Source organism: Mirounga leonina, unplaced genomic scaffold (genome assembly GCF_011800145.1).
Source record: "Mirounga leonina isolate KUSES-001 unplaced genomic scaffold, KU_Mleo_1.0 Mir_126, whole genome shotgun sequence".
Classification (NCBI taxonomy): Eukaryota; Metazoa; Chordata; class Mammalia; order Carnivora; family Phocidae; genus Mirounga; species Mirounga leonina.
Genome location: NW_023270314.1, coordinates 31,714,217 through 31,786,305, shown reverse-complemented (window position 1 = coordinate 31,786,305; position 72,089 = coordinate 31,714,217). Strand labels below are relative to the sequence as shown.

Genomic DNA, 72,089 nt, shown 5'->3' with positions numbered 1-72,089 from the left:
TATATTATCTCTAGCCCAGGCTTCTGTCCTGAAATCTAAGTTTGTATATCTAATTACATACTGAACATCTCCACCTAAAGAGCTCATTGACATCACAAACTTAACATGTTTAAAACCTAACTTATAATCCACCCCCCAAAGAAAACGCTAGCTCACCCAGAGACTTCCCTATCTCAATGAATGATGATTCCATCCCTCCATAAGCCCAGGCAAACCATGGAGTCATCCTTATCCCCTCTGTCTCATACCACCTTTATTCTGTCTGGAAATCCACTGGCTCTATCTTTAAAATAAATCCAGAATTCAACCACTTCTCTCTACTACCATGTTACTACCTTTGGTCCAAGCCACCATTATCTCCTCCAACTGTTACACTAACCTCCTGAATTTCCTGCTTCCATCCTTCTCCTTGTAGTCTCTTCTCAACCCAGTAGCCACAGTGACCCCTAAAAATATAAATCATATCATGCCACTTCCCCGATCTCCCTCACTCAGAGTAACAGCCAAAGACCTTATAAGGAAGGTCTTATTATCTGACCTCATCTTTCACTATCCTCTGTTGCTTGTTCCCCTCCAGTCACACTAACTCCTTGCTGTCCTTTGAACATACCATACAGGCTCCTACTGACCAACATCTCTATCCATGTAATCTGTCTTCCCACTTAGATCCTTTGCACTCTCATTCCTGCTGCCTAAAAATGCTCTTCCCTAGATACCCACATGACTAATGTCCTCACCTTCTTCAGGTCTTTGCTCAAATATCATCTTTGGCGAAGCCTTCCCTGATGCCTTTATTTACAACTGCAAAACACACCCCTGGCCCTCCTGTATTACTTTTCCCCCCTTTATCAGATTTTTACATACTTCTAATTTACTTATACACATTCATTATTTATTATCTGTCTTCCTCTACTAGAATATAAGCTCTTAAATGCGAAGATTTCTGTCTATTTCATTCACTGATGTATCCCAGGCACCTCCTGGCACATTGTACATGCTTAGGAAGTATTTGTTAAATGAAAGAATGAATAACTGAACAAATGAACAAATGAATAAATGCATAGAACTTTGCATCCAATATTCTTGTCAAAACAAGTGGAATAATTACAAAATTTGAGCAAGTACTATTCTATAAATGAATCTAAACATTTATTAAAAATCACTACCATACATAGACTAGCGTGGAAACACACTTGCAACTATAAAAGAGGAAGTATAGAGTCTCTCTGAAAGCAAAAAGAGGAATGCCTCACTCAGAATTCTATGCTCAGGTACATATTAATGGAAGAAATAATACCTATGAAATTTTAAATATATGTATAGCAGTGAAGATATGTATAGCTTGGAAACTGGAGTGCAATGAGGATAGAGTGTTCTAGGCAGAATGAAAGAACATGAGCAAAGATCCCAAGGCAGTAATGAGAGTATAAAGAGCAAGATGCACTGAAAAAAGCCTGGAGTGAGGAGATGGTGATGAATGATGAGGTCAGATTGAAAATTAAGTAGAGACCACTTCACAAAGATCCATGTGGCCTATTAAAAAATGTAAACTTTACCCTAAAAGCAAGGGGACTTCCAGTTCCTTCATCTCTTCACCAATGACCTTTCTTTCCATCCTATCAGCCACCCATCCTCATGGTTCCATCCTAGACCTCATCAACACTAGAAACTGTTATCACTTCTAAAATCTTAATTTCAAATATTACACTTTCCAACCACCAGATCACTTGTTTACATGATCTAAAAACCTTCACTTTCACCAAGACCCCCAATACATTGATCCCATGACTTTCTCCCTGATAATCAGCCCTGCTGCTTCTTTTCTTCCCTCATCTAGCCTAGCTTCTATGGTCCACCATCATAATCATGCTCTTTCCAAAGACTGTGCTCTCTCCAGGGTCTTTATCCTTTCATACTACTCTCCCGGCAAAACTCTGACTCTTAATCTGCTTTCCTCATATACGCACTGGCATTTGAAAATTGGTAGAGAAAAACCACACATGTAAACTTACTTGTTTCACTTGAAATTCATATTATAGACCGCAAATAGGTACTCAAAAAGACCCAGAAATCCTTCTCTGTTTCTCTGATAGATTTTCTTCCTTAACTCCTCTTTCATTTAATTTCCTTTTTCCTCTAACCTCCCATCACCCTTCCTCAGCCTTCACCTTCATTCTCAGCAGATGACTGCCTCATGCTTCAGTAAGAAGTCATAAATGAGAAGACTCTTCTCTCCCTCCACCTACAAGCAGACCTGCCTCTGCACTGCTCTTCCCTAGGAGTCCAGTGGAGAAAGTGCTCTCTCCTCCTAAAGGAAGGCACCTCTTAAGCCCAGCCCTTCATCCAATACCTTTTGCTGTCATCAAAATTGGCTCCTCTCTCCCTTTCCTACATTGTCATCATCCCCTTTCAATTCAGTCATTCGATTGTTATCTTAATATTCCCTAGTAACTCCAACTTAAATGAAAAAAGACCTCACTTCATTGCATAAACCCCTCCAGCTTCCATGTACTCTCTCCACTCCCCTACACAGCAAAACTGCTTCAAACTGTTGTATACTCAACCCTGTCTGCTGTCTTTTCATTCTCTCTTCAACCCCCTCCAGCCTGGCTTTCACTTCCTACCACTTCCTAACCATTCCAGTTATGGCTATTTTTGTCAACATCACTATCATCCTCTCTATTGTCAAATTCAAAGAACTTATCTCTCCTTATCTTACCTCTCAGCAGCATTCCAGGGTCCTCTTCTGCTCTTTTCTCTCCACATTTTTTGTATGGTCCCATACAATAGTTTTAAGTACCACCTAGATTTTGATGACTCCCAAATTGATATCTCTGGGAATGGTATCTCCTCTCAACCCTAAATGACCATAACCAGCTTAAACCAATGCCCAGTTTTCTGACTCACTAGCTTAATGAGTCCAAAATTGAATTTCCAATCCAAACCTATTCCCCATACCTTCACCATCTTAGAAATGCCTTCATCGCTCATTTCCTTGCTCAACCCACAAGCCTCAGAATCTTTGCAATCCCTTCATTTTCCTCATCTATCACATTTAATCCATCAGAAAGCCTCACTGATTCTAGCTTCAAAACTTGTCTCAAATATGTCCATTTCTTTCTGTTCAAAAAAACCATCAGCTTTGTCCACTGTCATTGCCCTATTTCTCATCTAGTCTACAGAGTAGCCTTTTTCTTCCCTTCTTTCTTTCTTTATAATTTATACTTTTTTATTGACTTAGACTGTTTACTGAATTTGAATATAAGCTGTGTGGGCAATGGCTACATCTAACTTGCTCACCATCATATTCCTATACTCTAGCACAGAGCCTCACACCAACACATAATTGTTGAATGAATTAAATAAGGAATCAATAAAATAGTAAGAGGAGAGTGACATGATCAAATCCATGTTTTAGGGCTGTGGTTCTTACCTGGGGGCAATCCCCTTCCTCCCACCCCGGGATATTTGGCAGGTCTTGAGATGTTCTTTATTGCCATGACAGAGGTGAAGGAGGATTTGCTAATGGGTAGAGGCTAGGTTACTGATAAGCATTCCACAAGGCACAAGCACAGAAGAAAGGCCATGTGAACACATAGTGGGAAGGTCATCTGCAGGCCAGGAAGTGAGGTCTCATCAAAACCAACCCTGCTGGTCCCTTGATCTTGGACTTCCGGCCTCCAGAACTTTGAGATTTTAGGCACAAGGCACAAGACAGCCCTGCATGACAAAGAACTATTTTACCCCAAATCCCCATAGCGCGAAGGTTAAGAAATCCTGTTTTAGAGAGCTCAAGACAAAGTTTAAAGAATAGACTACTGCTAATTAATCTCTTCCTCCATTGGCAATAGGAAGAACACTTAAGAGGTCATTCCAAGAAAGGGAGGATATCCTGGAATGGAATAAAGCATGCGCTATAAAGAGAAGTAAACACATGCTTAAGATGTATGGATATAAGAGAAATGTTTAGAGCTGACTGTATTTTGTGATTAACTATACGGGGGGACAAGAGAGTCAGATAAACAGACAAAGATATCCAGGATTACCTGCAGTCTTCTGGTTTAGATATCTAGATACAAGTAGTGTTTTCACAGAGTCTGAAAATATAGGAAGTTTAGCTCACTTGCAGAGGAAGATGCAATCAGTCCTGAATAAAACATGAAGTTAAAAAATGGTTGTGGAACTCACAAGATGAGCCTAACAAATTCCATTGCTAAAGTAAACCCAAGATATAAATTCTCAGAGATAAATCAAGACAAATCTTATAAAGGTGAAAACAATATGGCATGAATAAATAGCATGCAGTTATAGTTACAGTAGATATTTCACAAAAGTGAAGGAATAACATGATATAAGGTAAAAAGGAATAAAACTTCAAAAATTCAGTGATTAAAAACACCCAGGGAAAATAATAGATCACACAATAAAATGTGAACTGAACTTAAAATAGGTAAAGACAATAAAAAGAATAGAAAATCTTTAAACTGAATGTGTAATTTCTTTTTTTAAAAAAAGATTTTATTTATTTATTAGAGAGGGAGTAAGAGCAGGGCAGGGAGGAACAGAGGGAGAGAGAGAAGCAGACTCCCCACTGAGCAGGGAGCCTGACACAGGACTTGATCCCAGGACCCTGAGATCATGACCTGAGTGGAAGGCAGTTGTTTAACTGACTGAGCCACCCAGGCACCCCAAACATGCAATCTCTTTTAGCACAGGTGATCAGTGAAAGGACTAATTTGTATAGTTTGCATAAAAGTAGTTTAGAAGTTTTATGATACATGGAGAAAAGATAATAGTATCCCACTTAAAACAGTGGCATTAGGGCTTCTGATTTTATTTCTGACCTTAATGACTTGAAGGTCTTCATCATAAAGAAGATTACTATATGTTTACAGGACCACGATATAAAAACATACTTCTGACCAAGAAAAATTGTACTTTAAGATCAAGGCTTAATTGTAAAAGACTAGGACATCTTAAATTAAGGGTTGTGGTAGGCTGAAAAACACCACACCTCATACTCCCACCCCAAGATAGCAGGTCCTAATCCCTGGCATCTGTAAATTTTACCTTATCTGGAAAAAGCGTTTTTGCAGATGTGATTAAGAGTCTTGAGATAGAGAGACTACCCTAAATTGTCTGAGTGAGCCCTACATGTAATCACATGTAATCTTACAAAAGGGAGACAGAGGGAGGTGTGATACAGACAGGAATAGAGTAGACACACGGAAGAGGAGGCCATGTGACTATGGAGAGAGACTGAAGCAATAGGGCCACAAGCCAAGGAATGCCAGGAGCCAGCAAAAGCTGGAAGAGGCAAGGAACAGAGTCTCCCCTAGAACCTCCAGAAGATGCCAGTCTTGCCAACACCGGGATTTCAGCCTTGTAATGTTGATCTTGGACTTCCTGCTCCTGGAAATGTGAGAGAACACATTTCTGTTATTTTAAAGCCACCACGTTTTCAGTAATCTGTTATTATAGCAGCCACAGGAAATTAATACAAAAGTATCTCTTAAATGTTTATAATGTTAAAATACAGTTTCAATTGTACCAATATAGAATAGAATGAAATACAGATAATACTGTTATAAACTGGATTGTATCGTTCCAGAATTCCTATGTTGAAGGCCTAACCCCCCTGTGTGCTATATTTGGACATAGAGCCTTTAAGGAGGTCATTAAGGTTAAATGAAGTCATCAAGGTGGGGCACTAATCTGATAGAATGATGACCTTACAAGAAGAGACACCAGAGGCTTCTCTCTCTCCACACAAGCACAGAAGAAAGGCCATGTGAACACATAGTGGGAAGGTCATCTGCAGGCCAGGAAGTGAGGTCTCATCAAAACCAACCCTGCTGGTCCCTTGATCTTGGACTTCCGGCCTCCAGAACTTTGAGAAAATAAATTTCTGCTGTTTAAGCCACCGAATCTATGGTATTCTGTTATGACAGCATAACTTAAGTAATACAAATATGCTTTCTACCTTGCCCTTATCAAAACGCCATCTTGCATCATCATGTCACCAATTGTTTACATTTTCCTCCACAACTGAAGTTTGTGCTCAATGTTATACCACATAAGAAGAAAAAGACTGGATTGTAGAGAACTATCGCATTTCACACTGCACCTGCCAAACTTTGGAAATGGCCATGCCAAGCCTAGGCTGACTGAGGCCAGCTCTGCATGCCACAACCACACTTCCCTGGCTTCCCTCACTCACCCATTACTTCATTTAACAAGAGAGCTCTCAAAAAGACAAATATGTGGGAAAACTGGAAGGAAACTCACATATCATTTAATTTCAAATCAAACAAATATATTTATTGTGGAATTATTGAATTCCAGGCTCCCTGCTAGCTATTGATGGAGAGGGGAAAATACAGACAGATTTTCTAAACTTACAGAGCTTAAAGTCTATCTAGATTCATGAGATCGGGAAAACAAAAGATGAATAGGTAATTACAACGGTGGTGAAGGTGTTGGGAAGAGGGTGCACCCAGTAGAAATTTCACCTGGGAGTCCAGGGGAGACCTGAAGGCTGGGTAAGAGTAGGCGAGGAGAAACGTTTGTCGGTGGGGAGCAGAGAAGGACAACAGTCTGGGATTAGCTTGTGCAAATGCTTGTGAGAGTTACAAGAGTGTACAAAATTTAAGGAAATGGAGAAAATCCAACACGTCTAGAATGTAGAGAACAAGAATGGAAGTGAAGAGAGATGAGACCAAAGAGAGGAGCAGGAAACAGATCTCAGAGGACACCGTAAACTAGGTGAGGGAGGTTGGTCTTGGTCTTAGCTTGGGGAAGAACCACAGAAAGATTTTAATGGGAAGGATGGCATGATTAGATTTAAATGTTAAGTTTGATAAGTTCTTTACAGATTTTGGATACTAGCCCTTTATCTGATATGTCATTTGCAAATATCTTCTCCCATTCTGTCGACTGTCTTTTGGTTTTGTTGACTGTTTCCTTTGCTGTGCACAAGTTTTTATCTTGATGAAGTCCCAATAGTTGATTTTTGCCCTTGCTTCCCTTGCCTTTGGCGATGTTTCTAGGAAGAAGTTGCTGTGGCTGAGGTCAAAGAGGTTGCTGCCTGTGTTCTCCTCTAGGATTTTGATGGAATCCTGTCTCACATTTAGGTCTTTCAACCATTTTGAGTCTATTTTTGTGTGTGGTGTAAGGAAGTGGTCCAGTTTTATTCTTCTGCATGTGGCTGTCCAATTTTCCCAACAGCATTTGTTGAAGAGACTGTCTTTTTTCCATTGGACATTCCCTCCTGCTTCATCGAAGATTAGTTGACCATAGAGTTGAGGGTCCATTTCTGGGCTCTCTATTCTGTTCCATTGATCTGTGTGTCTGTTTCTGTGCCAGTAGGAAGGGAAAAATGAAGGGGGGGAAATCGGAGGGGGAGACGAACCATGAGAGACTATGGACTCTGAGAAACAAACTGAGGGTTCTAGAGGGAGGGGGCGGGGGGATGGGTTAGCCTGGTGATGGGTATTAAAGAGGGCACGTTCTGCATGGAGCACTGGGTGTTATACGCAAAGAATGAATCATGGAATTCTACATCAAAAACTAATGATGTAATGTATGGTGATTAACATAATAAAAAAAATTAACTTTAAAAAAAAAGATTCAAATGTTAAAAGAATCAGTCACCTATAGCCTGGAGTAAGAGTTGGAAGGAAGCTAGAAGGAATGCAAAGAGATCTGGGATGTGCATGGCTGTGGGGCTGGACAGAAGGGCCAGATTAAAGACATGTTAGGGGAATGCATAGACCAGCCTTGGCGATTGGTTCTGTATGATGGGAGTGGGGAGAAAAGAGGAAAGCTGACTCCCACATTGCTGAATTCACTGTCCTACTTTGCCGTTTTTTGAAAGAAGGAAATGCTGGTAGAGACTAGGGGTGAAAGAAGAGCTCATTTGAATTTGAGATATCTGTGAGACAGCCATATCAAGATATGCATTTTCTGATTTTAAAAGTGATATGATTTAGAGTCAATTATTTGGAAAAAGAAGAACAAGGGAAAAAAAATCAACATCATCTTTAACCCCACTACCCAGAGACAGCTACAGTTCATATGTTTGTATAGCCTTGTCTCTAAACCTGTATGTGCACACACATACACAGAGACACACACACATACACACACACAATTAGGCTATTAACATACTGTTTGGTAGTCTGCTTTTCCCTTAACAATGAATCCTGGCCATTTTTATAAATCATCTTTTTTTTCTATAATATCAATTTCAATGGCTGCATAGGATTTCATTATATAAATTTGCTAAAATTGATTTAACCAATTCCCTATTAAAATATAAAAATATATTATGACGGGGCTTTTCGGACAGTAAAACTACTTTATGTGATACTATAATGGTAGATACATGTCATTATATATTTGTCAAAACCCCTAGAATGTGTAATACCAAGAGTGAATTCTAATGTAAGCTATGGACGTCAGGCGATAATGATGTGTCAATGTAAGTCCTTCAGTTGTACAAATGTACCACTCTGGTGTGAAATGTTGATAGTGGGGAGGCTGTGAAGAGGGGGGACATATGGGAAATCTCTGTACCTTCGGCTCAATTTTTCTGTGAACCTGAAACTGCTTTAAAAAAAAAAGTCAAATATATTTTGATGAGTACCTTTCTATATAAAATTGTTTGCACATTTCTATTTCCGTAAGATAAATTCTAGTAAGTGGCATTGTCTAGTCAAAGGGTATGCTCATTTAACAACTTGTTTGTGTTACCAAATTGCCCTCCAGAAAGTTTTTAATAACTTACACTCCTACTAAGAGAGTACACGTGAGTTAATTTTTGATCCCTGACTCAACACTGCCCATATTGTGTTTCACTCCACAACTCCATTTACCCCATCATCAAAATAGTGCTGTAAAAACATTATTGGATGTTTCTGTCAACAACATTCCTGTTTTCTTAACCACAATATAGTACCAAGTCATTCTGTCTTTTGATTACAGCTAGCTGCATCTCTGAGAAAATGTATGCCATGCTAATTTGTCTTTATTTAAAATTTCAAAGAAATTCCCACATGGATCCCAGATGTTGACCATTTAATACAAGAAGGTGTTTCCTCATTATACAAATATGGTATGTGTCCAAAATATTGGCATTGTTTAGTTTATGAATCACTTAAAATAACGACATCACAAAAAACAATGGTTCACGTGTGAGTCATAAATTAAACAATGCCAATTTTTTGATGTGCACCACATTTGTATAATAAGGAAGGAAACACCTCGGTTTAAATGGTCAACATATGTAATCCATGCAAGGGCTTTAAAAAATTAGGGCTGCATTTTCTTAAATTGTAGTGTAGAAAGAAATCCAAAATGGAGGCAACTTTCGCAAAAATATTCCTGCCCCAAATACTCTTGTAAGTAGTGTATCGCTTAATTGGTACAAAACCTTAAGTCAAAGCAATATAAGACAAATTCCATTACAGGGAATGCCAAGGGAGTATAAGTCTTTTTGTTTTTCTAGATCTTTTTCTGTAATATTGTAGAATACAGTCGTGGTGGGTTGAATAGTGGTTCGCAAAAAGGTATGTCTATGTCCTAACTCCTGGAACCTGTGAATGTGACCTTATTTGAAAAGGGGTCTTTACAGATGCAATGAAGTTAAGGATCTTAAGATATGATTATCCTGGACTTGGAGTCAGCTCTAAAACCAATTAGAGGGGTCATTATAAGAGAAAGGCAGAGAAAAATTTGTGACACAGACACAGGAGAGAAGACCATATGAGCCAGAGGTAGAGGTTGGAGTCACACAGCCCAACCTAAAGACCTCCCTAGAGCCACTAGAAGCTAGAAAGGGCAGCTTCCTAAAATCTTCTGAGGGACCATGGCCCTGCCAGCATCTTGATTATGGATTTTTGGCCTCCACAACTGTGAGAGAATAGATTTCTGTTGTCTTAAGCCATACGGTTTGTGGTAGTCTATTATGGCTGCTCTAGGAAACTACAATGGAAATTCATCATAATAGAATTAACTATACATTATGACTTAATTATATCACTTTATTTTATTCAAATTGATGTACCTGATTTTTTTTAATTTTGATTAACATCAAACACTTGATGATTCTGCTTTGGGTTTAAATAACACTGAAGGCTACCTTTTAACCTCAGAATGTTCTGATCCCAAAAGGTTTTCCTCATAATTTCTGTTACTCATGCAACTTTGAGAGAATGTCCATAGAGTTGTGGGAACTGGGGAATTCTGGACTAACTAGGGAGAACAGCCTTATCATCTCAGCCTTCATAATGGTGACAGATGCCGGACACCCAATAGTTTGCTTGACTTCTACCCACATCGTGGGCGATAAAACATAGCTAAAATGAGGTATCAGTGTGACTGTAAAGCACAGTTAAAAATTCTGCCCTATATTAGTATGTTTGCTGCTGGCAAGGTATTGAAATCCAAGTGTGTATACTCCCTTGGACCTTGACTGGATGGATATGTTTTGATAAACTTCATAGTGGCTTTTTGGAAGAAGTTCTCCATTTGGTACAGGAGCTCCACGATTATTCTTTCCATGACCTGCCATCCCCCAGCCCCATTCCCTGGTCCACCTCAAGAAGTGAAAGAGTTAGCAATGGAAAATTATATAGCCATCATAAATAGTTTCAGCATTTATTTAATGGCATGGGGAAATGTACTCTGTAAAAAGTTGAGTTAAAAAAAGCAGGATAAACTGGATACATACTATGATCCAAATTTGTTTAGTCATACACACCTTTATATATACATACATTCAAAGTGAAAATTTTTCACAAAAGAGCTAAGTTGGCTGTCTCCAAATAATGGAATTACACACGTATTTTTGTTAGCTATATTTTCAAATGTGTTTCTTCATAATGAGCATGTATAACTTTTACAACCAAAAATAACAATGTAACAGAACCAAAATAATAGCTGGAAGATAAGAACCATCTTTGTGGGGCTAGTCCAACATTCTTAAGGTAGTTGCTTATTTCAGAGATGGTTGATAAAGGATATAAATTAATTCTGCAAAACTTCCTTATATATTCGAGAATACTTATCCTGATTTCCCACCTCACTTGTGTTATTTGCTTTTCCTTCACTGTTCCCACCCACCATGGGTACAGGTTGATCTGAGGCTGAGAAAGTAGAAAGACCAAAGTAGAGGGTCGGATGCACTATGAACAAAAGAATAATGAATTCTTCCCTCGGGCTCTGACTCCTCTTGGGACCAACGTGGCCTGACTGGAGGAGAGAGAGAAAACCAACGATGCCAGGTAGCTTGTATTTTTCTGAATAGTGGAGCACTTAATCAACTTCGTATCACTCCCCCCAACCTCACATGGAGAGATGGGGGTTTTGGAGGATGTCAGAAGATTATTTTTTGCTTCAAATTTACTGGGTCCAGTTACCGACAGCATAGAATATATCAAAAGTTGTTTGGCAAAAAGACTAATTCTAAGTTTCTTGAGGGCAAGGACCACGTTCTCCCTCACATTTGTTTACACAGAGCCTAGGACAGTGCCTCACACTGAGTACCCAATAAGTGTTGAAATCCAGAAAGAAAAAGTACTTTTGTAGATTTCAGATGACTGCAGAGGCAGGGTCTAACAGGCTTATCAACACAGTGGAATGAGCCTTCTGTACTAAAGGCCAGCAGAGCTTGAAGAAATCACTGGGCATCAGGGGGTAGGTCACGGAACACGTTGGCGAGTGTGTAGCTTTAAAAAAAAATGCATCAGAATGCAGAATGAAAGGGGCCAGAAAGGACATGGGTGGCTTGAATGAGCAAATTTAATTATGACTTTATATTTGAAAAGAGAAAAACATGTGTAATGATTCTCAGAGGGTGGAGTGGGAGGTGTGGCTGAAGAGAATGTATAAAGTATATGCACAAATCTGAGCACATACCCAAAACTGGTTGGAAGGTATGGCAGGTTCGTATGTATGGATTTTTAAAGTCTGAGAACCACTGGACTAAGCAACTGGGTTCCCCATTCAACCCACGGCATCACTAAGAAAATAGAGCTGCCTTTTCAACATCAGTGATCATGGCTTTCACTGTCTCCTGACCCAGTGATCAGACCTACCCTGCTATATACTTCCAACCCTTCATATTTAGCTTTATAAAATATTTATCTTTGTAAAAGCTAGAGGATGGCACTAACCATTTTTTCTTCTCATCTGCCTAAAAATCCACATGACAATGTCTTCTAAAAATTTTAAAAATACCTTCGCCTCCAGGCTTCTCTGGTTCCGGTGCTTACTAGAGCTCAATTTGCCTGGAAAGCAGACAACAAATACACTAATATGTGACTACATGGAGAAAAGGAATCTGCATCTAGAGAACAGAGGAAAATACATGTGTATGTATTTTAGGTGAAGGGAGGCAGAGAGAGAGTTGGCAGAGTACAAATTAAGAGAGAAGGGAGACGCTTGTCAATTAGAATATCAAGCTCAGCAGTTCTCTCAAGTAATTCAAGCAAAGAAGGCAAAGGGAAGGCACAACAGGCTTATGTATGTGCACCAAGTGTATGCATTTGTGTGTGTTTCCTATGTATCCCTAATATATTCATCTAAAGTATACTTTTCCTAAGCCTTAAGGCATTCCAGAGTGAAACCAATTAAAATATTTATTTGTATATTTGACTATCAGGCCAACCTTACAGAGAGAAAAGCCTCTGCTGAGTCTCAGAGCTTGGTGTGAAAGTCTGGGGTTAGATCATTTAAGCACCAATTAGCCCACATCTAAAACCTGGCTTATCAGGTGGCCATGAAGCAGGTTGCTCTTGTTTGATCTTCAGGTTATTCTCAAGAAACATTAACCATAGATAAGCACTTCAAAATTTTTGGCAGTGAGTGATAAAAAAAAATAGTTTCATTTCACTTAAACACTCCTATGGGACTATTTTCTATAGAGGCTTCATAGTTGAAGGATTTTGCAATTCTTTACTTTCCCTAAACTTCAAAGTTAATAGAGAAGAGAACACTAGAAAGAAAACCATTCCCCAAGTAAGAGATCATAAAGTACAATATGCTTCTGAATTTCTTTAATAAATCTTACCGCAATCCCCAAAACGTATGTCTTACAATGCATCCCATAGCTGTGAATACATTCTACAGCGGTATGCACCCCCATATGGTTGGTATGATTTCAAGATTTGAAACTTGATGGCCAGGGTCCAAATCCCATTTATTAACCTCATGACCTTGGGCCACCACCCTAACAAGGGCCTTTCGCCCTCGTCTGGGTAACAGAATCCTGACAGTAACAGTGCCTACCTCCTAGGGCTACTGTCATGAGGACTGCCATGAATTAACTCACCCTAAAGGCTTAGCACAGTCTCTGGTGCATAGAAAAGACCCAATAAATGTAGGTGAGGTTAACATTCTACCAAGAAAAAAAAAACCCAATACTATAAATCATTTTAAGATAGGTTTTAAATTTTAAATTGTTGTCAGCAGATCCCTGCTCCTCTTTCCCACAGACACTGAGACAAGCTTTTTCCGAGAGGACTTTTAAGTAAAACATCTCGTGATCAAGACACAGGCTAGCATACCCCAATTCAAATCATGTTCAGACAAAATCATTACCTGATGCTGACTAAAACTGTTGTCTTCTGAGATATTACCTTCTTTAAACGCTAAAGCCTCAAAGGCTATAACTAGGAATGTAAGCAAATTAGAAGCCACTCTCTTTATGCAGCTGTCTAACAAAATTCCACACCATGAACTTCTAATAATGTTTCTTGTCCACAGATTAATAATAACCTAGTTCAAAACCACATTATTTCCTTTTTCTGCCTCATTTCCTTCAAAGTGAAACATAATTTTTTCTTGGACCCGGAATAAAAATTTCTAGATTAAGCAAATCGTTACCAGAAATGCAATTTTATATCACTACTATTTCAGGAACAACAAAACACACAAAACATCTGTGTGGTGCTTGTTAATACATAAAAATAACCTAACATATATAGTGTATACCACCTAAGTGGAAAATTGAGTCTATAACTAGAAGTGCAAACAGAAATCCACTACCAGTTCCATCAGTATTGTGTTTTGAAGTCCAGTTGGGAACATTTTAGGAACTGTGACACTTCTTTAAGTCTTGGCCGGAGGTCATAAACTGCTTGGCAGAGATGTTTCATTTGCCCAACACAATACTTTTAAAATTATTAAACTCAAATATTTTTAGGTGGGCCACGGCCGTTATTTACTGACAGGCCCTTAAAGGCATTTCATTTTGCAAACCTTGATTAAGGCCCATCCTTACAGAGAAGAGATCAAAAGATAATCATTAGTTAAACGGGTACCTCCCTCAATGATGTCCTGATGAAGTCCAGACACTTGGAAAATTAAGGGTCCTAATAGTTTCATTCAGAAATTCTTCTAGTTTTCTTGTTGGATTACTTTTAAATATAGACTTTCAGGCTATGTATCTAACAGTGGCTCATTCGATTAGGGTAGCTGAGCTGAGTTGTTAAGTTCATTTATAGCTGGAGACTGAAAGAAATCAGAAAATAGGAATTTTTAAAAAACACGTTGGACCAAAATCCAAATTTTACATTATTTTCAGAAAATTAATAACATTCGGTCAATAGTTGGTTTTTCCTAATATAAAAGGAAATGAATTTGCTTGGTGCAATATTTAAAGAGGAACTAATTCCTACTAATGTATTTCAATGAGTATTTATATATATATATACACACGTAGAGACACACACATATATACACACATACTCAGAGCAGGGACTGAGCCAACTATAACTCTCATTCTTTTCAGTTCCTTCGTACTTTCTGGGAGATTCTACTCCACTTACAAATTAAGCCTGAGTCTGGGAGCCAAACAAGAGAGCAATTGAGAGGGTTTCCTAAAGCATTAGTTCATGCATCACTCCAAAGGTATTACTTTTTAGGCACTGATGAGGCACAAGCTAGCTGGTTTTAGAGTCCAAATGTTATTAGTTAAGCATCCTTTAAATTAACGTAGAGGAAGGCTTCCATTCAGACTGCCCCAGTAAGTACACCCTTGTCTCCAGCATCTTCCGAACACAAATACAAGGCACCGTGCTGTGACTTTGCTTCTGGGACCGCTGCCCCTGAACTCTGTTGGATGAGTCTTTCTGAAGGTTCTGGCGAATTCTCCCTCCATCTTGGACTCGAGTGCTGCTGGGAGACTTCCCAGAGTGAGGGACACGGAGAAGGGAGCCCCAGAGCAGACCTTGAGAGGGGATCCTCTTGAAGGCCTACTTCCTGGACACACCTGTTGGAAAGCACTTCCTTCTCTTTGGAATTCCGCCACTTCATTCTTCTGTTCTGAAACCAAATTTTCACCTATTGACAAAATAATTGGACAAAATGATCACTTACTCCATGTTACTTCACTTCAGCATTGTAAACTGTAATGCCTTCTACGAAATACCTTATTGTGAGAGCCAGCCTAGCAAAGTCCTTATGGCTTTCCACTGGGCTCCTTCAGAAATATCTGAACAACTGCTTTAGTATAATATCTCCGCACTGATGAAACAAAATGACTGCGATAAGCGGGTTACAGCCTGCAAGTCTGACATCTTTCAAAACTGATTTAACACTCAACAGTTTAAAACATCACTTAGTCCATGCTAAATTATTCACACAAAGGAAAGGCTATCAGCTAGTAATAGTGTTTACTTTGTGCGAGGTGTCAGGCCGTGCAGGCTGTTGGATTACATAATTTGATCCTCACAATGACTGCAACAAGTCCTCATTTCACATGTATGAAAATTGAGGTTCAGAGTGAAAAACCAGTTCAAGGTCACTCAGCTAGTAAAATGGAAGCACTTAGAACAGAACCCATGACTGTCCCACTCCAGGGCGCAGGCTCTTGTAACATTCAGATTTCATTAGGAACTTCTGGAAAACTAAATTAGGAATGCATTTTATAATGCTTTGATAAATTCCAGGCTTCAGTTTCCAAGTTTAATTACTCCTAGGATTTACCAAACTTGAATAATTAGGCTCAATAACAATCAATCATTATTAACCCCAAAATGCTTATGATGGTGGTTTCTAATTTGAGCCATACTTCTGCCCCACCCCACCAGAGTCTGTCTTTACTATTAACTCCCCCCTTTATCTACTGCATAGTCAACTGTGCCTGATCAGAAAACTTCACACCTGGTTTCCTGATATTTTAAAAGTCAATCACATTGTTTTCCTGAGCATTATACTGCATCTTTGCTTGAACAATTTAGTGGGTTTCTATTTTTAAAACAAAAAACTAGGAAGTTTTTACCTTAAAAAATAATTATTAAAGTGTTACCAACCAATGTTTCTCCCAATGAAGGAAAAATTTCTATCTGAGATGATCTTTCCAGAATGGCAAAACAATTCCTTCATTCTTTCAACCTGACTGGCAATTTCAAAATGGCTGCAAAGAACCTGACCCCAGGCAAGTGAATCCAAAAGACTGCCATCTCAGTTATAATTCTGTGGTTAAGGCTTTTCATAAGAAAACAGCACTAATGTGTACACACCAGAGCATTTGGTTCTAGTCATGAACTCATTTATTATTTGCAGTGGGCATTTACTCCTAGAAAGCCTGCCAAGTATTTCTAGTGGGTTTTCACTAAGACATTTTATTTGTGCCCATTGGTGATTCTTGCCCTTCTCATCACATTCATTATTTTCTTCTTTCCTTAGTTTTTCTGTAGACCTTGAATTTTTTGAGTGATATCTCAATGAAAAAAAAAATCATGAAGAAAGTTTCTTCACAATCAACAGTATTGAAACAAATGTACATATTTGGGGAAAACTGTAAATTAAAAGTTCTACCTTTCAACAAATACAAAAACAAATTCCAAATGGAAACAGCTAAACACAAAAACAAAACTATAAAAGTTCTAGAAAAAAACTATGAGAGATTGTCATTACAGTCTTAGATTTTTTTTAAAGCATTGACATAAAACACTAAAACCACAAAAGAAAAAACAGAGCTGCCAACATAAAAACGAGAAATTTCTGTGTAAAGACACCACAAACATATGAAAAAGCCACAAACTACCTAAAAGAATTAAAAGCAGAGACTTGAAGAGATATTTGTATATCCATGTTCATAGCATTACTCACAAAAGGTAGAAGCAACCAAAGTGCCCATTGATGGGTGAATGCATAAACAAATACGGTATATACATACAATGGACTATTATTCAGCATTAAAAAGGAAGGAAATTCTGACACATGATACAATATGGATGAACCTTGAAGATACTATGCTAAGTGAAATAAACCAATCACAGAAGGCCAATACAAGTGATTCCACTCATTTGAGGTACCTAGAACAGTCAAATCATAGAGACAGAAGGTGGTGGTTGCCAGGGGCTGGGGGGAGTAGGGAATGGGGAGTCACTGTTTAATGGATACAGAGTTTCAGTTTTACAAGATAAAAAAGTTCTGGAGATGGATGGTAGCCATGGTTGCTCAACAATGTGAATGTACTTACCGCCTCTAAATTGTACCCTTAAAAAAGGTTTAAATGGGGGCGCCTGGGTGGCTCAGTTGGTTAAGCGACTGCCTTCAGCTCAGGTCATGATCCCAGAGTCCCGGGATCGAGTCCTGCGTCTGGCTCCCTGCTCAGCGAGGAGCCTGCTTCTCCCTCTGACCCTCCCCCACTCATGTACTCTCTCTCTCTCATTCTCGCTCTCTCAAAATAAATAAATAAATCTTTTAAAAAAAAAAGGTTTAAATGGTAAATTTTATGTCACATCTATTTTACCATAGTAAAAAAAAAAAAAAAAAACTCAAACCTGAAGAGTTTGCAATGGTTGTAACAGGAAAATGTTACTAAACATAATATTCCAAATATTTTGATGACAGCTGAAATAATTGCTACAAATAATATGAATAATAGCCAAAAACTGAGAGCAATCCAAACACCCACCATTAGAATGGATAAACCGTTGTATACAGTGTAATGGAATACTACAGGGCAATGAGCTCAAAAGAGTGACTGCTGCATGCAACCTCATGAATGAATTTCACAGACATAATGTTAAGGAAAAGAAGTCATATATACCAAAGAATTTGTACTTTATGATTCTATTTATATAAACTACAAAAATAGGCAAAACTAATCTATGCTGTTAGAAGTCAGGATAGTGGGTAGTCTTGGAAGGAGGAGGCGGTAACCAGGAGGGAATATGCAGGGGGCTACTGGCCTAGTGATAAGGTTCTTCTGCTTGATCTGTGTGTTGGTTATACAGGTGATTTGTACTCTCCTTTAAAAAGTCAAGATATATGTAGAATATGATCCTGTTTTTATTTAAAAACGTACATACACAATTCTGGGTCTCAATTCTAGGTCCTTATTTATAAAATAGGAATAATCAAAGTAGCTAGCTACCTCATAGCGTCATTGTGAGGATAAATGACATCAAATGTAAGGACACATGGTAGGCATCGTGCAAGTGCTCGTGTTACTCTGTGTTTGTGCATATACAACACACATATACATTTACATTAAAGATAATATGTGGTACATCAAATAAATTCAAACAAGAGCCACTTATAAATGACAGTAATAACTAAGGAGTTGGGTTGGAAGGGGAGGAGATGAATTTTCATTTTTAATTTTACCAATTTCCCCTTTGTTTGAATTTACCATAATAAATACCATGTGTTGTGTAATTAGATGTATATGCAAATAAGAAAATATGAAATTACTTCTGAGATGTTTACCAAATTTGATAACATAAAAAGTATTCATTCCTCAAGGCACTTGAATTTTAAAAACAATACAATCAACTATGTGAAACTATGCACCTGTGAGTACGAACAGGAAGGTAACATACAAAATAGGAAAATAGTTTGTTTTCTTGGAATGGACAGATTATGGTCATCCCCTCATAAAAATGTTCTCTAATATGCGTGCTGCCTTCTCGTTCCAATAATCTATTTTTAAGAAAATGATATGTACTATCAAAGACGTTCACACTATCTCAGCACTGTCAGATCAAACCTAGCCATCTTTTCTCTTTTAACACCTACTTCAAGTTCTGACTCAACCAGGAGTCCCCTGCAACCTCCCAAACCTGCACATTTTCTCCACACCAACTCTGGAGTTTTGTTTTTTGGCTTTTTTTAATCCGTACCAGTGGGATGCAGACCAGCCCTACTGAGCTTCTGTGCGTCCTAAGTCAGGCCCAATGATTCCTCTAAGGATGAGACGCTTCCCTCACTAGACTCCCCAGGGGTGTAAGAATCAGTCATGGGGATTAACATATATCTCCAGAGAGATACGTAACTTTGAGGACCACTGATCTAACTGCTTTATTTGGCAGTATATCTAACCTACCAGGTGATGTCTCCTATGTTATCATATATTATTATCTAACCGTTCGTGAGCTTCTGCTTTGTTTTCCCAGTTGCTCATATAAATGCACAGAGTGTATCTTAATCAGTGCTTAATCAACACTCCCTCTTACTGCCTACTTATTATACAGCGTCTTGCACACACAGACCATCAAGATATGGCTACTGATTTATCTATCATATATGCAAAATTGCTCTGCGACATGGATAGAATTCCTATATTTGTCCCTGTTTTTTACGTGAGAAACTGAGGTTAGGGATCTGTAGTACCACACAATGAGGAAAGCACAGATGGGCTGATGTAGGCCAATTACCCTCTACCACAGTATGTACTGCTTCCTACAACTAGAAAAAGTTGGGGGGGGGGAACAGATCACTTCCCTAGGGAAAGGAAGCAAGGTTAAGGAGAGTTTCATCCAAAAATAACTGGTTTAATAAAGTCCAAAGTTAGAAACCAGGTCATTTGTACTGAGCGAAGAACAGTAGAGCATGGTAGTTACACAGGGCCTCTGCTAGCCCTTCAATGCCTTTATGCTAACTCAAAAAATAAAAAAAATAAAAAAAAAAAGATAGTAGGAAGGGAAAAATGAAGGGGGAGAAATCGGAGGGGGAGACGAACCATGAGAGACTATGGACTCTGAGAAACAAACAGGGTTTTAGAGGGGAGGAGGGATTGGTTAGCCTGGTGATGGCTATTAAGGAGGGCACGTACTGCATGGAGCACTGGGTGTTATGCACAAACAATGAATCATGAAACACTACATCAAAAACTAATGATGTATGGTGACTAACATAACATAAAAAAAAAAATCCAGGTGGATGTAGCCTTGCACCAGGAAAGCCAGTTTGGCAGGCGGAGCACCTGCTACATTTCAGTTGCTGCCATGCCTCTTCACCCTTGTGCTCTTGTGCAGTGCATATCCTACACAACGATAGATGATAGCTCCAGGTTAAATAGAACACAAACTCCAGAGTCAAGTTGCCTAGGGTGAGAGCCCAGCTCCAAAGCAGCTTCACTACATGACATCAGACCCATGTTTACTTCCCTACACTTTCTCATCTAGAAAATGAGGACGATTATGGTGCTTATTTTATACAGTGATTATAAAATGATTAGTCATAAAATACTAGTATCTTAATGTGTAAGAAAGGTTTGTAGGTGTTGCAAATATGAAACTACTTTACTGTACTTGACATAAGCTCAGAGTGCAGAGTAATGAAATCTTATTTGAAGGTATTTATGAGTCACACATTTATGACTGGATTTTGGATTGGAAATGAAGAAAAAGACAGGAAAATTGGTTCCTGCTTTTGTAGATTATGTGGTCTACTTCTCTGAAACCAAACAACTAATGATGTAAATGCCACATCCTTAGTGGTTCTCTTCATTTGGGGAGAATTAATCATGCAAAAACCTAGACCTCTCAGCAAGTGGACCTATTTTCAAATAGCAATTGTGACATATATTTCCACCCACTCAACAATTGTGAAAATCATTTCAGTAACGCTTTAGGGTCCAGCACCCTACCTAGTACAACAGACATTGCCAAATGCATGGATTTCATTGTATTCCTTTGGAAATCAGGAGCAGTGGACATCTTCCTGCTCATTAGTACCTGTGATTCCTTTAGTCCCAAGCTGAGGGCAAGTTTCTTTCGGTCTGTTTTGCTGATATATTTCTGCTTCTGAAACATTTTCTCCAGAGCCTTTCTCTGATCCTCAGAAAAAACAGCTCTTCTTAAAATACCCCTCCGAGCTTTGGAGTTAGAGTCCTGCGTCAAGAGAGGCAGCACGCACTCTTCTCCTGGAGGGGGAAGACAGGTACAAAAACCCAGTTAGCGTTAGTGAGGAGAAGCCCGTCCGCCTTTCCCAGGACAGTATCTTCCTTCTCTGTACCACGGCCAAATCATCTCCTCTCCAACTCTGCACACTCAGAGCAGTGCTTCTTCCATGGTTTTGGTCATGGACTCCATTGAGAAGTCCGATATATACTCTTGGCTCCCCAATGAGAAAAAAGTATATATGCTCGCCCTCCCAATTTTGGTGCCATGTTAGAAAGTCTATGGTCCCGCGTTACAAAGCTCAAAGGCAGAATGAATAGTAGGTGAGTTAAACACTCCATTTTTCTCTAATTCTTCATTTATTTATTCATTTGTTTTTTTCTCTCAACAAAGTTTTGAACACTTACCATATGCCAGGCACTCTGCTCAGTGTTACACATTGAGACACAAGACGAATACATTTTATTGTACGCATTACCCATAAGATTTAGTGGAAGGCATTTATTGAACTAGCATCACAGGTGTGAGGATATATTCCAAAGGAGGCTGCCTTGAGCGCACAAAACAAGGATCTGCTCTTAATCTGGGATTTCAGGGAAAGCCAGCAGGAGTCAGAGATGTTCAATCTGAGAAGGGAGGTTTGGAAGATCCCCAAGCACTACCACTCCCCAATCCAGCTGACCATCAACTCCTTCAGGTTAGAGGTATTTACTACTTTTTCTGCCTTCTGTGGCTAGCACAACTGGTTCCCACCCTCTAAGAGTTTCATTCATCATTCATTCATTCATTCATTCATTTAGCTTCCCAGTTATGGCTGGAAGAATAATGGCCTTCCCAAAGATGCCTATGTGAATATGTTCCCCAGAACTTAGAAGTACATTACATGACATGACAAGGGGGAATTTAGGTTGCAAATGGAATTACAGCTGTTAACCAGATGACCTTGAGATTAGAAGAGTATCCTGGCGTAACCAGGTGGGCAATGTAATCACAAGGGTCCTTATGAGTGGAAAAGAGAGGGGAAAAAAGGAAGTCATAGGGAGATTGACTTTGATACCACACTTCTTGCTTTGAGGTTGGAGGAAGGGGCCACAAGCCAAGAAATGCAGGCAGCCACTAGAAACTGGAAAAGGCAAGAAACAAATTCCTCCCTAGAGCTTCCAGAAGGAACTCGGCCCTGCTGACACCTTGATTTTAGTCCAGTGAGACCCATTTCAGGCTTCTGACCCCCATTACTGTAAGATAATAAGCTTGTGTTAAGACAGAAGGTTTGTGGGGGCGCCTGGGTGGCTCAGTTGGTTAAGCGACTGCCTTCAGCTCAGGTCATGATCCTGGAGTCCCGGGATCGAGTCCCGCATCGGGCTCCCTGCTCGGCGGGGAGTCTGCTTCTCCCTCTGACCCTCCTCCCTCTCATGCTCTCTGTCTCTCATTCTCTGTCTCCAATAAATAAATAAAAAATAAAATCTTTAAAAAAAAAAAAAAGACAGAAGGTTTGTGGAAATTTGTTACAGCAGCAAGAGGACACTCATACCTGGTATCTGGATAACTGAGCTTATTTGAGGAAACCAGACCAACAGCACATGGTCCTTGCCCTCAATGAGCTCACATTCTCATTGGAGGACTGACACGAAGATCACGGTGGAATATAGGCACCAGGGGAACAGGGATGCCAGTTTATGGCTGTAGCTGGTACGCATTTTGGTGCTTAATAATTATTTCTAAATAAAAAACAAATTAATGTCTTAAGCACTACAATAGAATGAATGATCTTATGAAGTGCTCTGGCATCACAAAGGAGGAAGTAATGAATTCAGAGAAAACAGGCTGAGCCAAGTCTAAAAGACCAATCCAGTTCAAGAGAGAAAGAACCAAGGTCAAGCTAGGCAGAGTGACTAGCACGTCTAGAAGCACTAAGGTAGTGCTATAAATACATAGAACAAACTGATGGTTGCCAAAGGTGAGGGGGGTGAACGATGGGGCACAAAATGAATGGAGGGGAGTGCGAGATACAGGCTTCCATTTATGGAATGAATAAATTACGGGAATAGAAGACAGCATAAAGAATGTAGTCAATGAGGGCGCCTGGGTGGCTCAGTCGTTGGGCGTCTGCCTTCGGCTCAGGTCATGATCTCAGGGTCCTGGGATCGAGCCCCGCATCAGGCTCCCTGCTCAGCGGGAAGCCTGCTTCTCCCTCTCCCACTCCCCCTGCTTGTGTTCCTGTTCTCGCTGTCTCTGTCATATAAATAAATAAAATCTTTAAAAAAAAAAAAAAGAATGTAGTCAATGATATGTAAGAGTGATGTATCAGGACAGACGGCAGCTGTGCTTGTGGTGACCACAGCATAATGTACAGACTTGTTGAATCACTATGTGACACACCTGAAACTAATGTAACCTTGTGTGTCAATAATATTCAACATTTTTTTAAAAAGCATTAAGGCATGAAGGAATAAAATTTATGGCAGGAAAACTAAGCAGTCTGCAAGGCTGGGAAGGGCATGAAGCAGAGGGGGCAAGATGGCAACCATATCCAGCCCGCAGATGGGCTTTGTTTAGTCTTAGAATTCTGATGTAGTTGTTCACATTTAAAAATTAGGAGATTTCATGTGAAGTCCAGGTTTCTGACATCTCTTCAAAGGTAACCACACTAGGCTCATCTTCCCAGAAAGCAAAGAGCTACCAGAGTGAACAGCAGGTGTCCCCTTTTGATGGGATGGACAGGACAAAGGAGTTTGGAATGTGTAATATGGAAGAACTGGGTTTGGATCATGGCACTTACCTGTATGACTTAAAGCAAGTTACTCAGCCTTTTTCAGCTTATCTTACAAAGTTGCTCTAAGGATTCGGTGACCTAACACAAGAAAATTTCAGTGCCTGGCCCACAGTAAGGATTCCACGAATCTATCTACTTTTGCTTGTTGGTTTTCATTAGATTCTTATAAGAATCATATGTCACAGACATCCTCCGTACAGATGAAGACGTAGTCAGGGCTGTTAAGGTCCAAAGCCACACCAAGAACACAAAGCTCAGCTGGTAGCAGGACCTTCTGAATCCAAATGTTTGGCTCCCTCCTCTGTGCTATGCTGTTTCTTTACTCAGATATCACATGTCAAAATAGAAGGGAAGAAACACGTGTAAACACAGACCTCCTGTCTGTGACTACAGGCTTCTGCACCCTGTCCTGGACCAGTTTGTGAGTGTGGACTACAGGGCATCTCCTGTACAGCCTGATAATTGTGTCCTCAAATTCCACCACACCCTATCACTTGATATTTTGACTCTGGTATTTTTAATTTGTAAATGTATATAATCTATCATTATTATAGCCATATGTATTAAAAATTGGGGAAAGAAACATAAATATCCAAAGGTAAAGAAATGTGTAAGGACATGATGCTATAACTACTTGGTGAAATTTTAAAGACCCATTAAAGATAAGAACTGCGACAAGCAGGCAGCAGCAAAGAAAATACACTATACTGCATATGATAAATAAGACACATACTATGTTTATAACTAAGTAAAAATGCAGAGAAGAGGCTGAAAAGGCAAAAATAAACATAAAATAGGCTACTATAGAGTTATGGACAAATAATTCATCTCTAGTCTGCATTTTAAGTCTGGTTCTACTTTCTAAGGAAAACAAAGCAAACATTGTAGCAACCTTTTTGGGAATAATCCTCTTTTTTTAAAGATTTTATTTATTTATTTGACAGAGAGAGAGAAAGCACAAGTAAGCAGATCTGCAGGCAGAGGGAGAAGGAGAAGCAGGCTCCCCGCTGAGCAAGGAGGCCGATGTGGGGCTCAATCCCAGAGTCCTAGGATCATGAACTGAGCTGAAAGCAGACGCTTAACCAACTGAGCCACTCAGGCACCCCTGGGAATAATCTGGTGGAGTGATGGGGATGTTGCTGAGTGACGACTGAAGATGAAGCCAATCCATCTCTCAGGTGCTCACAGTTGATTAGGAGAGGTCCGAGAGGTATACAGCCAGCCACAACACAGCGAGATAAATAACTGCAGACCATGGCATAAACAAATGAGTAATATAAAAAATAAAAATAAACAGATACAGAATTTAAGGCATGTAGAAAAGAGGCTTTAAAAGCCAGGGCCGGGGTGCCTGGGTGGCTCAGTCATTAAGCATCTGCCTTCAGCTCAGTTCATGATCCCAGGGTGCTGGGATCAAGCCCTACATCGGGCTCCCTGCTCTATGGGAAGCCTGCTTCTCCCTCTCCCACACCTCCTGCTTGTGTTCCCTCTCTTGCTGTGTCTCTCTCTGTCAAATAAATAAAATCTTCAAAAAAAATAAAAATAAAAAAATAAAAATAAATAAAAGCCAGGGCCACCAATTCAAGGTGCTACAGGCTCTACCAATTTGGGAGTATTATGATGATGATGACGATGATGATGATGATGATTTTGTACCGTGGCTTCCATATATATGGGGCTCAGCAGCGGCTACCGTATGTGGCCCCTACATGTAGCATGTCATGTCATCTTTACAACAATCCCCAGAGGGGGGTACTATCACCTCCATTTTCCATAGGAAAAAACTAAGGCTCCAAAAAGTTAAGTTGTGCCCTGGAGGTCACATATCAAAGAAGAGTGAGGTCAATTGATGCTCTTTATAATTATACCAAAGAGTGTCAAAGTTATAAGTGGGCAGACAGAGATCGGGAGGTGGAAAGAGTCATATCAAAGTGGGTAGAAAAGTTTCAAAGGCATGATTCCCTGGGTCCTGAGATGGCCCTATGCACCATCCTACAGGGAACCCCTGTGTGTAATGGGGCTGGGGAAGGGCATTCCAATTGGAGGTATGCTCTGTGTAAATGACACTGTCATACAAATGACACGGGGGAGGGTGGGGACGAGGTGGGGAACGACAGAGAAACAGAGCATAAGATAAACTAATGGAACCCTTCATACTTTCATGTGTGAGGATGTAGGGTGTACATGTATTTTATATAATTCCTGTGGATCTGAAGTGTGGAGAGAGGAGATATAGAACCTCCCTAACTTGCCCCACTGAAACTAGAAGTCTACTTTCCATTCTCTATATAATCTAGTATTTGGGAATGCTGTAATACTTCATTATCATATAACCATATTGATTTGCTAAAAACCTTTCCCTAATATTAAGCCAAATTCAATTTCCATTAAACCCCAATTCAATCCTTCACACCTGTACTGAATGCAGTATATCTAATTTGAAGATAACGCTCAGGTTCTCCCTATTATTTCTCTTCTCCAGGCCAAACATAATCACTTTAGAGAATTCATGACCAGGCATATAGACCCTTCACCATTTTAGTTGCTACTTCCGGACATGGTTTTATATGCAAATGTGCTCACTGTGCCTTTTAAAGTGGGGCTCCAGAACTGGACAGGTGTAGGTTGTCTTACCATTACAGAGGCTAGTACAACTATTATCTCCCTTGTTCTGGGTATTGTATTTCTAAAAGCATAATCCAACATCCCCATATCATTCTGTAGACACCTAGTGAGCTAAGAGTACAACCCTTTCCGTCTTTGTTATGTTCAGCCAATTCTCTCCCTCCTCTATTTTGTACTTGTGCACTGGTTGTGGGGAATCTCAAATCAGGACTTTATCAGCTGCCCATTAGATGTTACGGTATGTTCAGGCGAGGGCTGTAGACAAGATCAGGAACGAGCACCCTCTATCACTAAGGAGCTCTGTTTCCCATCCCCCAGCCTCCACTACTTATGAGCACATTTGGGGAGAAAGGGAACTCCATTCCTGGAAAGTTACTCAAATACGTTCACTGCCTCTGCAGAACTGTTGAATAGAGCCATCAACTTGGAAAATCTCTTGTCTTCGAGTCTCTGACTCCTTGAAACATTCTTCCTGGTTGACCGAGTGTCATTTATCTCTGGAACACCCCTCCCTTCACTACTGAGAAGTCAAAACCTATATTCAACTTACTGCACAAGCCTGATTATGTTTTCAACAAAATAATCATGCTTCTTTCTCTATTAGCACAAAATGCTCCACCCCTCTGAAGATGTTAGAGTGCTAACGATAAATCCTTACAGAAGGACTGCCGCAGGTCTTGTCAGTTTTCTCGGGGCACCCAGCACTCCAGCTGATAACAGTGAAAGAGAACACGGTCAGGTCAGATGGCAAGAATACTAATAAGAGCATCGCCCATCTTTGACAGTGACACTCACCGGAACAACCTACATTCTCAACAATAAAAGGAATAGCCCTTCCCTGCTGCCTTCAACAAAATCCTAAATGCAAATTTGGAGAGTATTATTATGTTCTCCTAAGGTTTAGCCAGGAGGAGAAAAGAGTAACATGATCTTAAGATGTAGAATATAAGGGGCACCTGGGTGGCTCAGACGGTTAAGCATTTGTCTTTGATTCAGGTCATGATTCCAAGGTCCTGGGATTGAGAGCCCTTCCCTGCTGCTCCTTCCTCTCCCTCTGTCATTCCCTCTGCTTGTGCTCTCTGGCTCTCTGTCAAATAAATAAAATCTTAAAAAAAAAAAAAAAAAGAATATAAGAACATCTCCCAAGGAAAAGGCAGAGCAGTGTGTCCCAGAAGAATATTTCCCTGTTCAGATTTTCAAAACGTCACTTCAAATTTAAACTTTGTCTTTTAATGCATAAAATTTTTGAAAGATCGCATTCAAGTTGGGTACTCAAAGACAAAATGAAATAATTATCTGATTAATTCAATTAGCTATTCTACATAATTAAGACTCCTGTACCTTTTCAGGTCACTGTTGTTGTTTTTTTTAAGGTCATTCTCCTCATAATCTCCACGACTTTCCATTTCATCTTAGCTGAGAAATGTGATTTTGAAAAGAACCTTATGGATGTAATATCAAAGATTTTCCTTCCACTACTTTGGGGGAGAGGAGAACTTTTACCACTGCCTTTTAATTTTTCCCCACTGTCAGGGTTGTGCTTAAAGAGCCTATTAAACCATTTATTATATGTGAGAAGGGCACTGGAGGAATGATTGTTTCCACACTGCAACAAGGTAATCATAAATCTAAAAGGTTAACAAGAAAAATGAAATCAATTTTATACAAGTGAATCATGTTAAAAGAGTCAAAATGATATTTTACTTGCTAGTTATGAACCTGTTGATCTGATCCTATGCTTTGGAAAGCGTGAACTCAATATTGTGAAACAATGATGAGGACCACAGATTTCATTGCTTATTAAAACGTTTAGTATAAACCTTGATTTTGACTGTCCACCCATGTCAGCACATTTTGGCTGAAATTTAGTATGAGATTACTTGAACAGTTCATTTTCCTTCTGTGTGATGGAAAAAAAATTTAATGCTTGGGCATAAAAATTGTTCTTATTATTAAAGAAAGAAGAAAAAAAGAAAATCTAGTAAATGCCTTAAATAATAAAGAGTACTGTGCAGATATAAGCCTTATTAGCGCTCCTTAGTATCATGGTTATTTATGCAAAATTCTTTAATGACAGCATAAATCCACCATTTCATTATTATTTGCTGCTAATACGATGAACATTATAAACAAAAAAATAAAAAATTCATTTCAGATTTATAACTAATGAGACACCAAAGTTTATTAAAAACACTTGTGGCATCTCTCAAGAGTTTTAAAATGCCAACTTCAGAAATGGAAACAAACCAAGTACAGTGTTTTCTATGCTTGATCTGAGCTGTGCTGATTTACCCCATGTTTTGTTAAATAAAAAAAGATAAACATAGGACTTTATAAGCCTCCAGGGAGAGACACCACAATTCACCAATGTTATGCCAAAGGCATGAAGTGCGAAGAACCAAGAGGCGGATGGAGGAAAATGAGTCTTGCTTGAAGTAATTTTTTCAAGCAACTGAAAAGATGAAGTTCTCTAGAAATGTCTTTAGAATTACTTATGTGCTCTATTGATCAAACTGGCCCAGGCATTAGTGCACTTTTTGGGTTTAGGGACTCTTACAAAAACACTGCTAAAAATGAATAAACATATACATGCATACATACATGAATGTCCACCTGTTACACAGGACTTTTTATCCATTTCCACTTACCTGACCTACACTGCCAGAGGTTCTCTAAATGGAAGTCTGGTATTCTATCAAGGTGGAGTGACTGAAACTAGGTGTGGGATCTCTTTCAGTCTCTACCCTGGAGATGCAACACCAAACATTTAATTCCAGAGATGCCACTGTGCCATGGTATCAGCTAATCTGGGACTGACGCTCCACTCTAGCAGCCTTTTCCTGATACTCTAATCCATGGTGACAAATGTATCCTTAATTTGCACAACACTTTTCACTTGCCCGCATAGGAGACCACCTTGAAGGAGCGAGTAAAAGGTTTAGTCATGGTTTTCTATTTTTCTATTTGAATCAATACATTCTAGTTAAATGGACAATTAATAGGTCACTTCCAAAATAGTGGTGTATCAGTCCTGGTTAATAAACAATCCCCAGAGTTGATAATGGGCTCTATGTATTCAGCAAGTCCTGTATACACTCAGCTCATCCACTAAATCCCTTTTCAGGTGGACAGGGTTATATGGGAAGATGAGCTAGAATGAGTCTATAAAAGTCAGTTTCATTCACTGCTTTATTTTTCAGTCAAGTGCTTTAAATGGTGTCCAGAAATTCACTCGGAATGTGAGACAGGAGAAAAGATGGACACACAGAGCCTTGCTTTATGACCATACAAAAGGGCAACTGACCCTTGCCTGAGGCTTTTCCATGTGAAATGGCTCCTAAAGTTCATCTGCACAGTGAAAAATCGTGGTGAGGTCGCGTGTGGATGAGTCAAGTGAAAGTGACGATTGGTCACGGGTCTGTCACCCATTGTGGCTGGGCCCCTGCCATGTAAAGTGCTCTGTGGGAAAGTATCGGCCCCCTAAAGAGATGCTCAGAAGCCTGCAGCTCATTAAACGGCCAGCATTTGCTGCCTCACTTGTCAGGAATCATTCTGTTGAGCAACTGCTCTCCTGAAACATTCATAAAACACATGAACAGAGAGGCAGCAGGGACCTGAATTCAACCGTGATAGAGCTCTGTACTTCAGCCTAACTCAACTCGGATTTCACTTTTCGCCTGACAGAGGGGTTAACCTGAATAAATGTTTTCTCTTGGGCAGCTGAAATAAATGTGCCCCTTTACTGGACTTCTTTTTCATAAACTCAGATTCTCTGCCTACAGATTCTTATTTGACCTAGAAATCTCAAGATCAAGGTGAACTTAATTTCTTTTTAGTTTGACATTGTTTTCTTTGGGTATGTGAGTGTGTGTGTGTGCGTGCACCCTCTGAAAGTTTTTCCAAGTTGTCGTTCTCACTTCAGCCCTGGACACTGTTTAAATTTTGTAATGTTCAAGAAGTTCTCTTGAAAATATTTCCTACAACTCCGGTTGGTTTTCTTCAAGATCATAAAGAAGAGGTATTTATCTCCTTTTACAACCTGGACAATTTCAATTATTTTCTATGGACACCCAGTGACTTTCTGTGTCACATTTTAAGCTGAATGGAAATTTTACACAGCACTATTTCTTAGCCTTCCTTCCTTTCTTTTTTTCTTCTCTAAGTGAGTATTGCTACACATTTCAGAAAGAGCCAAACTGGTCCCTCTGAGATCTTTTATATCAAATGGAAAACAAGTTGCTTTCCTTGGTGTGTCAGCCCTGGGTTTCAATGCCATTAGAAACTGCTCACAATTGCTCAGTGTGCTGAGGTCTGATAAATCTCTGGAAACCTCCTGAATAGGATTGCTGTGATTTTTAGTGAGGATTTAGCTCCTTGCCATTGCATTACCAATTAGTTTTCCAGAGCACATTAAATCCTGCTGCTTTGGTTTACAGAATAACTGAGGCATTGCTGATGAAGCATAAAAACTTACTTGCAAAAGCAGTGGGGGATGCAGGGCGCCGACAGGACCCACCACAGCATGCCGAGTAGAATGGCGGGGCAGTCAGGAAAAAAGGTTTGGAAGATGCTGTGGAGAAAGCATTGATCTCAATGATGAGTCATTTCTTTCAGACAATATTCAAAATTCCATTTTCCCGAAAGTCACTGAGTAAAACACTTCATTTTCTGAGACTTTACTTAACTAGCTATAACTTTTACTGAAATTAAAGTCATTCTAAAGTAGCCTTTATCTGCCAAAGAGATCGCCAAATAGTTTAATCAAGATTTGGAAGATATGTTGGAAAGACTCAATGGATCAAAACCAAACTTAATTTTCTGTGTGGTCATAATTATATGTAGCAAGTATTCCTTTATTTAAAATATCCCAGAGCAACACTGTCCAAGAGAATGATCTGTGGTGATGGAATGTCCTTTATCTCCACTGTCCACTTGAAAATAAATATTTTTATTACTCTCCCTACATGTTCAATGGCAACTTTTTCTTATCTTAATCATTATTTAGTGAATATTATTTTGATATGAAAATATACATTTTTCAAGAACACAATAATTTCAGACTTGTATTTTAACCAATTGATAAGCATGTGTTTATTTTCGCCAATATTTTTGCAGGCTATATAAAAATAAGTGCACTGCCCAATAAGAATTTCGGTTCTCAATGCCTTCAAATTGCAAATTAATCACAAATCATAATATAATGGAAAGTTGCCAATATTCATGTTCTCAGCTTTTCAATATCCAATTTTTCAAATAATAAAATGTTTGTCTTAATGATATCTTGAGGCATACACAGCTGGCTCAGTCAGTGGAGTGTGTGGCTCCTAATCTCGGGGCTGTAAGTTTGAGCCCCACACTGGGTATAGAGATTACTTAAAAATAAAATCTTTTAGGGCGCCTGGGTGGCTCAGTTGGTTAAGCGACTGCCTTCGGCTCAGGTCATGATCCTGGAGTCCCCGGATCGAGTCCCCCATCGGGCTCCCTGCTCGGCAGGGAGCCTGCTTCTCCCTCTGACCCTCCCGCCTCTCGTGTGCTCTCTGTCTCTCTCATTCTCTCCGTCTCAAATAAATAAATAAAATCTTTTAAAAAAATAAATAAAATTAAAAAAAATAAAATAAAATCTTTTAAAAAATGGTATTTTGAAAATACAGCAACTAAGCAAAGTATGAAAAGGAAATCCACTTTGGTGTTCAAAAGTACTATAAAACTTGGAAAAAAAAATTTTTTTAAGTAGTCTCCACGCCCAATGTGGGGTTTGAACTCATGACCTGACATAGACAGTTGCACGCTCCACCAAATGAGACACCCAGGCAGCCTATAAAACTTGTTTTTAATTTCACTGTTATCATAAGTTATTCTAATATTAACTATAAAACCATCAAAGAAATGATAAATCATTCATTTTAATTTAACATCTTATGTTACAATAAAATGGCATTATTTAGGCAGTTACATTTTCCATTATTCTCGGACTATATGAAGTACTTTGAAAAATGAAAATCTATTTTTATGTATAAAAGCTGTCATATTATGTTTATTCTCAAGCATTTCTGTTAACTCATTTCAGCTCCAAAATAAACACTCCATAAATAATTAAGTTACGGCTATTGTGCTGTTTAGCACAAAATGCAATGCTGCATTTACATACATACAATGAAACATTTATCATGATAGCTGGAAAAACACACATAAAAGAAATATTTTTACTTAATATAAAGTGTAGAAAATAAGTACACTAGTGATACTGTTACCATAACCATGCAAAATACGTGCAAATTACAAATTTTACTATTCTAGCCAAGATGTTTCTCAGTCTAACCCTATGGCCCTAAAAATAGAAAGATAAAAGATCTAAAAAAATGAATGGTTCATTTGAGACTAGTGATCAATTAAATTCATTTGTGATAAATGAAGTTTTGAGATATATGATCTTAGTGTTGTTTAACCATAAAAAGTTTTTACTGAATACTTTGTTATATTACTATATATTATCTTATCTTAATAAAGTAAAACTGCAATCAAAATAACATGTTATCTACAGTAATAAACTCATGTGGCTAAGGAACTACATGTTACATGACCAGGCTTCAGGTTCTACTGCATAGAATTTCTTCACCATTTTAAAAATCATCTCTTTGACATACATATATTTACACAGATTAGTTGATTCCTGATTTCCATGCATAAATACACCTTGTTTAAGCTAGCTTATGTGAAAATTGCTGTGAAATTCCAATTAAGTGCTCCATTTCTTTTTCTTAACATGTGCCTACTTTGACATAAGTCAAATGCTAATCCAGCTGAGCATGTGATTGCAGGGGTGTCAAATGGTACGTGGAAATAACCATTTAAAACAATGAAATGCAAAAAAATGAATAAAATAAAATAAACAATGAAATGCATTTAAAAATACATCTTACACTTCTAAATTTTTGTAAATGACATGCTCTTTAAAGCAGTGAGCAAAAAAGGAAACTCAATTGTGATAAAAATAAAGTAACAAGTTGACAGACCTGTTAAAACTTTAGCCTGGTGATGGGTATTAAAGAGGGTACGTTCTGCATGGAGCACTGGGTGTTATACGCAAACAAGGAATCATGGAACACTACATCAAAAACTAACGATGTAATAAGGTATGGTGATTAACATAATAAAAAAAAACAAAAATAAATAAATAAAACTTTTGTAAGCCATTAAGAACTACTCAGAAGACGCTCTGAAAAAGGCGGAAAACAAGGCAATTTCACCCTGGATGATATGCATTTCAAAGCCCATCAATGCAATCTAAATGCAGTCACTTTATCACTGATCCTACTGGGAACAATCTGTCATGGGCTTACTGAACGATATTTATGACAATAGTATTTAAGGAGTGTCTGCTATACACCGGGCACTGGACTAGCTATGAATTTAGCACATGCTTTCTCATTCATTCATTAGCATTCAGCCCCAAATGGGTATGCAACTGGAATGTGATGAGTACTCTTCTCAGCAAATTTTTTTAAAAAGGACAAGAGAAACATAAATATGTTAGCATAATAGTTATTAGCCAGGAAAGATAAGGATTTCATGCAGAGACTGCCAGAGCTGGAACCCAGAAAAGGGACTGTCTGCCAAGTTTTCCATAAGAGAAAAACAAATGGCCTTTCCTATGGTGGGGGGGGGGGGGGGGGGGGGGGGGAAGGCATGCTGTCAGGTGCTACAGCATGATGTCAGGTTCTGTTAGCGCACGTTTCAGGATTCTCCGAATTTTGTATCCCACTGACAAATCTAGTTTCCAGTTTCTGTGGGAATCTGCTACAAGTCACAAACAAATCACTTAAAATTCTTGGAACTGAACTGTCTGAATCCAAATGACTAAAATCACTTATTCACAGAAAACCTCATGAACTTTTCACTTCTTAATCAGATGTTCTGACTTAACTGAAGCCACAGAATCAAAATATCTATTAACTATTTTGAATATTTAATTAAGGTGGGAACTTCAAGCCAACTTAATGGTGAACTGACCTGATTTCTTTTTAAACTTAACTAGATGGTTCTGTGATACCAGCCTCTCATAGCCAAGGATGGTTACAAGCCTACCTACAGATAAATCATTTTCAAAATTCTGTTGTTTAGAAAGCAAGCAATAATTTTTAAATTGCTTTTCTGTTGTTATTTTCACTCTTTCACTGATGGAGCAGAACAATAGGTATTTAAAAGGGGTGAAACCACATTCTTTTTATTGTCAGTGCAAAACTGTGGTACTAACTGACTTGAGTTGACATTTCAAAGAAAGAATACCAAAGACCACTAATAAAACCTTCAAATAAATTTCAGGAGTCCACCGCAATGTTATGCCAATTGGCAGCATCTTTCAAGGATGAGGAGAAATGAGAAAAAGTTCCAAGATGTCTTACTAAGGCAATCAAAGGGTCAAAACATACCTCCAGGAAATAACAGGGAATTAAATAATTTTTTAAAAATGGTTTTAAATGACCTTCTACAAGTGCCTGGTACATGGGCACCGGGAATAAAGAAATCTAAACTTCTAAATCTAAAATAATACATAATTGGAATAGAGTGGACCCAAAAACGAGACTCCAAAAGAATGGCAACCAGATGCCCTGCCTACTAAGACCTAAGAAATATCACTTACCTAATGAGGTGTGATTTATTTTATCACACAACCTGGAAGGAATTCATTTATGTGATCCACATGCAAATTTGCCTTCAGTCACAAGGGAATGCAAGTAAACTAAATTCATCCTTTATCTTCCTGCTCATCAGAAAACAACAGAAGTCCACATTTTTTTTCCTCAATGAGTATTTCAGACACAGAAAAACAAAGGTCTTAATGTTCTGGTACAGCTCACGAGAAGACAAATCAAGTGTAGTGTCTACTTGTTTGATTCTATCCTTTTAATTCTGTGCAAATAATATTTACTGCATCTCTATCAAGTGCCACACAGTGTACTGTGTATTGGAATTACAAAGATGAAAAAGGACCGTTTCCTTCCCTAGAAGAATTTCTACTTAGTGCTTCTTAACTTACAGATTTACATCTGCTGGTCAAAGAAATGAAATGCGAATTTTTCTGTTCTCCAAAGTTAGTTTTGTTCTGTAAAATCTGAGGCATTCCCCAAGAAAGAGATGAGATTTGAAAAAATTCATATGGTGCATTTTCCTAACCATTGGTTCTCAACCCTGAATACACACTAGAATTACCTGGAGTGCTTTTCAAAGATACGGATGCCCAGGCCACACACCAATGGGGCTAAATCATTGGCTAAGGGTGGGCTCCTTAGCACGGCATTGTTTCAAAAGCTGCACAGGTCATTACAATGCATCGCCAGGAGGGAAACACTGAAAAGAACACAAAACAATGTCTGACACAGCAGGCACTCAATAAATGTTAGCCTTTACTCCTGCCATTATTATGTAATTTGAGATCAGCTGCGAGACAACGCATAAAAAGCAGCAGCATGGTCAAGACTTCCACTGAAATAGAGAAGTAAAAAGAAAAGATTATTGTTAAGAAGGCTTTGTCAAAGAAGGCTTTAATCAGGAACAACATCTTAATCCACACCTTAATTTGGAAGGTATTTAGAACAGCAAAGGATGAGAAAGAAGGCATTCCAACAAGGAAAGGTGGCATGAACGAAAGGAAGGGGGGCGAGGAGAGACACGAAGGGCAGGTTAAGAAAACCAGCCCGACTGCTGGCACAAGGCCCAAAGACTGAACGTTAAGGAATGTAGTTGGAAGAGCTAAATGCTGCTGATGGAATGAAGGTGTTGAAGAACAGAGTGTTTTTATTTGATTTGATCGTCAAGTGGGGATAAATAAGGTTTCCCCGAGTAGCTTGGTAATATGACGAAGCTCTATTTTAGGAAAATTCACCTGGCAGTACTGGGTTCGATGTGGTGGAGCAAGGTGGGGCTACATGGGAGGATCCCCCTGCAGTTATAACATAAGAATAGGTGATGACAACCCTGTTTGGACACTGCCGCTAGCATCTTCTCTAGCTTCACCTCACCAGCAGGTGAGTAGGGGCTGGCCTCTTCTCAAGCTGTGGGGCCCCAGTTCATTGCAATCAGCAAATACGATCACTACCTCTGCTACTTCTCCCTTCAAGGCATCTCCATAGCAGCTCTGAAAAACTGAGCTAAATTTGAGGAGACCCACTGCTCTTTTTACTATCAAGTCGATGTCACAGGAGACTATAATATAGCAGAATAGCATTTGTAGCTCTCAAATTCTAAAAGCCTTAATGAAGACTCCTTGAGCTCTGAGCTATACAACTCTGTGTGACTAATTCTTGCACTGGGCTACTCTAGCAGGACACAGCCCTGGCAAGAATTGTCTCTGATAATGGTTACCCTGATTTCACCCTGTGGCAGATTTTAAATGGCTGCAAATTATTTGGCACTCCTTCCATTGAGAGGTAGGGTCTCGACTTCCCCTTGCCTTGTATTTGGGATGGTCTTGCTGCCTTGTTTGACCAAAGGATATGGAAGAAGTGACATTCTGGAATTTCCATACCTAGGCCACAAGAAGCCTTGCAGCCATTGTCTGGGGTTCTTGGAGTGTTTGCTCTTAGAACCTTCCCTTTCATAACCCAAGCATCATGCTATGAGAAGCCCAAGACACCTGGAAAGTCCAAGTGTGGATTGCTGGAACAGCTCTAGTTGAGCACCCAATCAACAGTCAGCCATGTGGGTTGCCATTTTGGACATCCAGCCCAGCTGGGCCTTCAGAAGAGCACAGCTCCGGCTGCCATCAAACTGTAATGAGATTTCAAGTGAGAACCACCCAGCAGAGCCCTGTCAACCCATGGGACTGTGAGAGAAAATAATAAATTGTTCCTTTAAGCTTCTAAGCTTTGAGATGGCTTTTTATACAGCAATACCCTTTTTACCAATATTTTGCTTATGGTTGAATGATGGGAAGGAGTCTTTCACATATTTCCCTGTATGTTATCAGTGGGCTTTTGCAGTTTGTGTTTGAAAGTCAAATGCTGACTCTAATCTCTGTTCTTATTTTGAAATAAAGAAACGGAGGCTTAAGGAGCTTCTAGGAATTATGATTATATAATCAATAATATAAAGACTTTAGACTTGAATCTAGGCTTTAAAATTATAGAAATGCCACTAAAACCAGCTCAGAAAACTGTATTTTTAAATTTACCCAATTTGCCATTTTTGCTTTGGAGGAATTGTTGGCAAATTTTTACTATAGAAAATACTTCAGGCTTTGCAGGCCATAGGTCTCTGTTGCAACTATTCAACTTGTAATGCAAAAGCACCTATAGAAAATATGTAAACAAACAGGAGTGCCTCTTTTCCTGCCTTAAATAGGACTATCTTTTGGTTTCAGATCCAATATAACTATAGAATTTGTACAATATACCTAAACTCAAACCAGCCCTAGGATAGTCTCTTTAAGAAATATGCTAGCAGTTATGGTTTTTATTCTCTTCTAATGTACAAAAATCTTCCCAAAGAATAACCTAACTCCACACATTTTAATTTTTTTCTTTTTGAAAATAGAGAGAGCATGCATGTGCATGTAAGAGCGAGGTGAGACGGGCAGAGGGAGAGAGAGAGAGAGAGAATCCTAAGCAGGCTCCACACCCAGCGTGGAGCCTGATGCAAGGCTTTATCTCACATCCCTGAGATCATGACCTGAACCAAAATCAAGAGTCAGACACTTAACCGATGGAGCCACCCAAGCACCCCCACATACTTTAATTTTAAAAGTTATCAGATTTAACATTTTAAAGAACAAGAAATTTTGAGTCCTCTCAAGAGGACTGGTAAAAATGTATATATCGTATATTCTATTTCTTTTTTTTTTTTTTAAAGATTTTATTTATTTATTTGACGGAGAGAGACACAGAGAGAGAAGGAACACAAGCAGGGGGAGTGGGAGAGAGAGAATCAGGCTTCCTGCGGAGCAGGGAGCCCGATGCGGGGCTCGATCCCAGGACCCTGGGATCATGACCTGAGCCGAAGGCAGACGCTTAACGACTGAGCCACCCAGGCGCCCCCGTATATTCTATTTCTGACGGCCACTTTGAATTAATAAAAGTAAGGTTGTTATGGCAAAGTGCCTAAACGTGAAAGAAAAGTGAAAAACCTAGCTCATCTTCAGAATAATGATAAATAAGAAGGGAATCAATCAAGTATTCAGTAATATAGAAAAAGACGTGAATTTTTTTTCTTTCCTTTTCCCAGATGCTTTGATTCTGAAACAAAAGTCTAAAAACTTTAGAGGCTTTTTGATCTTTGACTTCAGAGAGAATTTTAGTGCCTTCAGTTTACTGTTCACATAACTCACAAAAATGTGCCCCTGAAATATTCCCAACTAATAGCTGGTTGACAAAATGAATAATGCTATTAAAAGTGGGATCAGTTATGGTAACTTTATATAAAGTGATGAATCACTCAGCATTGCCAAATCAAGTACTGACTGGAGGCTAAAAAGAATAAAAGGGAAAGATTTCATTAGAAGTGGAAACATTACTGAAAGTAAAATAAAATATTTTGGAATAAAATATACAAGGGTCTGGTAAGCATATTATACATTAAGGCAAAAATCCAATTTCTTACTAAGAGAGTATAAAATAGAAAAGCATGATCTAATGAAGTCTTAAATAAGGATTCTAACAAGCATTCCTAGATAAAAATCATATTGTTTCTTTTTCCAATTTGCCTTTTTATTCCTGACCGACTCCAGGTGTATTTGAATGAAAACTTATACTTACTTAACTGGCTTAAAAACTGTGTACCTTCACTATTAAAAAAAAAAAAAAATCACTGTAATTAGGAAAAAACTTTATTTAGAGCCTCTGTTAATCCAAGATTAAGTAAACAAACGCTGTATTAAGAGCTACAAATCAAGTCCCCTTGAAAGATATAATAAGGGGCGCCTGAGTCGGTTGAGTGTTTGCCTTTGGCTCAGATCACGATCCCAGGATCCCGAGACAGAGTCCCGCATCCAGCAACCTGCTCAGCGGGGAGCCTGCTTCTCCCTCTCCCGCTCCCCCTGCTTCTGCACGTGCTCTCTCTCTCTCTGTCAAATAAATAAAATCTTTTAAAAAAAGATGTAAGATATATTTTAAAGTTATAAACAATATCAACAACAGAAATAGGGTGGTGGAAAACAGATTGAGTGAGGTGTAAATGAAATATTTCACCACCACCCCCCCACACACACACACCTAAGGACACATTTGTTTAAATATGTTAAAGATAAGAACTTTCACTTCTGTACAAACTTTCATAGCAAAGCATCTCGAAGTATTTTATGAACACATCTATTACCTGTGTGGCTTCCCTTCCTTTCATGTTGCTCCCATTTCTATCATTATTCAGCAGCACAACTAAGCATAAAGTTATTTCCCACAGCAAAGGAGACTTTTTTTTCCGGTAGACACAAGAACAGGAGGAAGGAGGCACACTCAAGGAGCGATACCATGGAGTCTGATTCACAGCTTCAGTTCCAATATCTGAGGCCCCTTTGTGGCAAATAAATGTGGATAAAATCACTGTCAACAATCCTCTTAAATTGCCCACAACATATGGCATCCTTTGGCTTCCTGCATGTAACCCTAAACTCTCTGAATCCTATGTTTACTTATGCATAAATGTGTATGCAATTTTCTGGGCATTCAAACCATTGTGCCTCCTAAAATATCCCTCAAATCTCTTAAGTCAATAGGAGTTCAGGAGAAAGTTCTAAAATGTTCCTACTTGCCTGCTGGATTTACACCTGTTTTATTATTAAACCTCAATAGCTTCAATACATGTTAACAGATTGAGATTCCTTGTTAAAGTGAAGTAGAGAAGGTAGAGAAGCATATGTAGGGGTTGGGAGTGGGATAGGTGCTAAAGTCAGAGGCAAATTAAATGCACATAAATTGCTACCCCAACTCAGGTGTAGCTCCAACTCAGGTGTTATTCTGTAAAGAGGGTGGCTTACTGAATCACTATTAGAAGGGAAGGGACTGTCTATTAGTCATTTCTCCATGAATCTGAAGGAGTTCATTAACTTGGGGAACATAGAACAGTTTGTTCAGAGCTGATTCTCACGAACTGTGTAAAGTTATTAATATGTTAATATAAATCCAAAGACATGTTAAGAAGATACAAAAAATATGCACATGCAGTAAGAATATGGTTCAGTATTATCTAAAAATTCCACCAAAGGATGGTTGAGGTAATGGCCTGAGGAAGGAACTACTGGAATGGGGTCCATCCTTATCCTTCTCTGGATTCTCCATTCTCCGTCCTGGTTCTGGGTCAGCATCACCAACGTTCAAGATGCTGTGATTTTAATTTGCCAGAACAAATCTAAAGCACAATGGTAGCAAAAATAAGTGACAAACTTTGGCTTAATAAAAAATCCCAAAGTCTTCAAGTTGACCTAGACAAAACTAAGTGCAATTAATTTAAGACAGAGTCATGGATTAACAGGTAAATAGTAACTGGAACTGGGAGGTGGACAAGAAAACTAGAATGCACATCAAGTATTAATGGTAAGAAGCAATCTTAACAAGGGGCCAGAAAAATGACATGGATCTGGCTCCTTTCCTATAGTATACAGTACAACTTATTTGATAAAATCATTTTTAAAAAGATTTAAAAAAAAAAAAGGACTCACCTACCAGAAGAAACATTTGCTTTCTAATCCTCTTAAGGAGTAGATCTAATAATAAATAAATTACATTCAGGAAATTATCTTTACGTCAAACATTTTAAAAAAATGTTTAAAATGACAAATGTCATTAAAAAGCAAGGCTATTTCCACTTATTTTTGAATAAAACTGGTGACATAACCGAGAGAAATTTAAATTTTTCAGCTTTTTACACTTCAGGGCTCCCTTTTATATACAAAACATGAATATTTTAACCTAGCATAATATTCACCAAATAATGACATTAATAAACTTTTGGGGAAGGATCTCTGATGATTCTAATTTACTTGCAAAACTTCCTGGTTTCCCCTAATAAACTAAAACAGATCCAAAGATTCAACCCTGGAGGTGAACTATTTACTACCTTCTATTGCACTAAATGTGCCTGTCTTGAGCCTTGAGGAATGCCCTTTGATTTTTAAAGTTTTTACACTACTCTGCATAAACCACTTGACGACATATAGCTACAGAGTGTTTTTTTCTACTTCAAATACCCAAAGACTTGCCACTTTTCAAGGATGAAGCACTGAGAGCTATCCTCTCATTTATTACCTGTAAATCCATCTCATTGCTTAACTGTCACCACCTTGCAGAGACCCACAGGAAGATGAACGGGAAGGCCAATCTCTTTCCTTCTGGGCTCAGATATAAAATCACAATTGATTTATTATTGTGATACATGGAATTGGTTATTACTAGTTTCTGATATTCAACAAAAGACTAATATAAGGAATACGAAAATATGGGGCGATTTTTTCTCTTTCACAAATCCACAGAAGTTTTCACTGTTACTTCTGACAAAAAAAAAAAAATTAGCAAGTGAAGTAAATCACTGTAGGAAAAAACTGGCCTACTAGAAAGATTAAAGCAGGGGCATCTGGGTGGCTCAGTCGTTAAGCATCTGCCTTCAGCTCAGGTCATGATCCCAGGGTCCTGGGATGGAGCCCCGCATCGTGCACGCATTGGGCTCCTTGCTCAGTGGGAAACCTGCTTCTACCTCTCCCACTCCCCCTGCTTGTGTTCCCTCTCTCGCTGTCTCTCTCTGTCAAAAAAATAAATAAAATCTTAAAAAAAAAAAAAAAGATTAAAGCAGCTAACAATTATGAAAATGCTTGGTAAGCCATAGAGCAGTATGAACATGGAATATAAGCTCCACAGGGGCAGAGACAGTCATCTGTTTTGTGCACTGACTATCTCACTGGCCTTGGACAGAGCCTGACACATGGGAGATAGTTGGTAAGCATTTGCTGAACGAATGAAATATGTGGTATAATTAAAAATGGGTAACAAAGATAATGAAGCTGAAATTACATGCAGTGGCGTAAGCCCCCTAGTTCAATGGTTCTGTATTTCACCAAGGCACCAATAAAAAGAACTCTGGGGTTTTTTCATTCGACATTTGGATTGGTACACTCAATGAGTTAAGGTTGAAAAAAAAAAGCAAGTAGTCAATATGCTGAAATGACTAAAAATCACATTTTGTGATCCACTCCAAAGTAAGTGTCTGAAGGATCAGAAGCGGTTGTTTGCTCACATTTCAGAAATATAAAGAAATACTGTTATCTTTCCAAAAACAGTAGCTCTTCTATCTCCTCTATATTCTCTACAGAACATCAGTCACTATGTCATCAGTCAGCTAATTTTCAGGTGATAGTAACCTTGTCAGTACTCATTATAACTTCATAATTCTACACAGTAGAAAAGAATTCCCACAACATTTGGTAGGACAAAAATCTGTTACTTAAATAAAACTAGGGCAATGTTCAGAAAACTACATTCTGTGTCAAATTACAAAGATAAATGAATGTAAATGCTGGTTCTAAGCAGCATATGTGTAGAAACAAATATAGTTTTAACTTCTTAAGCTACTTCTCTCGATCCAAAAATTAAATGCACTTTTATTTTTTTAAATAAAAGGTTATTTGTTCAAATGAAAATTAACCGAGAAGAATATATCTTCAGTGAGGACGGAATAAAATACTGGGAAAATATATGCTTACACTATATTAGTATGCTTAAAAGAGAAATATAAATTCTTGTACTCTTATTCCAAAAAATCATTTTTGCATTTTGACACTTTAATAAGTGTACAAGAATGAATATATCCTTGAAAATTTTTTAAAATGTACTTAGGAGTACCTTTACCCAATAATTGCAATATTTTTAATGGAACAGAGACACAAAATTCTTTTTCAGTTATTGAATTATCTGCATTTGATTTGTATTTGGTTTACTTAAGTTTAATCTGTAAAATCTACAAAGGTGAAAATTAAGTAACTTTCAGTGGTTGAGTAACCAATCATGATCAGGAGCAATTTAAAAATCCTTAAAAATAACTTCTATGAACACAATGCCAAACCACTAAAAGCTAGGCAAATCACCACTCTTTTCGAAAATGTTATTTTTCATGACACATTATTTACTAACTCTTATCTAGGTGAACCTGCTTTATACGTTTCTAATTTTCCACATACTTCAGAAATAACAGAGTGGCCCAAATTTCCAAGGAACATAAACCCTGCCTTTATCTGTGTTTGTTCCTTTCCCAAGGCTTCCTAGAGTTTAGGTTTTACACCATGAGAATGAGACCGGTGCTCATATAATTATATTTGTTCCATTTTGTTAGTAACCACTTCAAACTGAAAGACCAGGACAGGTTCTAAACATGTTAAATTCTATAAAGCCATTAGCAATAAATTTGATCCGGCAGTTTGCTGGGACAATGGAATCTGCTGAAAAAACGTCTATTAGTCATTCTGAACAAACCCACCGGGATTAGAAGAATGAGTTAAGATCGTCTAAGGACGCAGCAAAAAAAAAAAAAAAAAAAAAATTAATCCAACTGGATCTCAGCTTCTGAGTGTTTTAAGAGACTCTTCTTTTTTTTACTGCCCATTTCGGCTGCCTCTCCATATGCTTTAGCTAATATCTGACTAAACCGTCCGCATCCTCTTCCCAATCACACCACTTAGGTTTTACCCGAAAATGAAAACAAACCCAAACTGCCTTTCTTTGGGTAAGTAAATTCCCATTTATTGGTGAATTTCCTATTTCAGGTGCCAGTTCAGCTGTTTCGGCTCAGCACAAAGAGAAAGTCGGTCTTGATTTCCTTGCGCCTTAGTGATCCAAAATATAAAGAGTGGAGAAAGCCAAAAGTTTGCGCAACTCTCCTTCCAAAGATCTTTGCCAGCGTTCTTGAACTGCCCCGGCCATCGCAACAGTTTGAGAAGGAAAAGCCCCCAAAGCGGGCCTCGCGAACTTCTGCTGGCCAAGAACCTCCCAGGGAGCTGGTGTCGCGCGGCCTCCAGGACAGGAGCCGGCGGGCAGAAACGCTCAACTTGGGAAACCCCGTGAAACTGCTCCAGCGAGCCCAGAGATCTTGGGACCGACCGGGGCTGCCCTTTCCCGCTAACCCAATGAGGTTCATTCAGGGTTTCTCCGGAAAGGCCTGAAAATCAAGGTAGCCCTACCACTTGTCGAAAGGAGACCGAGAGGAAGCTGGCGGTATGGGGTGGGGGAGGGGAGGTGTCACAGTTAGTGGTGGTACCTCTTTGCCCCCGAAGTGGCATCTACCCCGACAGCTCGAGACGCTCCAGGAAGGTCCCAAGCCAGAGCTGATTCCTGCGCGCTGGGGCCGGCGCTCCCCTGGCGCAGGGCGCACCGCCGAGCGCCCGGATTCCGGCCCCGCGAGGCAGGAGGCGCCGGGCGCGGCTGGGGAGGGAAGAGCTCGCTCACCTGGGGCTGAAGGCTGGAAGGTACAGCCCCGATCCGCCGGAGCCCGGCCGGGCAGCCTGGCGCCGGCCGCCGAGGGGCTGAGCGCTTCAAAAGCCCAACGCGCGCCGTATGGCGCGCCGCCGGGGCTGACTTGTTCCGCCGCAGGGCACAGCTTGAGGGGAACGGGGCTGGCGGGCAGGGGCCGGACCTGCGCGCCGGCGGCCGTGGCGGCGGCGGCGACTAGAGCCGACGCCGAGCCGTGGTGCGCGGGTGGCTGCAGCCCGTGCGGCGGGGCGCCCCCAGCCCGCAGCAAGTTCTCGATCAGGAAACTCCTGCCCAAGTTGCCAAAGCCCGGCGCTGTGGGGAAGTTGAGGAGCGCGGAGGACGCTACCACGTCCCAGTACGCGCCGGCGTGGGCCGCCACGGCGCTGGGGAGCATAGTGCGGCGCCCGCGGGCCGCCTGCGCGCCCGCCTCCAGCTCAGCGCCCCGCGCCGGGACCGCGCCGCCGCCTCCGGTCGCAGCCTCCCGCAGAACTGGGGCGCGCTGAGCCCGGGAAGGAGGAGAGGGCAGCGAAGACGCCGCCAGGCTTGGAACGATATTATTTATTTGGGTTGGGCGTTTTTTTAAAGGATGGGAGGAGTGAGTGTGGGAGGGGGAAGCTGTGCGTGTCTCTCGCCCGCGGCGTAGGCTCTGGGGGCGCCGGAGGAGTCCCTCCCGCTCCCTGTGCAGATCCGGGCGCTTTTTTTTGTTTTTCTTCTAGAAGGCTGGAAGGTGTGTCTAGCCCATCCATTCATGTCACCCGGCCCACAAAGTGATAGACGCGGCCAACAATAAGAGCGGCCCGAGAGTCTGAGCTTTGGCAAAGGGAGTGGACGCGGAGCGGGAGGAGGTGGGCGTGGAGGCGACGTGAACCGGGCGCGTTCGCCCCCTCCCAGCGGCGGGGGCCCTCGCTCTGGAGCCCATGCAGCCCCCGGGGCGCGAGAGCGCGCGACCACGAATGAGGCGTGCCCAGAGGGCGGGCGGCACTCGCTTCCAGAGAGCGATCGATGTGCCACCTGTTGTCGACCCCTGGCTCTCCAGTGTGGATGTCACTTCTTCAGGAACGAAGGGGCATCCAAGGGAAAAGAATAGTAGTCACTAGTGTCTTGAAGGGCTCTAGTCATCAGAGAAAGTCACAAGTGTTACTGAGACATCGTGGTGCTACAGATGAAAAGTTTTAAAGAGTGGGTTGCATATGAGATGCGTCCCCACCCCCGCCTTGTTAAGGCAAAGGAAATGAGTTTTTTTCTTGAAGACCTTTTAAGAAATTTCGTAGTTTCTAGTAATTTGTTACTAGTCACTTTTTAATAAGATTTGATTTAGGAATGACTCCAGAAGAGATGTTCTAATAAATTTTGATCTAGAGAAAGGGATCTTAGTTGGAGTTGGTTAAATGGTTGGGTCCGAAACCCAGGAAGAAAAGCCACCACCAAATTTTCCGAACCAAACCTGGCTGGGTCTTCCTCCACAGAGACCAGGATGAGAGCACTGAATTACTTAGGCTTACAGTTGCTCTTTTTTTCCCCCGTAGAAATCTGGGCAGTTTCCAATTTATTAACAGACTGTTAAAGACTGGACAGGCAAAAAGTGTGTGTGTGTGGTTAAAAGTTCCTTTAACCACAAGGCAATTTAAAGTTCCTCGTTTTTAGAAACTATCAATGGAGTTTTAAAACTGTGACTTCTCCGTCAATTAACAATTCCCAATGCTACTCTCCTGTGCAAATTTAGATGAATTTATTTAAAATAAATTTTTTAAAGGATGTCTGAAAGGTTCAGGGTTGCATGTATAGTTTTCCTCTTTATCCTAATAATAATATGGTTCCTAGCTTCAATTTTCTTAAAAGCTGGCCAGGGTTGCCAGGCTAGTGAGATAAATTTCCTTTAAAAATTTACCTGGTTGATTTGTGTTTCATTTACACCAGGTATGTCAAAAGCTTTCTAGAAATCCACTCGCTCTATCTGCTGCTAAATGGAAGGGAATTATTTGCAAGGCCGTTGTATGTTACTAATATTCATTCACTTGCGATTTAGTCAACAAATCTTTACCGAGCATTTCATATTTATTGAGCATTTGTGGTGGTCCTGGGACTATATAGAAAGAGAAAAGAAAGGTCTGGCCCTTGCTTTGTAGAAGTTCAAAGCTTAGTGAGGGAGAAAATCAAGTAATATCTGATAAAGGGACTGTAATTTGGAAGGAAAAGCGTGAGAAAACCTCCAGAGTAAGATTCCCCTAAACTGAGTCTTAAAAGGTGAACACTGGTCAGGGATGGGATGTGAAGTAGTAACCTTTGAGATTAGCAAGGAAAAGAGAGATTACATTATCCCTGCCAGTTCTATATCATAGCCACCATTTATTCAGTGTTTACATTTGGCCAAGTATAGACTAAATAATTTGTACATGTTAGCTTGTTTAACTTCATAATAATATTATAAGGTTGGTACTATTATTGGCCCAGTGTTACTGATGGGGCACAGAAAACTTAAGTAACTTTCCTAAAACTACACCACTACCAGAGTGGTGAGGCTAAGATACAATCTAAGCTGGATGATTCCAAAGCCTTAGAACTTTTAAGTTCAACTGTCACTCTCTTCACAAATCTACTTGCCATGCTAAATGGTGTCATCTGGCCATGCAAGGGAGGCTAAGAAACAAGTATTCTGCTGTTCTGTAGTGGAAGGTGTCAATGAAGACTTGAGTCAAGAATAACTGTTGAGTCAGTCAAGTTGCCACAGCCAAATAAGAGGCAATTAGAGAAATCCAGACACAAAGTGATGTGGAATTTAACAAAATTAATGGCAAGAAAATGGAATGGAGGGGATAAATATTACAGTGGGTTGAATCTATAGGACTGGATGATGCAGTTCTCAACTGGGGGTGAGCCCCTCCCTACTCAAGAGTCATTTGGCAATGTCTGGAGATATTGTTGGTTGCCATGACTTGACGAAAGGATGGGGCAGTTAGCCACTGTCATCTAGTAGCTAGAAGCCAAGGATGCTGCTCAACATCCTATAATGAACAGGACAGCTTCCCCAACAAAGAATTACCCAGCCTGAAATGTCAATAGTGTGGTGTTTGAGAAACCTTGGTTATAGAGGATAAGAGAGAATGTAGGATCACTTCCAGTTTTCTGGTCTAATGACTGAGTAGATGCCCACTTAATCAGGATGGGAACTTACAGGATGAAGAGCTGGTTTTACATGGAGGTATGACCAGAAAGATGGAGACAAATGTTCTGGTTGTTTGCAGAAACTTCCAGGGAGAATACTGTAGTGAGAAGAGAAATGAGCCTAAAGACAAATGCGGGGGAATACCAGTATTAAGGGAATGAATAGAAGAAAGAGGAGCCTTGAAGAAGACTGAAAACAAGCCATCATGACTTGAAGACTGAAACCAGAAGAGAGAATGGAGCCATGGACGTCAAAGGAAAGAAAGTTCAAAAAGGAGGAATGGCAGACTTTGGTAAAGAACTGCTGTACCCTCAGCAGTTTCTTTTTCCAATGGGACAGCTACCATGCATTTCCCAGCCTGCCCTTCAGGCTATGCATGGCCAGTGCAGTAAGAGGAGAAGTGATCTGTTTCTCCTCCAGTTCTGTCCCCTAACAATCCATACAGTCCTTTGTTCATCAGCTGCCAGATGCAGAGGTCCAGGGGATGAAGAAGTCCTCAGGGCATGGTGGAACCATAAGATTAAAGCAGCCTATGTTCCTGAATCACCACATGGAAGACACACAAAAATGAGTATTTACATAAGTAGATCATGACATAAGCAAAAAATAAACATTTATTGGGTAATGCCATTAAGATTTAGGAGTTCCAACAGCATATCCTCACCTACCTTAATTAATATACTGACTCTGCAAATGCCTCAGATTTAAAAAAAATTAATTTGATCCATAGTGACTTGGGCAAGTACGTTTCCGTCGGCTACAATGAGGCTTCTGTTGGGAGCAAAGGAAGTAGACACCAGTTTGTGTATGATTGAAGATGCATAGAAGGTAAGAAAGGGAAGTAGAAGTTGAAGAACCATAGGGGAAAGGTAAAGGGAGTTATAGGGTCAAAAAAAAAGGGGAATATTTATAAGGTGAGAGAAAAGGGGCTGGAGGTAAAAGTGTGTTTGAAAGAGCCGTGATGAGCCCAGCACAGGCTGTACGGGCTTTTTACCTTTTGGTAAGGAAGTGTTCCAGGTCCAAGGCCTATTCTTATGCAGCCAAGTGAGCATGAAAGACCACATGCAGGAGACTGCCTTTCCCAACAGTTTTCTTTATCTTCAGTTAATATTAGAGGGTGTTTTAGATAGCACCATAGACATTATAAGTTATTTTTCACTTGATAAAGAAGTGGTATATAAGATTCAGAGGAAAGCATTCCCACCTTTACTTTAAAGCCTTTACCTTCCAGAATGGAGCCCAAGGCTTAATTCTGACCCAGCCCTGTGTTCAGTCACTGACTTAGGGAACTCATTGCCTAAATCCAGCTATAATCTTAGCAGCATCCTGAGACCAGAAAACTGTCACATTTCCTCAAGTGAATCTTTCATACAGGATATGAACTTGAGAGGCCTGAGAGATGGACATCATTGAGCTTATAAACGTATTACAGGACTGTTTCTGTATATGCTCGCACATAAATGTTTAAATGTGTCATAGAATTCAGTCTGACATTTGCCTTCACACCTGGCTGTGGGGCTATGGAGATGGCTCTAAATCTCTTAATTTGCTTAATTAGCTGTTTGAGACTCCCTGTATATATGAAAGTGAACCTAATCATTGAGAAAGCCCAATAGGCTCAGGCCATTTTCGTCCCTTAAAGAACCACTTTGGTCTGTGCTGAGATCTGATCCAAAAAAAAGAGCATCATTGCAAAATCAAATGCCTTCAGGGTCAGATGGCTGACACCTATGGGTTAGCCATGTATAAAATAATAGAGAGTGAGATAGTTACTAAATAGTGTTGTGTTGGGGGTGGTCAGAGGCTGCCAAGCAAAGCCTATGCTTAGACCTGTTTGTAACTAGTCTGGAGAAGTAGTCTTGGGCCAGAGTGTGCTTTGTATGCAGTACTCAGGATTTTGGACTTTGTCCTTAAAGCAATCAATTAGCAATAATCGCTCCTCGGATAAACCTCATTGGCTACAATACTGCCACTGCGCAAAGCTGTCCTTAAAGCAATCAGATGTGCACCAGAAAAAAAGAAATTGTAACCGTATGTAGTGATGGATATTAACTGAAACTTATTGTGGTAATCATTTTGCTATACATATCACATCATTATGTTGTACACCTAAAGCTACAGTGTTATATGTCAGTTATATCTCAATTTTAAAAAAGCAATGAGATGTGATTTCATATCTGCATTTTAAAGGATCACTCCTATGGTATGGAGACTGTGCTAGGATCTGGAGAGTTGCTGACTGGACACTACTCAAGTAATCCAGAGAAGAGATCCTGGAACTTTGGGCTGGGTTTGTGGCAGTAAACATGGAGAGAAGCAGGAGAATCTGAGAGCTATCTAGAAGATATCTGTGAATTTAGAGTCTGAGGAAGTCTTTTCTCTCCTAAGGAACCAAGGTACTTGGTTTTATCAGACTGTGGGAACTATATAGCCCATTGTGTTTCCCCGATATGTTTTGAATGCCAACAAGTTGAGCTCATTTTAGAGTTTAATTGAAGTAACTCTTTTAGCCGGTATTTCTCTCCTCTCCAGCCTCAGTGCACTTTAGATCTTTTATGTTTATTTGCTGGCTCTGTTATATGTGTATCCATTTAGTGCACATCCTCCAACCCTATAAGTAATAAGCAAATACAACAAACAAGTAAATCTTTTTTTTTATTTTAAACACACATTAGAATTCTGTAGTGGAATCTAAAGAAGCGTCCCTAATTCCTCCATGATCAGCTGAAATCTCCTTTTGGGCAGGAGAGTCTCTGTGCTCGGTGAAGAGAGAAGCTTCTCATAGCCCAGGTGATATGCACTCTGGATTGCTGACCTCACCGGCAGCCTCTGAGCACCTACTCCAACAACCAGACATCTTTGAAAAGAAAATGTGATTGTGAGGAATTAGTTCTGTTCTCAACTGAAAGGTGAAAATTCAGGAGTCTCATTGTAGCCTTTTTAGTAACCACTGGGAGTCTGGCTGGTGCAGGTTTACTTAGGGAGAAACAAGTATTTCCCAGAACTGCTAACTGTGTAGATTCTCTCCACTGCCCAACACCCACTCACGACTCAGAACCTTAGGCAGATTACATCTTAATCCCTAAATTAGAGAAAAAATATTTTTTAAAAAAAGTACAGGAATATGTTAAGAGGTACATTCAACCACTTCAACAGTCGTTACTCAGTTAAATTCTGTACAGTAATAGACTTTCTTAAATAGTCTCCCATTCCGTCCACCCCAGTCCATCCCCAAATACTCTTGGGTCTTCAAAATAAATTCTAAAAATCTGCCTCACCTTGGAAAGACGTTTATAAATATGTTTTCAGTTTTGATCTGGCAGGACTCATGCTCATATTGTCCTCCTTTTCCTGCACATGTCTTTTCTGGCTGGCTCTGTTGGCTTTTTGTGTATTATTTTGCCATGCCTCGGGCATTGTTCATCTCCGTGCCCTGCATTCTACCTTCAAGCTCTATTTTACGGACTTTCTTCTGTAACTGGGAGACTTCCCGGTTTCTTTCCAGGCTATTCAGTTTCTTGGCATTCCTCGCTCATTGATCATTTCTAACCACTTTTCCACTTGTCCTGCTTGGCCCAAAGTGGAATGTGAGACTACTGAATGATTTTGAGGAAATTACTCTGGATGCTGCTGAGCAGCAGGTCTTTTCAACTGTTTCTCATCATCTCAGTGGCCTCACAGTCACAGGTGCCTCTCATTCATATTGAAATCCCACAGAGTTTTTGGGTTTGCTCTGAATTACCGCTTTGGACAAAAGGGAGGATGCACGTCGCATTGTGAGTTTTGTTCTATTCCCCAGTGTTTACACCAGAATTGTCCCTTCAGATGAACATTTTTTTTTGCATTTACTGCCAAAAGTATGAAGTACACACAGAGAAGTTAATCCCTTGTGAAACTGCTCTAAGACTATGAACTCAGGCTCTCTGAACCAAATTTAGATGTGTCAATCTCCTTGCTTTAAAGTGTCATTTCTCTGGCAAGAATTTGTCACGTGTGAAATGTAATAAGCACTTTAGGCAAATAAACAAAAATTAAGCCCTAGAGTATTTGTTTCTTTCCTAGTCTCCTAGTTCTCTATTGACTTTCACTGCTTTGATTTATTTGGGAACTAGAGTAATATTACAGAGCTTCTGAAGTAAGCATTGCTTGACCATTTAAATTGGGTGGTGTAATTCTCAAGTGACCCTCTTTATATCACTCAAACATATGCTCTCTTTTTTTCAGGGTCATGCATACATTTTCACACTCCCCATCATTCCATCTACACATCTCCCCTAGCCCCAATCCAACACCTCTGGTCCAGCTATCCTTTCTTCCTTTAGCCTAAGCACCAGTTGGTTCACAACCCTAGGAGCTTCCCAAGTGGCCCCTAGTACCCAGAGGGCAAGGAGAGACCAAAGAAAGAAGCAGGCCACTTCAGATTGGACAGTGGTAGGTTGGCTATGCAAGGGAACTTACATATGAGACTTCTCTTGGGTGGCCACAAGACCAGTTGATCTCCACATCCACCCACCAAATCTTAAAAGTTTATATAGAGGCCTTAACTGAGTACCATCATGTTATACCATCCAGATGGTCTCAACAACACATTGCTCTCTGAAGGCTATGTCCTTGAAAAACCTCCCAATATGGGAACAGTGGGGGAGAGTGTACATTCCAAGCACAGGGGAGGGGTGAGGAGCCTCTGATTGCCCACACCCAGTGTCTAGTTCTGGGGTCAACTGGCAGTCATGATCTCTCAATTACCTCCCCCCAAACTCCACCAACTCATGACTGGCTCATATATTCTTACACACCCTGCTCTTCCATGATGTGCCCTGAGCAGTCATCAGGTTTCACCAACATGGAGGTGATTTTTTGGTGGCTATCTGGCTGCACTGGAGGCAGATACCACAACATCAATAGAGGCACATATAAGAGAAAACACAGATCATGATAAAGATTCCAAAATTAAGTAATAGGTTGTTGTTGTTGTTGTTGTTTTTCCCACCAAGAGTCCCATGATCCAAACCATTGATTGCTAAATCCCCTAGGCTATGGGTTGGATCACTCAGGGAGTTCACTTGTGTCCTCATATGATTTAATAAAGATGACACATCAGCAGACTCATCAGGTATGAACACACAGCACTTTGTTTGGACAATGGCACAAACAAAGAATCTTATCTTTCCTAATTGCAAGGCATCAATCATGTCCAAGGCCATTCTATTTTGGAAGACAGCTTTTCTCATTAAAGACATCAGTGCTCAGTTAAGGACAGGCTTTGTTGGCTATCATTTAAGGTTTGCTTGGTGAATTTGCTAAGGGCTTCTATATGTGCTATAATGACCTCCAGGCTAATGGAGGACACAAAGATGGTGTCCAAATGATTGTATTGGTGGGAAACAGGATTTCATGGATTGGTGGACTTTCGAAGTCGTAAGTGGGTTCACATTGTCTGTAGCTGTGGTAGCATCATTACTGAGGTAAGACAATGGTTGATTTCTTGATATTTCAGGTATGTTATACTTTTGGAGTGAATCTGTCCCTGACTAGCTGACTTTCAGATGTAGGTTGCTGATAATATTTAGTTGACATGCAAAAGTGCATCCACTAAGGGGAGTTATTGTTTATCTATTGAACAGGATTAAAATTGATTCAGGTGGCTACTTGTTACCATGGTTGCAAAATAATCACTTTAGAAAAAGCTTATGGAAACTTTTTAAATTCTCAGTTCTCCCTTTTTTTTTTTCTCATTCATCCAGGGCTCTAGAAGTGATAATCAAGGATTTTCCAGATCTTATCACAGGTGTTGATTCTCTTTATAAATATGGTTTGTAGAGATCTGATTTTTAGATGGAGCATTATTTGGTGTGATATTATCCTGTGTTTATCTGGAATCATTTAGATCATTTGTCAAGACAGTGATTATGCAAAAGTATTTAAGACTCTGGACAACAGACATCAGACACCTGTGAGACAGGTAAATATAAATAGAAGTATTTAAGAAGTTATCCGAAGATTCTCTAGAACTAGGCCTGATTAGGTAAACAATTCCAAACAATATTTTTTTTAATTTTTTATTGTTATGTTAATCACCATACATTACATCATTAGTTTTTGATGTAGTGTTCCATGATTCATTGTTTGTGCATAACACCCAGTGCTCCATGCAGAACGTGCCCTCTTTAATACCCATCACCAGGCTAAGACATCCTCCCAACCCCCTCCCCTCTAGAATCCTCAGTTTGTTTTTCAGAGTCCATCATCTCTCATGGTTCATCTCCCCCTCCGATTTCCCCCCCTTCATTCTTCCCCTCCTGCTATCTTCTTCTTCTTCTTCTTCTTCTTCTTTTTTTAACATATATTGTATTATTTGTTTCAGGGGTACAGGTCTGCGATTCATCAGTCTTACACAATTCACAGCGCTCACCATAGCACATACCCTCCCCAGTGTCTATCACCCAGCCACCCCATCCCTCCCACCCCCCACCACTCCAACAACCCTCAGTTTCAAACAATTTTCTGTGACCAACTTAAATAACCAGGCTGCCTTTTTTTAAAATTTTAATTTCAGTATAGTTGACATATAGTGTTATTAGTTTCAGGTATACAATATAGTGATGCAGCAGTTCTATACATCACTCAGTTGTCATCATGATAAGTGTATTCTTAATCCCTCCACCTACTTCTCCCATCCGCCCACCTACCTCCCCTCTGGTAACCATCAGTTTGTTCTCTATAGTTAAGACTCTGTTTTTTAGATTCTCTTTTTTTTCCCTTTGTTTTGTTTCTTAAATTCCATATACGAGTGAAATCATATGGTATTTGTCTTTTTCTAACTGATCTATTTCACTTAGCATTTTCTCTAGATCCAAACATGTTGCATATGGCAAGGTTTCATTCTTTTTTATGGCTGAATAATATTCTAGTGTGTGTGTGTGTGTGTGTGTGGTGTGTGTGTGTGATGGGGGGGCACATCTTCTTTATCCACTCATCTACTGATGGACACTTGAGCTGCTTCCATAATTTGGCTATTGTAAATACTGCAATAAACAAAGGAGTTTATGTATCCCTTTGAATTAATGTTTTTGTATTCTTTGGGTAAGTACCCAGTAGTGTGACTCATAGCTCTATTTTTAACTTTTTGAAGAACCTTCATACTGTTTTCCATAACGACTGCCCCAGTTTGCATTCCTACCAAAAGTGCACAAGTGTTCCTTTTTCTCCACATCCTCACCAAAACCTGTTGTTTCTGGTGGTGTTGATTTTAGCCATTCTGACAGGTGTGAGGTGATATATCATTGTAGTTCTGGTTTTTTATTTCCCTCATGATGAGTGATGTTCAGCATATTTTCATGTGTCTATTGGCCATCTGTATGTCTTCTTTGGAAAAATGTCTGATCATGTCTTCTGCCCATTTTTAAATTGGATTTTTTTTTTTTTTGGAAAAAAAGTTTTTGGAAAGAAAGTTCTTCCTTTGTTTTAGATACTTAACCCTCTTTATTGACTATATCATTTGCAAATATCTTCTCCCATTCACTAGGTTGTCTTTTAGTGCTGTTGACTATTTCCTTTGCTATGCAGAACCTTTGTATTTTGATGTGGTCCCAATACTTTATTTTTGTTTTTGTTTCCCTTGCCTCAGGAGACATATCTAGAAAAAAGTTGCTATGGCTAATGTTGAAGAAGTTATTTCCTGTATTCTCATTTAGGATCTGTATGGATTCAGGTCTCACATTTAGATCTTTAAAACATTTTGAATTTATTTTTGTGTATGAGGTAAGAAAGTGGTCCAGTTTCTTTTGCATGTTGCTGTCCAGTTTTTCCAACATCATTTGTTGCAGAGACAGTTCTTTTCCCATTGGATATTCTTCCCTATGTGACCAAAGATTAATTGACCATATAGTGTGGGTTTATTTCTAGGTTTTCTGTCCTGTTCCATTGATCTATGTGTCCATTTTTGTGCCACTACCATACTGTCTTGAAGACTACAGCTTTGTAATATAGTTTGAAGTTTGAAATTGTGATGCCTCCAGCTTTGTTTTTCTTTTTCAGGATTGCTTTGGCTATTCAGGGTCTTCTGTGGTTCCACACAGATTTTAGGATACTTTGTTCTAGTTCTGTGAAAAATGCTCTTGGTATTTTGATAGGGATTGCATTAAATGTGTAGATGGATTTGGGTAGTATAGACATTTTGACAATATTTTTTTTTTAAAGATTTTATTTATTTATTACAGAGCACATGAGAGGGGAGAGGGTCAGAGGGAGAAGCAGACCCCCAGCTGAGCAGGGAGCCCGATGTGGGACTTGATCCCGGGACTCCAGGATCATGACCTGAGCCGAAGGCAGTCGCTTAACCAACTGAGCCACCCAGGCGCCCGACATTTTGACAATATTTGTTCTTTCAATCCATGGGCGTGGAATGTCTATTATTTATATCATCTTTAATTTCTTTCAATAGTGTTTTATAGTTTTCAGAGTACAGGTCTTTCACCTCTTTGGTTAGGTTTATTCCTAGGTATCTTATTTTTGGTGCAATTGTATATGGGATTGTTTTCTTAATTTCTCCTGCTTCATTATTGGTGCATATAAAGGCAACAGATTTCTGTACTTTGATTTTGTATCCTGCAACTTTACTGAATTCATTTATGAGTTCTAGCAATTTTTTGGTGGTCTTTGGGCTTTTCTATATAGAGTAACATGTCATCTGCAAATAGTGAAAGTTTTACTTCTTTACTGATTTGGATGCCTTTATTTCTTTTTGTTGTCTGTGGTGGCTAGGACTTCCAGTACTATGTTGAATGAAAGTGGTGAGAGTGGACATCCTTGTCCTGTTCCCGACCTTAAGGGAAAAACTCTCAGTTTTTTTCCCATTAAGGATGATGTTAGCTGTGGGTTTTTCATATATGTCCTTTATTACGTTGAGATATGCTCCCTCTAAATCTATTTTGTTGAGGGTTTTTATCATGAATGGATGTTGTACTTTGTCAAATGCTTTTTCTGCATCTATTGAAATGATCATATGGTTCTTATCTTTTCTACTATTTATGTGACGTATCGTGTTGATTGATTTGTGAATATTGAACCACCCTTATGTCCTAGGAATAAATCCCACTTGATCATGGTGAATAATCTTTCAAATATATTGTTGTGTGTAGTTTGCTAATATTTTCTTGAGGGTTTCTGCACCTATGTTCAATAGAGATATTGGCCTGTAGTTCTCTTTTTTGGGGTCTTTACCTGGTTTTGGTATCAGGGTAATGCTGGCCTCATAGAATGAATTGGGAAATTTTCCCTCCTTCTATTTTTTGGGATAGTTTGAGAAGAATAGGTATTAACTCTTCTTTAAATGTTTGATAGAATTCACCTGTTAAGGCATCTGGTCCTGAACTTTTGTTTGTTGGGAGGGTTTTTTTAAATTACTAATTCACTTTCCTTGCTGGTAATTGGTCTGTTCGATTTTCTGTTTCTTCCTGCTTCAGTTCTGGGAAGTTATATGTTCCTAGGAATTTATCCATTTCTTCTAAGTTAACTAATTTGCTGGATATAATTTTTCATAATATTCTCTCATTATCCTTTGTATTTCTGTGGTGTTGGTTGTTATTTCTTCTCTTTTTATTAGTGTCTTTGCTTGAGTTCTGTCTCTCTCTTTTTTGAGGAGTCTGGCTAAAGTTTTATCAGTTTTGTTGATCTTTTCAAAGAACAAGCTCCTGGTTTCATTGACCTGTTCTGTTGTGTTTTTTTTAGTTTCTATATCATTTATTTCTGCTCCAATCCTTATTATTTCCTTCCATCTACTGGTTTTGTATTTTGTTTGTTGGTCTTTTTCTAACTCCTTTAGGTGTAAGTTTAGGTTGTTTGAGATTTTTCTTGCTTCTTGAGGTAGGTCTATATTGCTGTAAATGTCCCTCTTAGAACCACTTTTGCTGCATCCCAAAGATCTTGGACTGGCGTGCTTTCATTTTCCTTTGTCTCCATGTATTTTTTGCTTTCCTCTTTGATTTCTTGGTAGACGTGTACATTATTTAGTAGCTATTTTACCTCCATGTATTTGTTGTGCTCTTTCTAGATTTTTTTCTTATGGTTGACTTCTAGTTTCATAGTGTGGAATTCAGAAAAGATGCATGGTGTGGCTTCAGTCTTTTTTAATTTGTTGAGACTTGTTTTGTGACTTAATACATTATCTGTTCTGGAGAATGTTCGATGTGCACTAGAAAAGAATGTATTCTATTTAAGGATGGAATGATCTGAATATATCTGTTAGATCCTTCTGGTCCAATGTGTCATTCAAAGCCACTGTTTCCTTATTGATTTTCTGTTTGAATGATCTGTCCATTGATGTAAGTGGGGTGTTAATGTCCCCTACCATTATTGTACGATCAATTTGTTCCTTTTATGTTTGTTATTAACTGTTTTATGCATTTAGATGATCCCATGTTGGGTGCATAAACATTTACAATTGTTATATCTTCATGTTGATTGTCCCCCTTTGTGATTATATAGTGTCCTTCTTTGTCTCTTGTTACAGTCTTTTTTATAAGGTCTATTTTGTCAGATACAAGTATTGCCACCCAGCTTTATTTTCACATCCATTTGCAAGACAGATATTTCTCCATCCCCTCACTTTCAATCTGCAGGTGTCTTAGATCTGAAATGAGTCTCTTGTTGTCTTTACGGGGTTTTTTGTGTTTCAAATTTTTATTTAAATTCTAGTTAGTTAACATATAGTATAATATTGGTTTCAGGAGTAGAATTTAGTGATGCGTCACTTACATACAACACCCAGTGCTCAACAAACAAGGGCCCTCCTTAATGCCCATCACTCACTTAGCCCATCCCCTGCTCACCTCCGCTCCATCAACCCTCAGTTTGTTCTGTGTAGTTAAGAGTCTCTTATGGTTTGTTTCCCTCTCTTTTTTTCCCTTCCCCTACATTCATCTGTTTTGTTTCTTAAATTCCACATATGAGTGAAATCAGACAGTTTTTGTATTTCTCTGACTTATTTCGCTTAGCATAATACATTCTAGCTCCATCCACATCATTGCAAATGGCAAAATTTCATTCTTTTGATGGCTGTGTAATATTCCACCTTTATCCATTCATCAGTTGATGGACATTTGGGCTCTTTCCATAATTTGACTATTGTTGATCATGCTGCTGTAAACACTGGGGTGACTGTGTCCCTTTGAATCAGTATTTTTGTGTCCTTTGAGTAAATACCTAGTAGTGCAATTGCTGGGTCATGGGGTAGCGCTGTTTTCAACTTTTTGAGGAACCTCCATATTGTTTTTCAGAGTGGCTACACTTGCTTGCATTCCCACCAACAGTGTAAGAGGATTTCCCTTTCTCCACATCCCCGCCAACATCTTTTGCTATCTGTGTTTTTAATTTTAGCCATTCTGACAGGTTTGAGGTGGTATCTCATCATGGTTTTGATTTGTATTTCCCTGATAATGAGTGATGCTGAGCATCTTTTCATGTGTCTGTTGGCCATCGGGCTGTCTTCTTTGGAAAAATATCTATTCATTTCTTCACTGGATTATTTATTCTTTGTCTGTTCAATTTGATAAGTTCTTTATAGATTTTGGATACTAACCCTTTATCAGATATGTCATTTGCAAATATCTTCTCCCATTCTGTAGGCTGCCTTTTAGTTTTCTTGATTGTTTCCTTTGGTGTGCAGAAGCTTTTTATCTTAAGTCCCAATAGTTCATTTTTTGCTTTTGTTTCCTTTGCCTTTGGTGATGTGTAGTAAGAAGTTGCTACAGGTGAAAGAGGTTGCTGCCTGTTTTCTTCTCTAGAATTTTGGTGGGTTCCTGTCTCATATTTAGGTCTTTCATCCATTTTGAATTTATTTTGTGTATGGTGTAAGAAAGTGGTCCAGTTTCATTCTTCTGTATGTTGCTCTCCCATTTTCCCAATACCAGTTGTTGAAGACACTGTCTTTTTTCCATTGGATATTCTTTCCTGCTTTCTCAAAGATTAGTTGTCCATAGAGCTGTGGGTACATTTCTGGGTTTTCTGTTCTGTTCCATTCATCCATGTGTCTGTTTTTATGCCAGTACCATACTTTCTTGTTAATTACAGCTTTGTACTATAGCTTTAAGTCTGGAATTGTTATGTCTCCAGCTTTGTTTTTCTTTTTCAAGATTTCTTTGGCTACTTGGGGTCTTTGTGATCCACACAAATTTCAGGATTATTTGTTCTAGCTCTGAAAAAGTTGGTGGTATTTTGATAGGGATTGCATTAAATGTGTAGATTGCTTTGAGTAGTATAGACATTTTAACAGTATTTGTTCTTCCAATCCACGAGCATGGAATGTTTTTCCATTTCTTTGTCTCCTCTTCAGTTTCTTTCATAAGTGTTCTCTAGTTTTCAGAGTACAGATCTTTTACTTCATTGATTAGGTTTATTCCTAGGTATCTTACGGGGGTTCTCCCTTATATAACTGTTTCCTTTTCTCCTGCTGCTTTTAAAATTGAATCTTTATCAGTACATTTTGCCAATTAATTACTATGTGTCTTGGTATGGACCTCCTTGGGTTGATTTTGCTGGGGACTCTCTCAGCCTCCTGGATCTGAATTTCTGTGTCCTTCCCCAGATTTGGGGAGTTTTCAGCTATTATTTTTTCCAATAAATTTTTCTGTCCCCTTTCCCTCTCTTCTCCTTCTAGGAACCCTGTAATGCAAATGTTATTTTACTTGATGGAATTGCTGAGTTCCCTAAGTCTATTCTCATTTTGCATATTTTTTTCCTCTCACCTTCTCAGCTTGATCACTTTCCATTACTTTGTCGTCCAGTTTGCTGATCCATTCTTCTGCTGCCTCTAGTCTGCTATTTATTCCATCTGGTATATTTTTAATTTCATTTATTATGTTCTTCATCTCTGACAGTTTCTTTTTTATCTGTTTGTTAAGGGTCTCACTGATGTTTTCCACTCTTTTCTCAAGTCCAGTGAGTGTATTTATGATCATTACTTTAAATTCTCTATCAGGCATATTACTTATCTTTGTTTCTTGCTGTGGTTTTGTCCTATTCTTTCATTTGGGACAAAGTCCCAAATGAAACTCTGTGTCTCTTGGTGTGTGTTATGGAGGTCAGCCACTTCTGCTCTTGAAAGTAGTGGCCTTGTGAAGAAGAGGTCTTGTAGTGGTCCTGCAATGGGTGTCTTCTGTTTACCAGAAGCTCACACTTCAGGGGTTATCTCCTAGGTGTGTTGTTGTGGCTGATCCACTTTTTCCTTCAGTCCAGTCAGGCTTTCTTTGGCTGTTCTGGGCATTGTTTGGTTCCTGTAGTGTTAGTAGACCAGTCTGGGGCCACCTTGGGCTTAAGTTGAATCAGACCAGGCATTTGCCACAGATGTGGTAGCACCAAACTGCAAGGTGCTTTCCCTGTGTTGTCCCCTGAAAAGCTTTCGTTGGTGGGCAGGGCCTATAATCAGACCAGCTGTCTGCCCGCAGTGCACTCCTGGGGCCACATTCTGACTGGTTTATGTGGTTGTCTTTCCCTCTCCTTAGGACAGGAGTCACTTTGGAGTGATGCTTGCATACTGCCAGGCTTGTAGACCTGGTTTGAATGGGCTCTGGCCAAGACTGTATTGGAGGGTGCAAAACTGCAAAGCACACAAGGGTAGGGTGCATAGTTTTAGCAAGGTTTGCATGCTGGTCCTCCATGAGAGGGAACCTACCACTGCCAGTGCCAGGACCAAGGTTCCACCAAGTGCGCTGGTCGGGAGACACTGTTGGCACAGTTTGTGCTAGTCTTCTGTGGGGAGGGGACACACAGCACCAAGACTGAGCAGGCTTGGCTGAAGGAGACAGATCTGCCAAAGCCAGATAGAGCAGGGGGTAAGCAAGTTAGGTAGTGAATATATGCGCTATGCTAATTCCCACAGGTGGCCATGTGTTTAGACTGAGGGATGGGGGAGGGAAATGGCACCTACTAGCTCCTTTGTCTCAGGATGTCTGTTCCTCCAGGACACACTCTGAGATTAGTAAATAACTCTCCCTCCCTGTGTCTCCAGGTCTTTTTCCAAACTGCTGCTTCTGTGCTATATCTCCAGGGGCTATTATTTGTGCTATCTTTTTAATGGTGGGGACTCAGTTTCCTCTTGCCCTCCTGCCCAGAGCTAACCATGCTGATTTTTAAAATTATGGACCTTAAATCCCACTGTTGTAGGAACTCATGGAATTTGGCCCCTCTGGTTTTCAAAGCCAAATGTTATGGGGATTTGTCTTCCCTTTGTGGGCTTCCCAGTATGATAATCTGTTTCTATCCCTTCTTCACACCCAAAAGTCCCTCCCTCCCACTGACAGCCCCATGGTCCATTTAGCCCCCACATGTTTCTGCCATTCCTACCATCTTTGATGAGGTCTTTTCTCTAATTGTAAAGTTTATTCTGCCAGTCTTTAGGTCATTTCTGTGTTATTTACATTGACTTGAATGTTATCTAGTTGTATCCTTAGGACAAGGTGAGCTTAGGGTCCTCCTACTCCACCATCTTCCCAGCAATCCACCAGGCTGCCTTTCATTTTAGCTAAGATATAGATTGTTTTACCTTCCAAAAAAGTTAATTCAGTGCAGTATGAAGTGTTAGCCATGGACATATTCCTCCCTGGCTGGCCAAAAGAAAGTATGTGTGTGTGTGTTTGTGTGTGTAATCTCTATTTTTATTTGCAGTGTTCTATATGTGTTCATTACATTAAGCTGTTATATAAATCTCAGCCTCATAAGAAATTGTTTATCTGTTTGGATTTTCAATGACTGAAATTATTAAAATCTCCCACTATGTAGTTAATTATTTCTCTTTGTATTTCATATATTTATATGTAATTTATATCTTCCTTCTAATAATGTTTCATCTTTAAAGCATCTAATAATGTTTCATCTTTAAAGCATCATTGGTATTTTTCCTATGTATATAGTCCATTTTTATGAAGTACCTCCTTTTTTCAGTGAGTGGGAATTCTTACTGAAAATGTCCTGTTTTCTGTCATTCTTGAATGATGGTTTAGCTATGTATAGATTTTAGATTTACAATGGTTTTCTATAGACTTTTGGAGATGTTATTTCATTGTTATTTGGATTCTGTTGGTGGTGGTAGAAAGTCTGCTGTCAGTCTGCTATTCCTTTGTAGGTAATCTGTCTTTTCTTTCTTGGCTGCTTTTCAGGTCTCTCAGTTTCATTAAGATAAATCTAGTGATTATTTTTTCTTTTTTAAAAAATCCTCCTCTGAACTTATAGCTTTCTGAATATGGTGGTTCCTATACTTGATCAATCCTAGAAAATTGTCAGCTATTATCTTTTAAAATATTACTTCTTTTTCAACCATTCTGTGGGCTCTCCTAAAATCCTATTAGACCAGTTCTACCAATTTTTTGCCCTATTTTCCAGTTCTCTTATGTAATTTTTTATCTTTTCATCACTTCAGTTCCCTAGGTAAATAATTTATCTCTATATTCCAGAAACTATCTCTCCCTTCAGCTGTTGAATTTGTTATTTAATATTAACTAGTATATCCTTTTTCAGTACCCCTTTTCCTTGCCTACTAGGCCAAAAGACTAAAGGTACTCTATTTCTGTTCCACTAATGGTGAATATTAACTAATGAATTTTTAATTTAAATTATTATACTTTCAGTTTTAATTTAAATGTTCTCTTTTCAAATTTTTCTGGCCATTTTTAATAATATATTGATCTTTTCTCATTTTAATTATTTAATTCTTTTTAATGTTTTTAAGCAATTTAAGCATATATTGTTAGTCCTATCAATAATTTGTTATCTGAAGATCCTAAAGGCCTATGCTTCTTGTTTTGTTTGTCATATTAAATTTGCTTCTGTTATATTGGTTTCTTATGTATTGCAATTTTGGATTGTGAAGTCATTTTTTTTTAGAGACAGAGAGAGCATGCAAGCATGGAAGGGGGAAGCAAAAGGAGAGGGAGAGAGAGCATCTTAACCAATGTGGGGCTCGATCTCATGACCCTGAGATCATGGCTTGAGCCAAAATCTAGAGTTGGATGCTTAACCACCTGAGCCACCCAAGCACACCATGAAGTCATTTTTAATGGAATTGTGTCTTATTGAAATCCACTGTTATCTGACTTTCATGTGTATCACTCTAGAGATACTTTGTGGCTACTTCTGCCAATTTTTCCAGCCCTGCCAAGATGAGGTCTTGGGAAGGTGCATATTGAAGAATTGAAACTGAAACCCAAGTATATATTTTAAAAGAATAATGCCATATTTTATGCTGTAATTTTTAATTGTTTTATATCAGTAGGTTTTGTTTTTAATTTACAGGCATATCTCAGAGCTATTGTGGTTTCAGTTCCAGATCACACAAAATAGTGAATGTTACAATAAAGTGACTCAAATCAATTTTTGGTTTCCCAGTGCATATGAAAGTTATGTTTACACTATACTGTGTCTATTTTGTGTTCAATAGCATTATATGTCAAAAATGTACATACCTTAATTTAAAAATACTTTATTGCTAAAAATGCTAACCATCATCTGAGCTTTCAGTGAATCATCCTTTTTCTGGTGAAGGGTCTTACCTCAGTGTCGATGGTTGGTGACTAATCAAGGTGGTGGTTGCTGAAGGTTGGGGTGACTGTGACAATTTCTTAAAATAAGACGACCTTAAAGTTTGCTGCATCAGTTGACTCTTCCTTTCATGAACAGTATCTCTGTAGCATGTGATGCTGTTTAATAGCATTTTATCCACAGTGAAAGTTCTTTCAGATTTGGAATCCATCCTCTCAAACTGTGCTGTTGCTTTATTAACTAAGTTTAAGTAATATTTTAATTTTTTTGTTGTAATCTCAACAATCGTCAGGAGCAGAGTCACCGGGAATAGATTTCATCTCAAGAAACCACTTCTTTGCTCATCCATAAGAAGCAATTACTCATCCACTAAAGTTTTGTCATGATTGCAGAAATTTCGGTGACATCTTCAGGCTCCACTTCTAATTCCAGCACCCTTGCTATTTCCACCACCTCTGCAGTTATTCTTCCACTGAAGTCTTGAACTTTCGGGGGGGAAAAAAAAAGGAATATCTATTAAGTATTAAGTAAAGTGAAGCACAACAAAGTGAGGTAAGCCTGTATTTAGTTTTCCCATTTTACGAAAAATGGAAATACTTTATCTTCTACCAAGAGTCAAATTAATCTTTTCATAAAATATAAATCTAGTCCTAGAACTCCCCAGCTTAAAACTCTTCAGTGGTTTTCTTTTTTCTTTTCTAAGAATAGAATAGGATCTAAGATCATTAACATGTTCTTCAAGGCCCCAGTTGATCTGACCCATGACAATTTTGCCAGTCTTAACTCAGTTTCCCTGAGTTACTGCTCTTTGTCAGTTCCTCAGGAGTATTATGTTCCTTCCCAACTCTGAGCCTTTGCACATATTATTCCTTCTGCCAGAAAGCCTATTCTCTGTCTCAGTTTCACTTGGAAAATGTTCATTTGTCTTTTTGGTCTCAGCTTGAATGTCTCTTCCTCAGAAAACCTTCTCTGAACTCCCCAGTCCCATAGCTAGTCAAGGTTATATTCCCATATTACTTACTTTCAGAGTACTCTGAGGATTTTCTTTAAGTATAATTAAATCATTTCTTTTTAATTTAATGGCTGTCCTCTCCACCTGAGTAAGCTTTGTGTACATGAGATTGGGTCAGTCAGTTCTGTTCATTCCTGGCAGTTAGTACATTGCCTATGTTGCAGAAGAAAATGAACTTAGCATTGTGTTTTGTTTTGAAACAGATATCCACATTTTTTATTTAATATAAACTTTCTACAAAGAGCTGTATCAGGAAATCAAATTGATGTCCCAAATATATTGAATTGCAAAACTTTTAGAATGTGGAAAATAAAGAGCTTAATTGTAGACAGGAAAATAAGTGTTTAAATTTTTTAAGTAATTTATATTAAAAGTTCATTGTTTCTGAAGTAATAAGTCATAAACATAACAAACTATTACTATATTGTTACTATTTTTTATTACTGTTCATGTTTCTCAAATCTTGATATCCATAAAGAAATAAGAAACACATTTCATCAAAGACAAGCTGTTATAATGATAATACTATCTAATAAAATAAGTCCCCTTTTCTTTATTTTCAGTGGCAGGAAACTGCCACTTTTAAAGAAGTGTGTTGCTTACAGGAAAGCACAGACCAGTCAAATTTCTTTAGCTAACCAAATTTAGCCTCCTTAATACACAGACATTTTATAAAAAGGCATCTGAATTAAACAAGTACTGTTTGGTTCAAGTAATCATTTTCATTGTCTTACTCTTTTTTTCCTCATTGTCTTAAAGTTGCTTTGGTTCTTAAAGGAAGATGAATATTTCTGCTTTTATATTTTTTCTTTCTCAAAGAAGGAACTTACATCACTCTGCCTCTGCACGTGCCACATTATAGGTGGCAATAAATATAGGCTGAATAAAATGATCAGTTAACAACCTGAATGTCATTTAATAATGATTCATTGAACTTTATTTTTTAATGTAAACTATTGACTTTATTTTTTTATTATGTTCAGTTAGCCAACATGTAGTACATCATTAGTTTTTGATGTAGTGTTCAGTGATTTTTAAATGATTCATTAGTTGCATATAACACCCAGTGCTTGGATATGGATATAAGCAGGATGTCAGAGATAGACTTCAGGGTAGCAATTATGAAGTCAATAGCTAGGCTTGAGAAAAACATTAGTGACAATATAGAATCTCTAAGGGCAGAAATGAGATCTAATCAGGCCGAACTTAAAAATGCTATGAATGAGATGCAGTCTAACCTGGATACTCTAACAGCCAGGGTATATGAGGCAGAAGAACAAATTAGTGATGTAGGAGATTCATGGAACTTTAAACTTTTTTAAGATATATCTTACAAGAGGACATCAAAATGACTCTTCCTGGATTTTCCAGCAAATATATATATATATATATATATAGCTTTCTTATAAGAAGTATTCCCAAGGCAATTTTTAGCACTGATTTATATCTCTGACCTGAATTATTGTGAGAGCATCCCAACCACATTTCTTACTTCTTATCTGTTTTCTTCAACCACACCACCATGCCAATATATCATATACCTTTCCAACATATCATATACTTTTCCAGCATTCCTTTATTCAAAATTAATTAAATGAGTATTTACTGAGCATCTGTATGCCTGGTATTGCTCTAGGTTTTAGGACTCAGAAGTAAACAAAACAAGTGCTGCCCTGTTCTCGTAGAATTTACTTTCCCCAGGGTAAAGAGAAAACAAATGAACAATAAATATAAATTGTGTTGGCAGTTAGATAAACTGCTATGAAGATAATAAAGGAGAGTGAGAGAACAGAGTGTAAAGTAGTTTTATTTTGGGTGGGATTTTCAAAAAGACCTTTCTAAGAAGGTAGTGATATTTGGGCAAAAATTTAAATGAAGTGAGGGCATGAGGCATGAAAATACCTACAAAAAAGGATTAGAAGCTGAGGATCAGCAAGTTTAAGGCCAGAGGTGAGTGCACACTTGGCTTTTAAGAATAGTAAGGAGGAGGGGCGCCTGGGTGGCTCAGTTGGTTAAGCGACTGCCTTCGGCTCAGGTCATGATCCTGGAGTCCTGGGATCGAGTCCCGCATCGGGCTCTCTGCTCGGCAGGGAGTCTGCTTCTCCCTCTGACCCTCCTCCCTCTCATGCTCTCTGTCTCTCATTCTCTCTCTCAAATAAATAAATAAAATCTTTAATTAAAAAAAAAAAAGAATAGTAAGGAGGCCAGTGTGGATGGAACATGAAGAACTGGGAGATATTGGAAATGATGTTGGGGAGATAGCCTAGAACCTGGTCACTTATAGTTTAATAGGTCATCAAGAGGCCTTTCAGTTTTATTCTAAATGTGATATGCAGCCAATGGAAGGTCAAAACAGGGAAATTACCTGATTTGGTTTATATAATAGAATAATCATTCCAGCCTGTAAGTGAGTTGGAAGAGAACTGAAGTGGTCCTAATGAGGGATAACAGTGGCATGGACTAGGGTTGAGATAATAGTGACAATAAGAAGTGGTCATATTTAGCTACATACTTAGTGTGGAATTTAGCTTCTACATCCACTGATGGACTAGGAGTCAAGGATTACTCCTTTTAATTTTATCTAAGTGCCATGAGATACTCTGAGATGCTATGAAATCACTTTGAGATATTATTAGTTTGGGATGCCTATTAGACATTCAGGTAAAGATATTGCTTAAGGCATTCAATACAGGAGTTTGGAGTTCAGGGGAGAGTTAAAGCTCAATATATAAATTTGGAAATTATCAACATATAAGTGGTATTGAAAAGCATACAATTAAGTGAGATGTTCCAGGACAGTGTTTTCCAACCTTTTTTCATGTCATTGCCCACACAAAAAATTATACTATCTGTACACTCGAAGAGGGAAACAGACAAAGCTGCCTGAAGCTAGAGGTGATGACTAAGAACCTCCAGGGATCACATCTTGGAAACATTTATAACCTGTGTGTTCACAGTGGTTAGAACTATAATCAAAAAGCATGCCATGGTCACTCAAACATTTTTAGAGATCACAAAGTAGGACAGGATTTAGCAAGAGACTGAGAAAAACTTGCTGGTGGAAAAACCTGTAGCAGGTGGCATCCCAGAGCCAAGAAAAGAAAGTGATTCAGAAGGAAGGAGAATCAACTAGTCAGCTGGTACAGTAAGGTTGATTAAGATGAGGATCAAGAATTGACTATTACCTGTTTTAGAGATGAGGGAACTGAGGCTCAGAGAGATTTCCCAAGGTCAGGAATGGGCCTCAGAGTCTATATTTTAAATATGATTCCCTGTGATGCAGATGCTGCTGGTTCATGGATCACATTGAGTATCAAGGCTCTTCTATTTTTTCATATAAATCTTTATTTTTTCATTTTTTAATTTAAATTCAATTAATTCACATATATTATTTGTTTCTGAGGTAGAGGTCAGTGATTCATCAGTCTTATATAATACCCAGTGCTCATTATGTCACATGCCCTCCTTAATGTCTATCACCCAGTTACCCCATCCCCTCACCCACCTCCCCTCCAGCAACCCTCAGTTTGTTTCCTATGATTAAGAGTCTCTTATGGTTTGTCTCCCTCTCTGATTTCATCTTGTTTTATTTTTTCCTCTCTTTCCCTATGATCCTCTGTTTTGTTTCTTAAATTCCACATATAAGTGAGATCATATGATAGTTGTCTTTTTCTGATTGACTTATTTTGCTTAGCATAATGCCCTCTAGTTCCATCAACGTCGTTGCAAATGGCAAGATTTCATTTTTTTTTTTTTTTTGATGACTGAGTAGTAATCCATTGTGTGTGTGTGTGTGTATACACACCACATCTTCTTTATCCATTCATCTGTCAATGAACATCTGAGCTCTTTCCATAGTTTGGCTATTGTGGACATTGCTGCTGTAAACATTGAGGTGCAGGTGCCCCTTTGGGTCACTACATTTGTATTTTGGGGGTAAATACCCAGTAATGCAATTGTTGGGCCACAGGGTAGCTCTATTTTCAACTTTTTGAGGAACCCCTATACTGTTTTCCAGAGTGGCTGCACCAGCTTGCATTCCCACCAACAATGTAACAGGTTTCCCTTTCTCCACATCCTCACCAACATCTGTCTTTCCCTGACTTGTTAATTTTAGCCATTCTCACTGGCTTGAGGTGATACCTCATTGTGGTTTTGATTTGTATTTCCCTGATGCTGAGTGAGGTTGAGCATTTTTCCATGTGTCTGTTGGCCATTTGTATGTCTTCTTTGCTGAAATGTCTGTTCATGTCTTCTGTCCATTTCTTGATTGGATTATTTGTTCTTTGAGTGTTGAGTTTGATCAGTTCTTTATAGATTTTGGATACTAGCCCTTTATCTGATATGTCATTTGCAAATATCTTTTCCTATTCTGTCAGCTGTCTTTTGGTTTTGTTGACTGTTTCTTTTGCTGTGCAAAAGCTTTTTATCTTGATGAAGTCCCAATACTTCATTTTTGCCTTTGTTTTCCTTGCCTTTAGAGACATTGCTGCAGCCGAGATCAAAGAAGTTGCTGCCTGTGTGCGCTAGGATTTTGATGGATTCTTGTCTCACATTTATGTCTTTCATCCATTTTGTGTCTGTTTTGGTGTATGTTGTAAGGAAATGGTCCAGTTTCATTCTTCTGCATGTGGCTGTCCAATTTTCTCAACACCATTTGTTGAAGAGACTGTCTTTTTTCCATTGGATAGTCTTTCCCGCTTTGTCAAAGATTAGTTGACCATAGAGTTGAGGGTCCATTTCTGGGTTCTCTGTTCTGTTCCTTTGATCTATGTGTTTTTGTGCCAGTACCATACTACTCTTCCACACCAAACTCTCCTGCCTAATTTTTTTCTTTAATTTTTCTTAAAGATTTTTTATTTATTTGATAGAGAGAGACACAGTGAGAGAGGGAACACAAGCAGGGGGAGTGGGAGAGGGAGAAGCAGGCTTCCCACTGAGCAGGGATCCTGATTTGGGGCTCAATCCCAGGACCCTGGGATCATGACCAGCCGAAGGCAGACGCTTAGACTGAGCCACCCAGGTACCCCTTTCTTTAATTATTAAATAGGAAATACATTTTTTAAATAAAATGGATTATTAGGTTGGGCAAAATTGAGACTTATGGGTATCTTAGCAATTATTATTTTAGTTTAGTCATGAAAATGAAAGCCTTATTGGAATGGTTCAAAAGAATATAGAAGATGAAGAGAGAGCGGTAGTGCATTTAAGGAAATCTCTTGAGGAGTTTTACTATAAAGGGGAGCAGAGTAATAGAATAGTATCTGAACATATACATATGCATATGTGAGGGTTTTTTGTTTTCTAAGGAAGCTATTATAGCATGCTCATAGACTGAAAAATAACTCAATGTAAAGGAAAACGTGATATTTCAGGAGAAATAAGGGATAATTGTAGGAGCTAAGAGTAGATGAGAAAATCTTCGTCTGTACAATTGGGCTACTTGGGTCCATGTACAACCAAGTTAGTTGGCTTTATATAGGGAAATGGACAATTAATCTTTTTAAAAGGTAGAATGGCAGAGACTATGAGTAGAGACATAAATTTGTTAGTAGATTTGTCAGTGGGAAAGTGTTAGGTGGATGAGTAAAGTATCCTCCAGACTGAAAGGGCACTTTAAGACCAAAAAGTGAAGAAAGCCACCCCATACTATTTATACAGAGTTTTATTCAGGGTAACTCACTGATGGGGGATTGGGTGGATGACAATTCATGCCACTCTGCAGCTATTCTCCACAGTCTGGACCTTAATCCACAGCTTTCATAGAGTGAGGAACATTGTGGTGGGGTCAAAGGATAGTTATTTAAAGTGGCTCCTTCTGCAAAGACACAACAAAAAAAGAGAACTACAGGCCAATATCTCTCATGAACATAGATGCAAAAATCCTCATAGCAAACCACATACAACAGTATATTAAAAAGATCATTCACCACAATCGGATGGGATTTATCCCAGGGATGCAAGGATGGTTCAATATTCACAAATCAATGTCATATACCACATCAACAAAACAAAGAATAAGAATCATATGATCATTATGATAGATGGAGAAAAAGCATTTGATGACATCCTGTCATAATAAAAACTCTCAACAAAGTGGGGTTAGAGGGAATATACTTTGACAAAATAAAGGCCATATATGAAAAATCCACAGCTAACATCAGACTCAGTGGTGAAAAACAGAGCTTTTCCTCTAAGGTCAGGAACAAGACAATTATGTCCACTCTCACCACTTTTATTCAACAAAATACTGGAAGTCCTAGCCACAGCAGTAGACAAGAAAAAGAAGTAACATGTATCCATACTGATAAAAAGCTAAACTGCTACTATTTACAGATCTCATGATACCATACATAGAAAAATCCTGAAACTTCACCAGAAAACTACTAGAAATAATAAATTAAGT

General features: G+C 39.1%; 1 protein-coding gene and 1 pseudogene across 1 annotated transcript; both read right to left on the bottom strand.

The window, feature by feature from the left end:
* Positions 1-14,810: 14,810 nt before the first annotated feature.
* On the bottom strand, positions 14,811-45,372 carry DBX2 (developing brain homeobox 2). The gene is made up of 4 exons (XM_035002053.1): positions 44,955-45,372; positions 31,013-31,108; positions 20,976-21,163; positions 14,811-15,345 (listed from the first exon to the last, which is right to left on the bottom strand). The coding sequence occupies exons 1-4, from the start codon at positions 45,370-45,372 to the stop codon at positions 15,016-15,018; spliced, it is 1,032 nt and encodes a 343-aa protein (XP_034857944.1). The 3' UTR covers positions 14,811-15,015.
* A 4,643-nt stretch (positions 45,373-50,015) lies between these two features.
* LOC118009055 lies at positions 50,016-50,125 on the bottom strand (annotated as a pseudogene).
* Between the last annotated feature and the right edge of the window lie 21,964 nt (positions 50,126-72,089).

Bases quoted from the DNA above. Each gene is read 5' to 3' on its own strand.
- DBX2 (XM_035002053.1), bottom strand. From the start codon at position 45,372: ATGCTCCCCAGCGCCGTGGCGGCCCACGCCGGCGCGTACTGGGACGTG. The intron at 21,164-31,012 runs GTAAGTTTTTAT...TTCCCCCTCCAG, and splicing joins ATCCCCCACTGCTTTTGCAA to GAGAAGAGTGCGTGCTGCCT. The intron at 15,346-20,975 runs GTACTAATGAGC...TTTTGTCAATAG, and splicing joins TGGGACTAAAGGAATCACAG to GTGAAAATTTGGTTTCAGAA.